A 71,199-nucleotide genomic window follows, 5' to 3' on the forward strand; every position below is an offset into this window, starting at 1 on the left:
CGTATGGTAAAAAAATATTCCCGAAACACTTTTGAAAAATAGAAACATTTTTGGAACAGAAACAAGGAATAAAAAAAACTTGCTTCTGTGTTCCTGGAACACTTTTTTGAAATATATTTGGAACATTTTTTAGAAACAATTGGGAACAATTTTGATTTTGAACACACTTTCTTCTCTTTTGTTCTTGTACGATGTTGACACTTGATTTTTGATCATTTTATTTTAAAAAATTAATTAAAAATACCAAAACAATTCATAAAATTACAAAATCAACCTTGGAAGTTTTGGCCAATTTTGAACAAAAAATAATTTTCGTAATTTTTGACATTTTTCTGATTTATTTTAATTATTAAAATAGCCGAAAATTAGGAAAAACAGTATTTGTGGTCAAAAAAGTGCGCAAAAATAATCCATATTTTTATTTTAACTCCCTTTTCATTTTGGCTCTTAAAGTTTTAAAATATCAGTTTGGGACCACTTGCTTCTTCATTGAATATAATCCTAAGTTGACTAAAAAATTTCATTTTAAATCATTTTAGCTAAAATTTTTTACTTTTAGAGTCATGACATGAGACTTTGTTACCTTGCATCTGATTTCAATCCTCATGTTTGGAAAAATTGCACAATTGGACTAAAAGGACCTAAATGCATAAATATTTTTCATTTTAGTCCTCGTTTTCGCTCAAAGTGCAATTAATATTTTTCTAGAGGTCCCCGTTTAAAGGTAATCATATTTTTAGCTACTTAGGAACATTTACGTGTGACTCATAATTGTAATTTTTCCCATCTATAAAAAAAATATTTGATGTTCTCGTTGTCCAATTCCAATTCGTCTTCTCTTTTAGTTTTTTTTTTTTTATAATTGATCTCATCCATATTGTAATTTGATAAATCGTGCATAAATTACTTTATATATATATATATATATATATATATATATATATATTGGTCTAATTTGATTTAGTAGATTGAACAAATGAGATTTAATTTGATTTAGTAAGTTAAAAAGATAAAGACAACCTAATTTTAATATATAATCCCCTTAATTAAATAAAAAAAATTAGGAACAAGTTTTTTGCAGTTACCAAACGCATTTTTTTTTGTTCGGGGAACATAAACTTTATGCAATTATCCAAATATCGTTGTCGGGAACAGAAATATTTGTTTCTGTTCCAAAAGTTGCTCCACGAATAGAAACGTTACCACACGCAGCCTTAAATTATCTAAGAACTCTTTTGGCGTATACACATATCGAGATGCCTATCTACGCGACTCTTTTATGAAAATATTCTACTTCTTGGAAATAGTATCGTACTTCACGTAGCAGAAATTATTATGTGAATATTCTGTATACACAAAAAGAATCAGGGTAAATATTTGTTTGGGATAATCGCTCAAAACCCTCTTCAAAATTTGGACTTTCGCAAAGTTGTCCAATAAATCTGTAAAAGAAGTACAAATTATCTCTCTTAACTTAAAAAGTTTCCAAACCCCAGTTTCAGTTCTCTATCTCTCTGCCTCGTCAATCGTGATTTCCTCATACCGAAGCGGCTGAATTCTTGGGGAAAAACAAACGAAGTCTGTTTTCCTTCCGTTTCCTTTCACACCACCTAAGGCCATCGGAGCCATCAAGCATCCTCTGTACTGTAGCTACTTGAAGAACCATACAATGGCAAAGAGAAAAAGAGAAGCAACAGATTTGAATGCTGCTGAAGGGGGCGACGAAGATGATGGTACACTGTACAGTTTCCCTCTTCGAGTTTCCCACCCAAAAAAAAATATAAAAGAATGCGATGTGTCTATTGATAATTCTTCAGTTGGTTTCTTTTTCCCTTTCTGGGGTTTTTGTTGTTTCAACTGTTTGTGATTTTGGGGGGGTTTGAACTGAGCAGAGATAACAACAGCGACGAGAGATATATCGCCGGCGCATTATGTGTTCAAGATCGAGTCTTTCTCTCTATTATCAGAGAACGACATCACCATGTATGAGACAAACGACTTCAAAGTTGGTGATCAGACCTGGTATATCTACAATCTCTCTTTGCAAGCACAAATTTTTGTGCTACTCCATGCTCGCTCTGTTCTAGGTTCTATTGTTTCTTTAAATTGACAGTGAAGATCATGGTACATACATTGTTATAAGAAAGGCTTGACGGTGCCTTTTAGGTTGTCTTGTTCTTTCTGATTGAATCGACATTTTAGGAGGCTCAGATGAATCTAGTGTATCTGAGTTTCCAAGTAAAGATGTGGTTAATGGGGGTTGTTTCATGCGATTATTGGTAACTACCCAATTGCTTGCTATGCGTAGTGATGCGGTCCTTCATTGAAAGAAACAAAGGCTCCAATCGTGTTCGTTGAGGATAGAGAGTTTGCTCAAGGGTCTCAAAATTGAATGTCTTTTAATGGGCAAACCTGTTGTTATTCAGCTAACAACGGAAACTCCTCATGTGTATATGTTTCTTCAATCTGATGTTTTGTCATTCTGTAGGAGATTGATTATCTATCCTAATGGAGACAAGAGTAACGAGGGAGAAGATCACGTGTCCCTGTATCTGACTGTTTCTGAGGCCAATCCTCTGAAAGTTGGCGGGGAGATAAATGCAACTGTTAGGTTCTTTGTGTTCGATCAAATTCGCGATGAATACTTGTTAAGAGAAGGTACGTTTGTTCCCATAAATTTATAAAGGAAAATTGATTTACACCTTTGGTGGCTTGGAGAACTCTCGCTTTATATGTTGCAGGGAAAAACAGGAGGTTTCATGCAATGAAGCCCAAATGGGGTATTCCAAGATTTATGCCGCTCAAAACTTTCATCAATCCATCAAACGGCTACCTTGTTGATGACACTTGTGTGTTCGGAGTGGAGGTTTTTGTTGTCAAAAGCTTAGGTCTGGGTGAATGCTTGTCACTAGAAGCGTGTCCGCAGCCTGTTAGTCACAAATGGAAGATATCAAACTTCTCTACTTTGGGGAATGATCGCTACTCTGACGTTTTCACTGCAGGGAATCACAACTGGTAGCTTTTATATTACCCGTAGCTCTTTTTTTTTTCTTTGCATATTCCTTTGTTCTGATTTTTCTATCACTATCTCGTGTGTTCAGGAGGTTAAAACTCTGTCCAAGGGGTGACCAGCATAACATTTACAAAAACATTTCCGTATTTCTTTGTTTAGTAGATTCAGGTGATCAGAAAGTCAAAGCCACTTATACCATTCGGTTAAAAGGGAGAGCTGGCAAGACGCATCAGATGACAGGAGGTAACTGTGGATCTAAAATGGATGGCCAGTGCAAAATCTTTAGCTAAGCTCAATTATGTTGAAATGGAATGCAAAGATAGCTGGAATGTCGATTATAACGAAACATGTTATGGTTATGATCTTTCTTTCTCGCTGTGGCATAGTCACCCCATATACTAAGTATAAGCTGGTATATTTGATTTGCCACCATTATTGCCGAGTTTAAGATTGATACAGCTAATTCTTCTTTTTGCAGGTTTATATTGGTTCAGTGGTCCAAATAAAAAGTGGGGTATGCCCTCCTTCTTGCCGCTGACTACCGTTCAGGAATACTTAGCTGGTGATGAGTTTGGCCTGGAGGCTGAAGTGAAAGTTCTTGGCACTGTGAGGAAACTGCCATGATTGTTGCTGAGTTCAATGATCAGACAATCACTCACTAGTGTTTCTTCCATGGGTTGAGCACGTCTTTTGTTGGGTTTAAATTCAAGCTGCTGAATTGTTTTGACTGTTTAGTTTTAGTTCTTTTTCGCAAGCCCGAAAGTCGGTGTCTTGTTTAGAATCGCAACAACCAGCTGTGTCTTCGGAACCTGCATTTGCGGATCCGCAATCGAGTGGGTGGGTCTTTTATGTTGTCGACAAGGAAAAAGCATAAAATGGTCTGTGAATAAGAATCTAGTTCTTGTCCTGAATATCTTTGGACAGGTCTACATCTCTACAAGCAGATGTTCTTAATTTGAGGAGTGCCTTAGTGTTTTTAATTTGAATTAATAAGAGAATTTCTTGAATAACTTCTTGAGGATATAGAACGCTCTTGCTATCTTCTTTGTGCTAATTAGAAACATTATCAATATCCTTATGACAAAATCTGACCTTGGTGTATAGGCTTCTAAGCTATTATGTACTGTTGAAGCTGAAGTCGAGAGAATATTCGTTCTCGTGCTCGATCGCTAGGTGACACTTAACCATTCAATCAATTAACATCAGTTTAGTATGTGAATAAAGGTGTTAATTATTGAATATGAAAATCGAAGAAGGAAAGTTGCAGCTTATTAGTAACATGCATGTTCACATTTCATTTAGTTTTACTTATTTTCTTATTTTGAGATCACTAATTTCTAATATGGCTTCAATCGTGTGGAGCAAAACTCTGTGGCGGCACTCTTTGCTCCATTAAACCAACTCCAACCAAGAATTGGCCCCTACGTTCTTTCATCTTGGGCGGGGCGTTTATTTTCTTTAGTCATTCAAAAAGAAGCGAGGATATCAGACAGGCTTTCATCTTAGTTTCAATCCCGGCTAGTCAATTTCAAAGCAGCTCTCATCGGCAGCCTTTTAATTTCTCTGCATCCTCAAATAAAGTGGTAAAGGCTCGTCCAAGCCCTAACAATCCCTTTGAGACGTCCGAATCATAAGTAAGCGCTTGTTGTTTAGCAGAAACTAAATGTCAAAATTATCTTGTCCAAAATCCACTTAATTTGAGATGGATTTGGACATTTGTTTAATGAGAATTATGAATGGAAAATCTTGAATTGGCCAAATAGGGTCGAGCACAAGGATCTCTTTCTCGCTATAAATTAGGGGCTCCTCCATTTATTTTGAGAGGAGGGGATATATCGAAAGTAATTCTGCAAAGTGCTTCCGGATTCCAAGCTCGTGATGTTGGACTTGAAATTAGACCATCAATGCCCTCGAATTGTGCTTGAGAGGAGAAAGAATAATCGCATTTTGCATAATTACTTTCGGTATTGTAATCATAAATTGAAATACATTGAAATTAATACAATTTATGTACATGCTCTGACCTAGAGTTGGATTTGTGTAATTTACAGATATGTAAAGATATGTTTACGGATATATGTTTAAGTTAACAATATGTCCTACTAAGAGTAAAGTATATTCATGAATGATATGATTTCTTTCAATGATATACATCCCCTTTAATGAATACCAAAAATATTTAGCTTTAGATAACTTTTAAAAAAATTATTGTCGCGAAAATGCAATTGATTCTTCAGAAACAAAGAAACATCAAAGGATTGACAAAAAAGCTCCAAAAGAGAACTGGAACACAACGGAGGAGACAGCGACTAAAAAAGAACATGAAGACCGACCAAAAAGTTTCCTCCTTTTCTCCATGGTTGAGTTGCTCGTGGCTGGGTCCCAATGACGACAGAGGAGGTGGCGATGGGACACAGCCTGAACCAACGCAGGAGACTGCTGGTGGCGACGGCGAGGGAAGCAGTGGTCGCCTGGCTGTGGAAGGAGGAGTAGGAAAGAAATGGAAGGCTTTGTAATTTTTATTCCACGTCAGTTTGCTGCTGTGCCACTCTTCTATAAACGTGCCAAGTTTTTAGTGGTTCTGAGAAAAAAAAGAAATGCGTACTACGTCAGCACCGGTCATGCCACATGTGATGTCTGGTGTCCAGTCAGTGATTTTCGGTAAAAATAAGTTAGATAGACTCAATTGATGTCAATGCAAAAATGTTTAAGACTGAATTTGCCCAATTAAAAAATTTAAGATTGAATCAGTATCAATTCAATATGTTTAGCAATTTAAGATATATTTTACTAAGAAGGAATGAAGGATACTGCTTATTTAATTCCGAAAAAAAAAATAAGAAAATATAATTACAACTTATTGAAATAACATATTACATTTCATTAAATTTTATTTTCTACTTTTGCAACTATCATGTTGAAATTATCTCTCCAGTTTGAGCTCGTTGACCAAATCCGACCTAAATTAAATTAAGTATTAGCACGGTAAACCAATGGTCAAAATCGAACCTTTCGTAATGTAGAAATTGCATCCGGATCAAGAACAAAATATGTCCCTGGGAGAGTCCTGTTAGAAGGGTAGAAAGGATGTTTGAGCCGATCACAGAAAATTTTTCAGGTCCACGTCCACCTGATCTCATTCCGTGTGTCTTGGCTTGGGTTTACTTATTTTTGGGAAAAGTACATTAGAAGTGCCATAACTTTTGTACTGCGTTCACTTGAGTGCCATAACTTTCAAAACGTTCACTTAAGTGCCATAACTTTTAAAAATCGTTCACTTAAGTGTCATGTTGACGTGACAGTTGGAAAAGCTGATATGGCAGCCGGAAAAGTTACTGTAGACACCGGAAAAGTTACTGTACACTCCGGAAAACTGGCGTGGCACGCCGGAAAGCTAACGTGGTACGCCGGAAAAGTTCTTGTAGCACTCAAGTGAACGATTTTTCTCCGACGTAGCACTCAAGTGAACGATTTTTAAAAGTTAGGGTCGAGCACAAGGATCTCTTTCTCACTATAAATTAGGGGCTCCTCCATTTATTTTGAGAGGAGGGGATATATCGAAAGTAATTCTGCAAAGTTCTTCCGGATTCCAAGCTCGTGATGTTGGACTTGAAATTAGACCATCAATGCCCCCGAATTGTGCTTGAGAGGAGAAAGAATAATCGCATTTTGCATAATTACTTTCGATGTTGTAATCATAAATTGAAATACATTGAAATTAATACAATTTATGTACATGCTCTGATCTGGAGTTGGATTTGTGTAATTTACATACGTCAAGATATGTTTACGGATATATGTTCGTGCAAAGCGCTAGCCATACGATAAATATATAGTTAAAAATAGAGTCAAGGGAATGCTCGCTTATGTTCTCGCAATATACAATTTCAATTATCTCTGTGATTGCCATGTGGCAATACAAATGGCAAAGTTTTACTTCGTGGCCCAAGCTTGCATCTCTCATTAAGTTTAAAGTACAAGGATAAAAAGAAAGCAACTTAAGTGATATATTTTATTTGATGCTACTAAAACTATGCAACCGTGAATGAAACAAGTAATCTGAAATATTTCAGTTAACAATATATGTCCCACTAAGAGTAAAGTATATTCACGAATGATACGATTTTTTCTGATGATATACATTCTCTTTAATGAATGCCAAAAATATTTAGCTTTAGACAACTTTTAAAAAAATTATTGACGCGAAAATGCAATTGATTCTTTCATGAACAAATAAACCTCGAAGGATTGACAAAAAAATCTCCAAAAGAGAACTGGAACACAACGGAGGAGACAGGGACTAAAAAAAAAAAGAACAAGAAGATCGACCAAAAAGTTCCCACCTTTTCTCCATGGTTGAGTTGCTCGTTTACAAGCTAACTAGATTTCTGGCTCTCTTCCTAGGCTGACATTTACTTTTGGCTGCTTGGGGGAATAAATTCTTTGTTGGCAATGGAGCACTCTTCAAGTGTCCCCATAATATGTGTCTAATGACTGACAAATCAGATGATATCATATAACCATGCTAATACCCGATCATTTTGATCAATAAAGAAAGTAAATCAACACCAAGATTGTTATAGTGAATATACGCAACTACAATTCAGAGGACTACAATTCTAGCACGACCTCAAAATTCACATGACAGCATACATTTATGCAAAAAGCACGCAAGATTCTTACAGTGAACATGCGCAACTCGACATTTATAGTTTCCCTGTAGAGCATGCACATGCACATTTCTCCTGACCTACAACAATTTCCCGATATTGTTCAGCTCACCCATCATTCTTCAACCACTTTACACGTATTTGCACTATCAGAATTCACATATCCGCATCAAACATCCTCAGAGAGCATATATTTTTGCTTTCACTGAGAACACGCATACGCAGTGGACATCAATACATGACAAGTAAGACCGATCCAAATGAATAGACGAGGCGGTGGTTTTGTGAACGAAAACTCTCCATAAGGAATCACCATAGAGAATTCAAGACACCAATATCACCTTCGTCGCTCGACTAGTGAATTTCACATTGACCCATTTGAAATATTTGTACTTCGAGCCTTCTCTATACCTAATACATCCATGGAATCTTCTCTCGGGATTCAATCAAGTCCAAGATATTCTTCTTGAACTCGATAACCCACAATAATTGTAACACTCACCTTCTCTACTCTGTTGAAACAAATATGAGTCGCTGCTGAAACTCGTACCCTCCATTTGCAAGTTTGGGCTTTCTCTTCCAATTGTGTGTTTTAGAGTTCTTATTTGGGGAAGGCACTCAACGATATCGTTTATGCTTTAAATGCTTATTGCACCCTCCGGTGAGCCACGTCGGCTTAAGATGTTAATAAAAAGAAAAGGGGGCCAAGGTAGATTTCTAGCCAAACAGATCAAAGTTAGCAATGAAAAGATTGTTTTTAAAAAAATTTGCTACGTAAGTGATCAAAAATAACTTTTGACACTAATGCAAGTGTCGTACATAGCTTTTAGCACGTCTGGTGTCCTTCTCCCGATATAATCAAAGAGACCAAAAAGAGTGTTCAATGTCCTCTGGTGCATCCCTGATTTTGAAGGACAAATGTTGTAAGAGAAAGTCTAACATCATGAACTAGTTAGAGGAAAGCATATTAGATAGCTCGAAAAGTTTGCACGTTGTTCCACCATCAGATATTGGGAGAGTAAATATTTCATTTTCTAAGCTCAGAAATGTGCTCGCAATTACTGACACGATTCGCCCAAAGAGAGAGTGATTGAAGCTCAAAGGCTCTACAAACACATTAGTCGGAAGTTCTATTGGGAATAAATCAAAAGCATCTTTAGAGAGTGCGTGCATCCAAAGGATAGAGCTCGCGACATAAAAAATCTATCCTCCTAGTGCATGCACTCTCTTTACTTGCTTTTGATTTTTCCCGAGAGATCTCGCTACAAATATCTATGTAATATTAGAGCTTCCATCACTCTCTCTATGGTTGAATCATGTCTATTATTGTACCTAGCGTTCGCATTTCTAAGCTCAGAAAAGGAAGTGCTTACTCTCCCAATATCCAACTGTGGAACAAGGTGCAATTTTTTTGAGCTACTTGGTGTGCTTTCCTCTAACCAATTCTTACACTCTTCTTGATCTCTTTGATTATATCTTAGATATCTATCTCTATTTTCTAACAATTTTTAAATTTTTTTTTTGTTTGGAAATGTTTTAATTTTTATTTCTTGTTATTTATTTATTGAAATAGGGACTCAGGCCCTTGGGTTGCTGAAAACGGCAATTCAGAGGACTGCAATTCTATCACAACCTCACAATTCACATGCCAGCATACATGTATGCATATTTCTCCTGACCTAAAACAATCTGCTTTGTTCTCTTTCTCAATATTGTTCAACTCACCCATCATTCTTCAACCATTTTTTACATGTACTTGCACTATCAGAACTCACATATTCGCATCAAACATACTCAGATTAAACATATATTTGCGTTCACTGAGAACACGCACACGTCAATGGACATCAATACATGACAAGTAAAACCAATGGCAAATGAATAGACGACACAGTGGTTTTGTGAACAAAAATTCTCCATAATAGAATCACCATAGAGAATTCAAGACACCAAATTATTCAGGTCAAAATCAGCGGCATCACAATAAAAGCATTGGCCAACAGACATATGCGCATTCAAACTGACCAAAACACCAAATGCAGCTTCTAAGTCAGTTTCATTACCGTGAAATCCCAATCCATCCACTTCTACTAACAATGGCAATTCATAGCAGGGCAACGCAGATTGATGTGTCGAACATGCTCAAAAAGTTTAAAGATCATATTTATCAAACTAAATATTCAAGAATCACATTACATATTGAGTTAAAGTTCGGAGACCATATTGATCAAATTAAAAGTGAATGGATCACATTGCACGTTAGAGCAAACTTTAGGTACTAATTAAATATATTACGCATTGAGTTAAAGTTCAGAGACCATATTAGTCAAATTAAAAGTGCATGGATCACATTGCAGATTTGGGCAAACTTTAGGTGCCATTTACGTCATGATCCCAAAAATGAATTGAAAAAATTTTTGAAAAAAATATGATGATTTCTTATGTCGCTTGACATTATTAACCAATCAAAAATATTCACATTGACAAAAACTTATATTTAAACACTTTCATAGACGACAAAAAAATTTTTCTACTTTTATAATAGATATAAGCAATTATTTTTAAGAAAATTTTTCAAATTATCCATTTTCCTCAAAAAAAAAAAAAAAAAAAAGATGTTTGTGTTCATTGCAATTTAATTTCACTATTTAATCTTGGCTTCATGTGTCCGGTCCATTTTAGTTTTTGATTGTCTCACGAAAGTACACATTTTAAGTGTGCTACTACGATCTAGACAGCATTTCACACCTTTACAACTAAATCGTATCCAGTTCTTCAAACATGTAGTAATCACGAAAAACTTCTCGAATCGTGCCTTTTCTCCGGGACCCCAATCCAGGGGCCTATCCGCTCACTATGCAAATTCTTAGCATGAGCAATTGAACCCTTCATCTCTCAATCGAATCTATCGGCACATCTTGCTGAACAAACAAGCCTGATTTGTACGAGTGAGGATCACAGGAATGCCCCTCCAGGGTCAAACCTTACAAAACTTTACCATCAATGTACAGAGAGGAGGCAAAACAGAATCAACAGAGTTCTTCCTGCAAACAAGTTTGAAAAACCGACTGCTTGGGTCTCCAAACGATGACCAACCAAGCACCGTGAGCGTAAGCAGGCACGCTAACAGTTGGGTTCACCGGACCCACGACTCCCCAGCAATTGCATTGGCTCAAGAATAATAGATCGACTTTCAAGTGCTAGCTCGCCCCTCCCGCTCTAGCAAATCCAAAGATATTTAAATGCGGATGATAAAGACAGAGCTATAGTTCCCCTGAACATCGGTGCAGATTCCTGAAGCACCGAGAGAAAAGCGACATGTCAGAGAACCATTCTGTGCTACCGTACATCTTCAATGATTCCAGGAGACAACAATGGAGTTTACGGTGCCAAGCCTATCCAGTAAGCACCAACAAGCGATAACATTAGAATGAAATTGTCCTCTTTCTTTGTCAAATGCACAATCACATGTTTGGAGTTCGTCAGGTTATAGACTTCCGAGCTAATTTACATTGACCAGGTGTCACAGTTGATTGACGATATAAATAGGAAAACCTATCAAGCAGTTACTCCTCAAGCAAATTCCTTTCCTTTTTTTTTTAAATGGATGGAGAATACATACTTCTGTAGAGGTCATCTGGTGACAGAACCTTGAAGAAGATACAAGGCTCTGTTTCGAACCTGCACAGCATGAAGGCGTCTTTAGAGACGAGATCTTTAAAAGCAGGCAAAAATGGCATCAGCAACGCATAACATACCTTTGCCGCATATGATCTCAAATCTGTGCTGGTAATTAGACAGGAACAGTTCCTCAGATAAAGACCCCACATTTCCCTGATGACTGCTTTATCTTCTAAAGTTGAGTTGAACAAGAGCCAATTCTCTGCTAAAACCAAATAAATGTACATTCTGAAAAGATCACAACCTTTTTCTTTCACATTAATGGATATGAGCGAAGTCAGGATTTCTTCATCTGCAACCTGAAGAAAAGTACCAGAGTAGTAAATGGGAAGATTCCAATGGCCAGAAGCACACGAGATAGAATGTGATATAAACAATTTGGTGCCACCATGGTGCCATCCACCGCAGCCTCCTGAGTTTTGTTTTTCCAAAGATTATATGGTTGAAATGACAATGAGCGAAGAAACATCACACAGCACAGACATTTAATATCAAACCCGATATGCATTTAGGAAGACATCAATGATATCATGTCTATCCTACCAAACCATATTATATGTTAAAATTTCAATGTGCAGATAAAGCATCTAAAACATGCTCAAGATCTAAACTATCTTTTGCTGGTTTGTCAACTAGACAAGTTTGAACAACCTTTATTTAATGATATTCGTCTTCAGTACCTGTATTTGTTGCCTCACAAGAAAACTAGGAACAAAAGCAGACTAGAATGCATCTGCAACCAATCTGCAATTTTTCATCATGCTGAACATTTATATGCAGGCATGACAATGAAAAGCAAATGCAATAAGGTTGTCTTTGAGCTTCTTCTAAAGCACATTACAATCAAAATGACAAATAGATAGGGCTAATTAAAGAGCTGTGTCGCTATTTACTCATCGAAGCATGTTGGCTGCAGATATTAAAGAAGAAAGGCGGCCTGCCTCATGATCGAGGAAACTTGCAAGCAACCGATAGGCAACTTCACTTCTGAGGCACTTGCTACGAGCATCAATGCCAGAAATGCACTCAACAGCACGCAAGCAGTTCAGGTCCATAGATAACCTGCATAAAAAGGCAAAGTGTAAAAAGGTCAGAACTGTGTATGAAGGCAATCAACATAATACAGAGGTCAGAGAGTTAGAACAGCCATTATCAACCCCCAAACCGTTTTTCATTTAAACAATAAAGCCAAAGCGAGGTATTGGCTTCACGTCTAAACAATAAGAGCAAGAGATACTTAAAAAACAAGCAAACTAGGCATGAATGCGTGATTGAACCGGAGAGGACGTCTTAAGAGGAGGAAGATGCAAAATGAGATTCTGTTACATACGATCTTCCACATTTTTCCTTACTGAAAGAATAAATCTAACTATTTGACCTAGAAAGAATAGTAGAGCAGTGGCCAGTAACTTGCTAGCAAGAGATTTAGCTACTTTCTTGTAGCTGGTGCTCCATTCCTCATGGGTAAAGTAACTGATTACTGATAACAAACATTCATACAGAAGCATTGAAAGGCCTTCAAGTCGGCGGTCTAGAAACAGACAAATCAACACTTTAGTTAATTCTTCGGCTTCTGAAGTTGAAAACATAGGCCATTTACTCCTGAAAAAGAAATGAAATGCAAGCTCAAATAAGAAAATAATATCATCAAGATCAACTATTAAAATCTATTTGATGGCCCAAAAATATGGGTTAAAAACTATTTGCTAGATTTCCCAGTTACTTGTTTTCAAGAATGTAAAGACCCTTGTCACACTAAACATATGGCTTCTAGAAATGACTGACTCGGATGAGAATCCAGAATGACTGACCTTACTTGACAAGAAGCAGCCACAAATTTGATCCAAGCTCGAATATTCAAAGATGGGCCAGCATGCTTGGAATCTGGATAGAGATACTTGCAAAAAACTATTAAACTAAAGATCATATGTCCATATTTAGTAAATAAACTAATGATTGAAGTTGCAATCACATACATGCAAAGGCATCTAGTAGAGAAGATAAATAAGTCGGTCAATAGGAGAAATATGACTTTGCTTCAGAAGAGAAAAGCTAATATCTAAACAAATTTGAACTCTTGACATCCTCATCTAGCATTCTTCTTCTGATAGAAGCACCAGCAAAAACAATCCACAACCCTCTAACTTTGGGATAAGAATAGGAGGAATGCCATATCTTTTGTATGCGGTCACTTGAGCGCCATAACTTTTTTTTTTTTTTTTGCTTACTTAAGTGCTTGTAAAATTGATCATTTGAGTGTTATTTCGGGCAAATCGTCTTAAGTGGATTTTTATTTAATTTTTTATATTGACGTGGACATTTTTAATTATTTCTTGTCTTTTTTTTTTTTTTTTTTTTTTTTTTACTTTTTTCCTTTGCTAGTGAGGGTCACAGGCAACTCTCACCGGCAGTGAAGGCCTGGGGCGAGGACCTTCGTCCGAGGGCCTTTGTGGCCGCAAGCGAGGGTGCAAAGGACCTCGCTAGAATGGGCAAGGGTCGCTTGTCCATGGCCAACGGGGCCACAAAGGCCTTGCCCAAGGCCATCGCGGCCTTGCTAGATTTGGGTGAGGCTGCCTTGCCCAGGGCCGGTGGGACCACAATGGCCTCGCCCTGCACGAGGTTAAGGATAGACATGTCGACTATTTCGTCCGACTATGCAATGAACCTAAACTTTGGAGCTTACCCATATCAACAGATCGTGCGTCAGATAAGAACAACATGAATCCATATATGCTAAGGGCTCTTTCCAGTTCAGAATATGTAGGGAGCCAGTCTATTTTGATGGGTGCAGAAGTTCCCTAATAAGCAAAGGCCAGGAACAAGGAGAACAATCAATAAGCACAAATCTTAACATTGAACACGAGAAATTTGCTTGTTGTCAAGAAGAAGCAGTAATTCAACCTCATTTTTGCCTGAGAGTGCATCGCACCAAAGATCGCACGCCAGAGTTCTCAATCTCTCTTTTGATGCAAACATCACTGACAGAGGAAGATCTCCAGATATATTAAAGAACAAGACGCAGAACCGGATATTTGCAGGATCTTAAAGTATGTAAAGATATAAACTCACATAAATGGAAAGTCCATTTTGCAAGAGCCATTTCAAGATGACCACTTAATGTTATGAGCTTGGATAACCAACCATTGACCAGGAGTCCTTCCAAAAAGTCGGATTCTGCACCAGTGTAAAATCTACCATAAACATCTTTTCCCTCACCTCACTATCCGAACCCAAAATTGCTGAATCAACTTGTGGACGCAGCTGACCCAGATTCGAGAAAAATGCCATTCACTGAACGCAGCTGCAGAATGGAAAACAACAAGAGTACCTTCTGGTTTACTGACTTCCACCAATGAATTATGTTTGCTATGACCAAGAGACTGGAAAGTAGCACAGCTACCAAGCTCAGGTAAAACTACAGCTGGTGGACTTTTCTGAAATAGAGAGGAACCAAGCATTATTGATTATGCCACTATGTCCTATAGCATCAACAACCTATTGATATTTTGAACAAAAAGGGCATAAGTACATTGATGTTAGATAATGCAAGAACGAGAAACCTGAACTCCAAAAACTTGCAGTCCCCACTGGGATAATTCATCTTCACCACCCATTTCCTTCATCTGCACAAATAAAGAGTATAACCGTCACACATCCCGACTCAATCCAAAAGTTGAAGATGATACTAAGATGCACGGGAGGGGAAAAAGATCCATCCACCTGTTTTTGATACTGATCAAGGGTATGGGACAAAGTTGCTTCTCTGGCGTCATCTTCCTCGTAGGAGTCATGCTTTAGCACCCTTTTCCGTTTCGCCGCTCCCTCAACACGTTTCCCTTTCTCTTTATAGAAGTCGCTCAACAGATCATCCAAGCCAATGACCTTCTTACTGCTCGAGGCGATGATATTATTAGGACATATATGATCCGACCCATGAAAGCTAAACTGTAACTTAATATAGCATGCCATAATCATACTACGCATCAAGTGCATCAGACGCAACAACTTGACCCATAGAGGTCCGTACTGAATAAAGCTAGTCGCTCGCCGTACCCTCATCGAGTGGATTACAAGAATTCGAAACACAAACTCAGAGCTGATAAAAAGAATATCAAAAGGAGAAATTATGGGGTGGGAGAAAGGACCTTTTCTTGGCAGGAGCGGAAACGAGCGGATCTCCCAACTCGAATTCAAGTCGAGAACCAAACTCGGACTCCATGGCAGAAAAATGAGACCACCCCAACAAGACCGCCGCTGCTCTTGGTGCCCTTTTCTTCGTTCACTCCAAATGAACCGAGGCCACTTTGAGAAGATACACAGTAAATGGGCCGGGCCCACAGATTCTTCGCTACGGTGACAATTTGATAAAAATTCGCCTGCCATCACTTCTCTCTCCATGGTCGTTTTCTTTTCTTTCATTTGTTTGATGGCTGATTTAATTTCAGATTTGGATCCAACTATTTAAATTGTAGTTAAAAAATTTTGATAGCTAGGTGATGAAGAATCTGCTGGACTTTCAATGGGTGCTTGGTGTTTCATATGGCTGGTTGTTTTTGCCTGTGTAGTAAAGTTCCTTATCGGCTTTACGCGATGGTCACGTCAGGCAGTCCTGGAACGAGCCAAAGCCAGTGCATGGCTTGGAAAAAAGGCGATGGTTAAGGCTTCATTTGCTTCCGGTGTTGTATCAGCGGCCATTGGAGATGTCGGCACTTTGTGGGAAAGATGTCACACCTTCTAGAGTAGATGCACTTGCTGGAGAAAAGATGGTTCTGGTGTGACTGTGTTCTTAAGGTAGGAAAGTATACGTCCCCGTGGCTATACCAGAGATGTGAGCATGTATGTCACTTCATGCTATGTGAAGATATGTCATTGATAATGTTATGAAGAACTTTCTGGGTGCAAGGACTGAGGATACAAAATTATTTGGCTGGGGCTATTCAGCTGATGGTAGGTCAGGAAAGATTGGAGGTCTACGTTGGAATCTACTGCCAGTATGTCTGCCAGAGAAATACAGGGTCTAAGTTCAGCCAAAGAAGTTGCAGAGGAGCGGGTCTTAGAAGGCATGGACAAGGAGAAAGATATGCCAATATTATTGGAACCTTGTTTAGTTGAAGAGCTGAGCGGTGTTGAAGTTTCGGACATTGCATGTGGGCTTGACCATTCCGTAGTTCTTAGCATTAAGTAAGAGTTTTCCTCATTTTTCTCTTCTTAAGTACATTGAGTTGAGAGCAGGATGAGCCGACAATTGAGCACAAATTACTTAGTGAGGGTGGCCTCTGCCAACTGGCTTAAGAGTTAGCTTCATTTAATTTTTATCCACATTCTTCACTTTAGATGAATGTTGATCTTGGATGGTGTCTAACAGGAAAGGGTATGTCCCATATCGATAACATCAGGTCTTGGCTATTCCTTAGCAATTTGCAAGTATGCATCATTGGATGCAGCCTCAGAATCCTCGAAAAAAGTTGTTATCCTGGGGATGGAATCAAAGCTGTCAGCTTGATAGGCCAGGGCCCGAGAACCTTCTGCTGGTGGTCGACGGATTAGCAGGGGAATGTCCAGTGTCAGTTTCGGGAGGGCGCGTACATTCTATTGCTCTCACGTCCAAGAGACAGGCATGGGTATGGGGCTGCGGCAGAAATGGAAGACTTGGATTGGGAAGCTCCAAAGACGAGACCGAGCCAACTTTCTTAAGACACTTTAGAAGGTCTGGAAGTTCTACAGGTTGTGTCAGGTCTTGATCATAGTCTAATCCTTGGAGCTGAATGATCTTTAGTTTGAATGAGTAGCTTAATAACGTGGCTAGTAGTTTCTGTCTTGTCCTGCTCGGCGTCTCCGCTATGGAATTGTCTAGCTAACTCGTTACCTATAAGAGCGGAAGTTGCATTTGAAGCCCCGCGGGAAGTTACACCTTAGCAGACATTGTCTCCCTTCCGATTCCTGATCTTCGAGACAAGAAGAATGAAGAGACAAAGAAAATATGTGTAAACCCTTGATCCAATCCCGTGGCCATGGACACGGACTATCTTCTGACATATGCTCGGCGGATCTTAATGTTTGCATATCTATTACTCGCAGCTGCACACATTTCGCTTTCACGTGCATGCTGATCCTTGCAGAAAGTCCTCATGTCCATTCCAAGCTGAAAGAAATTTTCTTGACACTATTCTTTTGTTAGCAAGAACATTTGATCTGTGCTTGGCGTGGCGGCGATCTACCACTTCCATTTTGAATTGGTGGTCATGGGATGGTGGGTACTCTTGTTTGAATCCATGGTTGCGCCGACCATAAGAATCCGATTTGAAGGGGACAGAAAAGGGCAGCGATCAACCGTTTCAATATTTTAGCAAAACTAAAGAGGGGACACATAAAAGGGTTGTGAGGGTCCACTTGAGTTTTATCGTAATCTATTCATATGTTTTGTGACTGTATAATTTGATAATGTTTTAGAAGTGCGTAAGTTCTCATTGTAGAGATCTTACCTCGCAATGGTGAATTATTGATCCTTTTAATTCTATTCAGTGTAGTGCTTCTTTTAGTATTTTTAAATTTTCTTTTTTCATTATCAACTATATTTGTTTACATGCGTCCGCAGTTTTTACTAATTTCAGGATGGAAAGGAGAAGCAGGCAGGTCCTGTTGTGCAACTTAACCTAATACACTTGCTAGCAGATTTTGTGTGCTCCTATTTGCAAGTCTGAAGCTGTGGATACAATACTCTAACTTTTGCTTGAAAGTTTAGAACAAGGCGGTGCTGCAACTCTTGATTTACTGGGGATTCATTTACAGACCTCTCATTCAGAGAGCTTACTTGCTCGTATGTAATTGCAATTTTACCCATAAGTTTGCTTTATAAGACTGCAAGGTTCCCTTAATAGCCTAGTTTCTCAAGCTTTTCTTCTGCCTTTTGCTGCTGCTGCTTGATGATTTGTCTCATATAGGGAGTTTAGGCTTTGAGAAGTCTTCTCGTGAGACCATGGTTTTGATGATGGTTGACACCTAATTTTGTCGATCAAGCTAGATTTTTCTTATAAAATATTAAAAAGGCCAAAATAGAAAAAAAAAAAAAAACAATTAAGACAAGAATATATAAGTAGGCAATTTTCTTTTCTTAAAAATAAAAAATGAAAGGAAAAGAATAGCCGGCGAACCGGACCGCAAACCAGCCCTCGGATCGGCCTGCAGACTGAACCGCAAAGGGCCCAGCCTGACCCTTCTTTTTCTCACTGGTTCAGCCAATCCCATCCCACTAACGTTCACTTCCTCCCTCAAGTACACTTCACTCATTCCATCTCCTCGCTATCACTGGACATCACTTCTTTCTAGAGGTGTCAATATGGGTCTTTGACCATTTTTTATTCACTCGGATCTAGATATGAGCGGTTCTCGATCCGATCCAATTCTCATAAAAAATTGAGAACTGGACTAGTGGTCCCGATTCCCATTTTTCGGAACCGCGGACCAAACTGGCCATCCTCGAAACCGGGAACCGGACCGGACCATGGATCCGGTCTGGTTCCGGGGCCGCTCCAAGGAACCTGTGTTCGTAAAAAAATTATGTATTTGTAACGTTAAAATCTCAATAGCAATTCAATAACATTTCACGATATTTGATGGGGATGGACGCATTATGGGCAATGCATTGGACAGTAACATTCGAAGCTCAAAAAAGAAAGCAAACCCTAAGCCTAAACAAGTAAACATTAGGTTTACTTTTAAAAAAAAGACTGGTCCGATTCGGTCCTAGGCCCTAAAATCGGGAACCGGATCACCCGGTCACCGATTCTAATTTTAGGAACCAGTAATCGGACCGTGTCCTTCTAAAATCGAGAACCGGACTATCGGTCCCTTTCCGGGCGGTCTTTTTTGCTCATCGCTATTTGGGTCAAATATGGGTTCAGCAAATTTTAAAAATGAGTCAAAATGTGGGTCTAAGCTTGCGAAGCCTATTCAAATATGAGTCTTAACTCAATTCATTTTCGGCCCATGGCTTGCAACTTTCCAACCATCACTTGTAAATAGGCCTCAAGTATGTTAATTTTATTTTTTTTTATTTTTATAAGTAAAAGAAAAAAATTAAATTAAGAAATGTAAAAACTTTTTTTCGACCCACTGCCGCGATCGCCGTCTCTGGCCTCGGGAGAAAAACGAAAATAAAAATAAATAAAACAATAATTTTCTTAAAAATAAATAATAATTGTAAAAAAACTAATTTTAAAAAAAAAGAAATTAATTGGTTCTAAAAAAATTAAAAAATTTTAAAAAAATTCAATTGCATGAAAGTGTTTTAACAATAGCATTTTTCTTAATAAATTGTACGAAACAACTCTTTCATGATTTACTTAAATATCAAAGTATTTAAGTAATACTAGTCGAGTGGGGTATAAGTTGGGTTGGGTATGAATCGTTAGATTTGTACTATATGAAAATGGGTCAAGGCGAGTTAAATGGGTTAATATGGATCGAACCATATATCGACTCAAATCAAACCTGACCTGACCCAATCCATCTGTTTGCCACCTCTACTTCCTTCACCACCAAATCTCACCCACTCCACTATTCTCACGTTCGCATTACCTCCAGTCGTCCTCTCACTTACGATCACTCATCTCTTCGCCCACCACCATCACTTCCCTCATCTGCTCTCATGTACACACGCAAGAAAGTAGAAGGAGAACAAAGAGGGAACGAACAGGGGGAGAGAAAACAGAGGGAGAAGGAGAGAAAAATTGCAATTTTCGCGAACTTCCGGCTAAAACTAGCCAAAACTCTCAAATAGAGAGTGAAAGTACACTCCAAGTCCAAGATATTTACAACCATAGTTTGTACGTCCCCTATGGATGTCGGGAAGCCCTCCAAAAGCCTCCCTGTTGAACTATCATATGCTACTCGTGGGTCAAGGTAAAGGCCTGAAATTTTTTCCGGATGTTGGGTGGCTGGTCACCGGTGAGGAATAGAGAGAGCTTTTAAGGAAAATGAGGGACATCTGAGGCAAACCGTCACTTTTGGGTTAAACTATAATACACCTAGTTTAAGAAGGTATCGTCAATGTGGCAAAATGCAATCCGAGATTATGCTTTTGGATGCAAACATAACACCTTCGCGGTCGGTTTTCTTCCTTGCAGAACTCCTATTCCAGAGTTGAGGAGACCAACTTTGTGCGACTTTAGGAGGCAATTTCTTGGTTTCTTTGGCTAAGAACCGCGTGACGCAGAAAATAGGAAGCCAGGTAAGCATCACAGATTTATATTTTTGCTCAATTCTAACAAGGGCTTGACCATAGAAAAGCTTGAGAAAAACCTACGAGCCTGCGTTATGCAGTGGCCTGTCCCTGCCTACTCCTCGGGGATGCACTCAATGATCATGAGTGATGCCTATGTCTCTCTGTCTACCTAGCGGGTGCCATGGTTGCCCGAACCCAATGAACCCCTGTGGGACGAGTGGCTCCCATGTTCCCGTGGTGCACCCCATGGTGAAAGTGGAGTTCCATGTCACGGACAACGACGTGTTCGGGGCCGAGCTCATTAGGGTCGTGGGGATCCCAATGGCTAAGATCATGTGCGCCAACATGATCAATGACTGGTTCCCGCGGCAACTTCGGGAGCTCCCTCAAGCTCTACTCAGAACTTCACATCTCCATTCAATTCAGGCCGGTCAATGACAACCCCTTCTACAAGGATGGTGTTGGGGCTAGGCCCAACTATGCGGGTGTCCCAAACACATACTTTCCACGTAGGAAAGGTGGGGATGTCACGTTGTACCAAGATGCTCATGTCCTTAAGGGCAAGCTGCCTCAGATTTTGCTTGATGATGGAAAGATTTAGGAGCAATGCAAGTGTGGGAGGACGGGTGCCATGCCATTTTGGAGGCCCACCACTTGATCTTCATCATTGGTTGGTCCATTTATCATCCTGTGAGGCTTGTGGGAGAGCCCACAAGAGAATTGCCCAATGGAGGAGAGCTTTCTTTGGGGGAGCTCCCGAAGTACAAGTCCGAGGAAAGTGTCCGAGCGGTCGTGCTCATTTGGGATGACGAGACTTCACACGACATGTTCCTCTTGGAAACGGTATGCTTAACCGTCTCATATGTAATTAAGCATTGCTAGAATATGGAAATGTCCTCATGGTTTTAGGGATGATCGGAATACTGCTGGGTCGAGAACTCCTATTCCAGAGTTGAGGAGACCAACTTTGTGAGACTTTAGGAGGCAATTTCTTGGTTTCTTTGGCTAAGAACCGCGTGACGCAGAAAATAGGAAGCCAGGTAAGCATCACAGATTTATATTTTTGCTCAATTCTGACAAGGGCTTGACCATAGAAAAGCTTGAGAAAAACCTAAGGATTATCGGTTTATTAATGGTGCACAGGATGGACTAATCGCTCTTTCTTTCGGCTAGCCTTCACAAAAAACAATGGGAGGATATGTTATGTAGTGGCTTTTTTTCTTGAATGAGTATCCTAATCTATGGTGCAACCCAACGTTTCGCCAAATTTCAAATCCATGCTTTTTTGTTACAGAAAATCTGTACGTTTAATAACTTAGGAAAGATAGTTCTTTATTGAGATCTCTCCTCATTGAGACTCGGCATGTGCCATGTCGTCACGTAGGATGGTGTGATGCAAACACATGACGAAGAGACGAAGAAGTTTTTCTGTCATTCTGGCATCCGCTATGTGCTCACTCCTCGTTATGCAAGCACCAAACTTAACATTTTCAAGCAACTGTTATGTATCTTTAGATGTTTAGGTCAATTCGTAATCAAAATCTCACCGTTAGATTGCATAAAAAGCACTACTTTTGTTTTATATTACCTGATTATTCCAATCGGGTACAATTTCATAGAAAATGTATGCCTTTCATCAGACAATCTACCAAAGTTTATTGATCTGTCTCATGCTGTCCTAGATGCATATCATATGTTTTCTGTCCTAATAACATGCATTTAGGACAGTTCTAATATAGTTCATGGCGCTATTCATCAACAATAAGTGGTTTCTGACTCCGGCATCTTGCAGATAGACAAATTAGGGTGCCATGCATGGAATCTACATGTCCTACGCCTCCAATATCTTTTTTTTTTTTTGGTTCTATATAAAGAGGAAGCCGCTTTAAATAAGTAAATTATGGATTCATGAAATATCTGAGTACCCTCAACGATGGGGTAAGACACAAGTCAAAACACCGGATGGGTGATCCGGACATGAGATTATCGACACCAGCAATGTACGGAGTCCACACAATCATGTCTACGCATTAGTGGCTAACCCAAGATGAGGAAGTGCCTGTGATCTTTTGCGCAATTAACTACAATACTATTCGTTTTCTAGCTAAGGGTTAAAAATTGGGGTTCTTGCATATCTAATAGATATAATAACACAGTTAGTGGAATAGATGAACTTTTCACGAGCGGCATTAATAACCGTGTGAGCATCAGTTTTCAAGGTAGATTATTACGTTTATGTACAGTCATAGGATAATCAAGGTGTTAATTCTCTAAAAAAAATTCAATTTTAGTTTTTTATTTAATTCTTCTCTGAACTTTTTTATTTTGTGTAAAGAAATCTACAATCTTCACTCTAGTCCTAAACCTGCCCATGGGTAAAAAAAATCACCACTATATATTTCTTTTGTACTTTTGAGTACAAAAGACATGCATCCTCAGTCAATCCCAAACTCCCCGGCGAGTTGACTAAGGAGATCAAGGAGTTCAACATCATAAAGTAAACCATAAGTTGATAGCAGCTATTTCGCCGATTATTTCTACTCTCTTTTCAGGTTTATTGTCAATGAAATCTTCACAAAGCAAGTATTGTCTAGAGAAAGAAGAGAGAGATCTTGTAAATCGCTAATATTAAGAAGAGGAGCGATTTTCAGTTCGGTTTGGTTTGATTAAAATGAACTGAACCGGAAAAAGACAATTTATTTTTCCACCATCTGAACCGAAAACCAAACCAAGCCGAACCGAAATGCGTGAAATCTTTGGTTCAATCAGGTTTTCACTTCGGGTTTTCAGCTTGGTTTTGTCACCCCCATCTGTGACCATGACGTAGGTAATTAGTCCATTAAATAAGAAATATAACATATAGAAACAATTCAAGAATTTCTAGAATGCCAACGGTAAATTTAATAAAGCCAAAGTTACTGGTACAACCAAGGAAAAAGTGTTTATTTCATGAACTTTCTTAAGTTGGTAAAAGTGTTCATCACAGCGAGTTCGATAAGCACCAGAAGCAAATTTCCTCCATAACCACATCTCGCTATATTTCTACTTCTCCAGAACAAAACTAAAAATGAACCACATTATTCTCCAGAAACAAAGTAACTAGAGTTTGCGGGCCAATCTAGATGCAACCAGAAGCCTAAAGGATGCTATTGGTGGAAACGAGAATTTCCTTTTCACCTTTTTCTCTTCAACTGATCATCCTGATCAGCATGATCATCCTCTATTTCCAAATCCGGCAGATCTCCCAACCGCTGCAAGGTTTTTTGAAGGAGAAGATTCATCTCCTTTTGTATGTTTACTCCATAATCCTTGTCGGTCAACTCCCACAACTTCTCTTCAATAGGGTCATAGATCTTCTGCACTATGAAACCTGGGCTCTGTTTTCGATCAGGGATTTGCTTGTGAGCTGGAATGTAGTGGACGAGACACTTGTGCATCACAGATTCTAGGGGAACGTCGTTTTGATGGAAACTATAAAAGAGTTTCCTAATGTCAAGCGACTGCCGACTCCCCCCACCTCCCTTTATCTTTGCCTCTTCAGGTCTGTAGAGCCAGCGCGCAGTGACCATCATGCTTCCGTTTGTCGTTTGTATAATATCCTATATATATAATCACATGATGGGTAACCAAATATTGCTCGTGAAAACATAATAGCAACCATGGGTACAAACTTTTCTACGACAATTGTAAAAGAAACAAAGTTTTTACAAGATAATAAAGAGAGAAGGCATTATTTAAAAAAAAAAAAACAACCAACCACCATAACTCACCACCTGTAGAACTCCTTGATACAAAAGCATCACGAATACTTATTGCATCGTAGAAGAGTGATATGTTTGATATTGTTCAAGATTTTGTGTTTTTGTTCAACATGGTGTCGTCCATCAGAACTTCCTATGCTAACTCACAATGATAACCATTCGGAAGGAAAGTGGAGAAAATTAAATTGGATTAGCATGTTCACTAATACTTTTCACGTAACTCGGAATGAGATTTCTGAGCCCAAAGAGGCAATGTACAAAAATGGATAGTTACCTTGATAATAGCCACATACGGTTTATGACCTGTTTCAGCGGGATTCAGAAGTACAGTATCCTCCTGAATGATAGCCACAATACGAAAAGAAGAAAAGTTAAACTAAAGTCTGAAGAAGTAGGAAAGTAAGGACTTCCAACTTTGCTTAAAGGCAAGAGGTGAAGATTCTTTTTCCAAAGAGGATCATAACGTTAAGTTGTCTAAGCATTTATCCTGGATTAGATCCTATGGAAAAGGAGATGGATTTCAATTGCCAATTCATTGGGAAAAGACTCACGAGCTTATATTGATCTCCCTTGTAAATGCACGCAATGTAATGGCTTTTCCTCGCCATCGCCTTGCCGGAAAACTTCACCGGCTTGCCAACCGGCTTTGCATCCTCACCGGCTTCCTCCTCCTCTTCCTCTTCCTCTTCCTTCACGTTCTTTGCACTCTTCTCCTCTTGCCCACCCTCCTGATCAGCCTCGGGTTCACATCCGTCTCCATCCTCATCCTTGTCCTCATCCACAAGCTTCACCGGCTTCCGCCGCTTGCTCTTGGACCCATCCTCGCCCTCCACGTGATTCTTCGAGGAGCAACCGACTGGCTTCAAAGGATGCGGCTTGTCCTCCTCGTCATTGCTCCTCGGCAACTGTTTGAGCGTCGGATTCTTCGTCATGGTGTCGGATGGACAATTTATTTTGCTTGGACTAGACAATTTATTTGTGAGGAGATGTTTAACGACCCTGATTAAGATCATTTAGTACCCCAAGTTAACATCAATAGTAATTACAGATACTGATTAATATACAAGACAGAAATAAATAAGATTACCGAGTGAACCAGTACAGTTGTCATAGAGGAAGCATAATTAGATCGTGTTAATTGGCTTAATTAAATCATCCAAAATTACGGACGAAAGTCTAACTCTCAGAACAACTAAAAAGCATGTCCATGATCAAAGTAAAAGTGAAATCATTGAGACAATCACGAAATGACTAGAACAAGAACATCTCAACAGCGCTGAAATTGCTTCGAATTAGACAATGTACATGGTGATTTCCTCCCCAAACCATATCAAGGAGACCAAATACAGCCTACAACTGCGCAATATTTTGGAACGAGGATATATATGTATTCTAATCGTAAATTACGCCAGCAGAAAAAAGAAACTACGGAATGTTACAAACAAACAAAACAAACAAATGAAACCGGTCAAGGCAGTTTTCGTATTGGGTCGGATATGTCGCATTTTAGCCCGCTTCTTACTTAGATGACTGACATTGAAGAGATAGGGGATAGAGTGCGAACAGAACGTGACACGACCCCTCATCAGCACCTACACTAAACCGTTGAGCAAGGAAGGTCACGATTGAATGTCTAGGTGCTTATACGGGTCTAACATACTACTTGGATTTCCATACTTACAACAACTAACATTCATGAAGAGCGTTGCTATGAGAGTGTAATTTTTTTTTTTTCAAATTCTCGGTCTCGAAGACAAGCTCTAATTTCACAGCAAAATAGGGATGAATAGAAAAGGAAAATAAAGAAAAGATAGAAATTTAAGCCCCGAGATACTTTGGGTCCTTTTAAGTGGACACTAATAAAGACACTTACAAATTGTCCGTTGTTAATGATACCATGAAATGAGGTTTTCGTCAATTTCATTTGTTTTGTCTAAACACGCTAAATGAATTACTACGACTCCATCACTTCATTGCAAAAACCCCATTTTTCCATCCAACGTAGTGTACACGCAAGGTAGCTTATCCTACCCAAAGTCCTCTTGGCTCTTACCCCTCGCTAAACACAAACCCAGAGTAGCACCTACCTCTTCTATTAGTGGTTAAGCATGCACGCGCGTTTCAATTAAATGCAACCAAAATCCAATTAGTGTTAATTGTACGTTGATATAGATTGTTCTTCGGACAAAAAATTTCTACATCCGAACGCAGGGGTAGAAACCTAACTGCACCTGCTCAGCCATCGATGGTAAAAAAGAGATCAATTGACGACAAAACAATGGGAGAAATGGAGACCACACGAACACCTGAGATTGTGAATAAAACTCGAATGTGCAGAGGGTGTGCACTCAACTCGATGATTCCAATTTACATCCTCTCCAGTCCCGCCATTGAACACCACAGAGTACGTGGAACATCAACAAGTCTTGGTTAGCAAACGGAAGCAAAGGGGCGATGGTGGTAATGGTGCAAGATAAAACTGCGATTCCCACTTCTCAGTTGCGAAGCAAGGGAAAACAGTGTTCCTCGGACTATCCAATGATAGGAAAAAGAAGGATGGTGCTGAGGAAAGTAGAACTTGGGATGGACGGCCGATTATCTCTTGTAATGCTCGGCCATGGAAGCTTAGAGATTTTGGGGAGAGAGAGAGAGAGCTGGTTCAGAGAGATATCTCCATATCCTCCCTCGGCCCTTTTAAAATAATAAAGTTTGTTTTTCAGTTCTCTACATTTTCGAGCTTTGACTTTCAATGGCGTCTGATTTGTTAGACCACAAGGATTTTCTCGGGAAAATCTGTTGCTGTTGGTAACAACTTCTTCTTCTTCTTCTTCTTCTTCTTTAATAATGAACTTGGTAAAATCTTAGTTAGAACTGTAACTTCAAATAAATGAACTAACTTCTACTTAGCATTCGTATAAATCTCAGTGTTCGCGTTTCGTTTTCTCTAACTACGTTGTTGATTTGAATTCTAGTCTAGCTTCCCTATTCGATTTTCACCTGCTGCCGCTGGTGAAAAATTTCATGTAATTTGTGGAAAAATCGATCACGCGGTTCATGTCTTTATTATGCTAATTTTCCTCAATTATTGTCACCCAATTGGTATAAAAAATCAAATTAGAAATCTCACCTTGCTCCTTTTATTTGGAGTTGACCTTTCACACTCTTCGATATGCTTCGATTGCTTCCTTTATTGTTCCACTCAACGCATCATCAAACTCAGCAAAAAGGGTGACTAAAATTCATTTGTCAACAGAGACCAATAAAAGCTTCATCATTCATCCTCATTTTTTCCATTTCACTGTTTTTTGTTTACGAGTTGCTTTGTCAAAAGAAAGCGACACAGGACTTCAAGACTAGCCTTTTGATCTGCGCTCAGCCCAAATTAGATTTTTATTTTTTAAATTCAACTCAGGAAACAAATGTCAACCAAATATCGGACATGAACAAAAAATGTACACCAGCTCAGCAATTAACATGCGGCTTTCCATTCTACAAATTTAAGGAAAGGGGTGGTTATGACTTATGACCTCTTAATTCATGGGTCCTTCACATGCGTAGAAGGGATCAGCACCTCACTTTGGACTTGGGAAACATTTGGGCACTTGCATTTGGGCGAGAAGCAGGAGGATTCACTCGATCGACGCCTTTGCATAGTAATTTTTTTAAAAAGGGACGTCTATTCGAATTATGTCGAGAAAGAACAGTGGTGCAATCGAAAATATTAGAAGAAATTCTTAGTATCATATATTAAAACCGATTGGATTACAACGAAAGTATAATTACTATTTTGAAAACTATTCCCCACACTTCCGATCGGAACCTAACTTTTGGCAAAGCAATGGCGATCATTATTTAATTGATAATGAATAATTGCCAACTCAACAAAATCAACAAAGCTTGCATGTGGAAGTACTGTTAGCGGTCTGTCCTAAGAACTAATCAAGGTTGATATTCTAATATTAGTTGTGGATTAGGTTGTGTCGAAAAACGACATTCACTATACTTAGGTAGTCATAATGTGTTGCTAGAGACCGCTTATGACTTGTGGGCTAAAAAGAGTTTTGAGCACACTGCTAATGTTTAGTGAACCTACATGGTCGCACACAATAGGAAATTGAGTTCATATTTTCTCTGCGCCTTGATCTACTTAAGAAGTAGATTTTAATTTATTCTCCTATTTTAAATATTTACGCGATCATGAATGTTATGAGATAACGATTAAACGCACGATTGGAGATAGACGGTTTGGCGCGCCCGAATCGCTCGACATCACTTCTTTTTTTACGCGTAAATATTGAGGCTATATATAAACAATTATAATCCCTTGAGATAGAGGGGAAAAAAAATCCTAAACCCGAAGGAGAAAAAGACAGAGAATCATTCTCTGTTTTTAGATATTTGAGAGAGTCCCAAAGATCAAAGGCAATTAAGTAAGATGAGCTCCAAGATCTGTAAGCTAGTACTTGGATAGTTGGAGACTTCGGTTCGTGTGTGTGGATACCGGTAGAGGCACAATACTTGGGGAGTTAATCCAGACACAACCGATCGTCAATTTATCTTCGATCTGTAAAATGTACATCTTAAACTTCTATTTATTTCAATATACGCATGGGTCTTGTCTAGGGTTTTGGTTTATAAATATATTCCGCTGTGTTTTGACAATCCCGAAACCCCTTCAAGTACAAAATATCTTCTTTAGTAATTGTTTTCAAATTTTAGATTGTACCGACTGAAAATTTCTGATGGAGTGTGTTTCATTTTGCAATAGTAAAAATTTATCTATTACCAAATAAACATTAGCACAATCGGAAGAGAGAGAGAGAGAGAGAGAGAGAGAGAGAGAGAGAGAGATTTGGGTCGCCATCACAACAAAGTTTAGGCGGTACAATAAGTCTCGTCCTTATCCTGGCAAAAGCAAAAATGCATCTCAAAATCGACAGTAAGTCTCCTCGCGATGTATTGGCACAAACTTCTCATGCCCGCAGCTCGAGTCGCTTCACGTTTGAAGTCAACGGCATCACATAACGATTATTGTGATTTTGTGGTCTTCTGATGGGATGGTTCCTTCGGGGCATGACACACCTTATGGCAAGTTCATTTCATCGTTCTTCTTCATATTTTCAAATAACATGTTTCCTAAAATTACTATAAACACCCATGACACAACCAGCATTGTCTTGAATGTCGAATTTTGTTTCTTTAGCTTTGTCGCATCTTGTTTGACACATTTCAGTTGTGCCTTGAGAGCTCTAACTTCAGCGTCCATCGAATTGGCATCATCCTCATTATGCCTTGACACTGGTCTTTTTTCCGACATTGCTAAGCTTGATCTTGTATTTCCCTAATATTGTATTTCGGACAGCCGTGATATCTTCAGCCTTGATTCTCCTTCATCCTTACTATTTGCAGAGGACATTTCAAGCCTCAATAACAAAACACATGTATCGGGGGACCGATGTCATCGATTGTGACTAATTCACTAATGTCTTCATGGATTGTGATGATTGTAGCGGGACAGTGATTTGTGCTTTCAGAATCAACACCAGTCGGAGCATTCCTAACCTGCATAGATGTAAAGATGTAGTATATTCACCATATCAGTGAATTTTAATGTACAGACGAAGGAACATAGATGTAAAGATGTAGTATATTCGCCATATCAGTGAATTTTAATGTACAAACGAAGGAACGTACACGACAATCAGAATGATACTGCCTTCTGATGGATAACCAACAGTAAAGAAAGAAGTTCCACAATTGAAAAGCTAGACCAACTATGAGAAAGCAATTGTTTGCTGCCTCTGCTATGATTCTTAGAATATTATCGACAATAATCTAGCACTGAAATGAACAAACGAGAAGCAAATCCAGCGCATAAATCAAAATGTTGCCACGCCTTGCCCTGCTCAGTAATGTACTATCGTAAGCAGGTTAAAAAAGGAGCAATGCAAAGCAATGACAAATCAAAATGTGGTCGATCATCAAACTTAAAAAAGAAGAGCAAGGCAAATCAATGATAAATTTCTACAGCCAGCCACAAATCCAGCAAAGTAATGAATAAATCCAGCCACAAATCCTACCAAAACCATGACCAATAATAGGAACCAGGGGAATTTCAAGCAAAGACAGTATGGGCACTTAACTATAAAAGCATCTAGCGAGCGTTGGGCGAAGGCCTTTGGCAAGCGTCAAGCGAGCATCGAGCCAATCAGGACCAAGGCGTCAGGTGAGCGTCGTATGAAGGCAGCGAGCGTTGGATGAAGGCGTCGTCGGACGAGCATCGGACGAAGGCGTCGTCAAGCAATGTCAAGATCTGGGGAAAAAATTTGGGAAGATCTCAATTTGGGAAAAGTACGTCGGGAAAGTCTCTTTAATTTTTATTTTTTTATTTTTTAAATTTTTTTAGAAACTCCAAGCGGCCATGTCAACCGGTAGCGTCCGCCGGTGCTGACTAGGATTCCACATCAGATTTTTCCGATCATCAATGGCCGGATGGACAAACTTGGCACAATTGTAAAAAATTTAGGACTGAACCAGCGAAAAAATAAGTTTAAGAATAAATTAACACAATTTTAATAGATTTAACACTGTTTTAGTAATTTTCCCTTGTTTTTCATTGGAAAACGCGGTCGATCTATTTTCGCTATTTAGCTAGGGAAGTGAAGACAGTTTTCTTTCCTCCTATTTTCATAGTTTTCAGTCTAGAATGGAAACGAGGTTTTGGTCAATTTCATTTGTTGAACTTGTATATATGCGTGTTTCAAGTAAACGCGATCAAAATTATATGAGTGTTAATTGTAGGTTGATATAGGTTCTTCGCACAAAAAAAGACTACATCCGAACACGAGTATAAACCTAATTGCACCTGCTGAGTCACGTTAAGCACCCGTTGTCTAAAGTGCACCGAACATCAGCTAGCAATATATGAACTCCTCTTTCTCTAAAACTACTAAGTGTACCCAAGTTGTCACATGTTTGCTAAAAAAAATTGCCTAAACATCCAGAAGTGAGTTTGTCAACAAGGTTGCGCATGATAACACTTTTGGAAGTGGATTTCTGCTCAAGAAGTGCTTTTGGAGCAGAATCCGTTTGGTAATGTAACTTTTGAATTAGAAATCCGTTTGGCAAAAAATTTTACTTCTGAAAGAAATTTCTATTTATGAAGTTATTTTTTCCCAATTTGAGAAGTTAAAAAAATAGCTTCTCCAACTCAAGAAGTACTTCTTACCTCATCCTCTTTTCGATCATACCGAGCTATTCCGTTCTGTCTACACACCGCAAAAGCGTGAATGCTCCCCATGATTGCCGGAGGGCCCCCTCCAACCCCCCCCAAAAAAAAAGAAAAAATATTAACACGTTAAAGCATAGTGCAAAGGGGTTTACTAATTAAAATATATATTTTTAAAAATTTGGCAATAATTAAAAAAAAGGGTTAATGGAATAATAAAGAAAATGGAGCAAAAAGGGTGGAAGCACAAGGTGGGTGGCGAACGTGAGATGGAGATTTGATTAGTATTAGACTTGGGGGCGTGAGAGTTTGCAATCCCGTGGCTCGCATGTGCGATGCATTCTCTCTTACCCAACATATACATAAATTGAAGAGAGAGAGAGAGAGAGAGAGAGAGAGAGAGAGAGAAATTGGAAAACGACAGATGACCACGAAACCGAAAAAATGTTTTTTTTTTTTTTTTTGGCTTCGTCTCTTGTGTGACACAATTATTCAATTTAAGTACCGTCTAATGCGTGTATGTCTCTTAAAAAATTGTATGTTCTTTTCGTTTTGATCAATAATAGAGCACGCCGGCCGGATTGCGGAAAACATAACTTGGCATTTACGGGAGCTTTAAAGTTGTGAATTGTTCATCCAATAAGCAATTAACGAGGACACCTAAACGGTTTGCAATAAACGGTTTGTACGACGTGCTCGCTCGTAGCGCGAAATTGGTGTGGCTACCTGAGGAGCTCAAGAGTGGCGGAGAACGTATTTTACGCTACCCTTGCGTCGTGTGTTAGTGACGGGTAAATCTATAACAAGTAAAACCAATGGCAAATGAATGGACGACACAGTGGTTTTGTGAACAAAAATTCTCCATAACAGAATCACCATAGAGAATTCAAGACACCAAATTATTCAGGTCAAAATCAGCAGCATCACAATAAAAGCATTGGCCAACAGACATATGCGCATTCAAACTGACCAAAACACCAAATGCAGCTTCTAAGTCAGTGTCATTACCGTGAAATCCCAATCCATCCACTTCTACTAACAATGGCAATTCATAGCAGGCAAACGCAGATTGACGTGTCGAACATGCTCCAAAATTTTAGAGATCATATTCATCAAACTAAATATTCAAGAATCACATTGCATATTGAGCTAAAGTTCGGAGATCACATTTGTCAAATTAAAAGTACATGGATCATATTGCTCGTTAGGGCAAAATTCAAGGACCATTTACGTCATCATCCCAAAAATGAATTGAAAAATATTTTTTTAAAAATAATGATTTCTTATATCGCTTGACATAATTAACCAATCGAAAATAATTTCACATTGACAAAAACTTATATTTAAATATTTTTATAGACTTTTTGACTTTTATAATAGATATAAACAATCATTTTTAAAAAAACATTTTTAAATTATCCACTTTTCGCAAAAACAATGGACGTTTGTGCTCATCGCAATTTAATTTCACTATTTAATCTTGGCTTCATGTGTCCGGTCCATTTTAGTTTTTGATTGTCTCACGAAAGTACATCTTTTAAGTGTGCTACTACGACCTAGACAGCATTTCACATCTTTACAACTAAATCGTATCCAGTTCTTCAAACACGTAGTAATCGCGAAAAACTTCTCGAATCGTGCCTTTTCTCCAGGACCCCGATCCAGGGGCTATCCCTTCACTATGCAAATTCTTAGCATGAGTAATTGAACCGTTCATCTCTCAATCGAATCTATCGGCACATCTTGCTGAACAAACGAGTCTGATTTGTACGAGTGAGGATCACAGGAATGCCCCTCCAGGGTCAAACCATACAAAACTTTACCATCAATGTACAGAGAGGGAGCAAAACAGAATCAACAATGTTCTTCCAGCAAACGAGTTTGCGAAACCGACTGCTCGGGTCTCCAAATGATGACCAACCAAACACCCAAACCGTAAGAAGGCACGCTAACAGTTGGGTTCACCGGACCCACAACTCCCCAGCAATTGCACTGGCTCAAGAATAATAGATCGACTTTCAAGTGCTAGCTCGCCCCTCCCGCTCTAGCAAATCCAAAGATATTTAAATGCGGATGATAAAGACAGACCTATAGTTCCCCTGAACATCGGTGCAGATTCCTGAAGCACCGAGAGAAAAGCAACATGTCAGAGAACCATTCTGTGCTACCGTACATGTTCAATGATTCCAGGAGACAACAATGGAGTTTACGGTGCCAAGCCTATCCAGTAAGCACCAACAAGCGATAACATTAGAATGAAATTGTGCTCTTTCTTTGTCAAATGCACAATCACATGTTTGGAGTTCGTCAGGTTATAGACTTCCGAGCTAATTTACATTGTCCAAGTGTCACAGTTGATCGACGATATAAATAGGAAAACCTATCAAGCAGTTACTCCTCAAGCAAATTCCTTTCCTTTTTTTTTTAAATGGATGGAGAATACATACTTCTGTAGAGGTCATCTGGTGACAGAACCTTGAAGAAGATACAAGGCTCTGTTTCGAACCTGCACAGCATGAAGGCGTCTTTAGAGACGAGATCTTTAAAAGCAGGCAAAAATGGCATCAGCAACGCATAACATACCTTTGCCGCATACGATCTCAAATCTGTGCTGGTAATTAGACAGGAACAGTTCCGCAGATAAAGATCCCACATTTCCCTGATCACTGCTTTATCTTCTAAAGTTGAGTTGAACAAGAGCCAATTCTCCGCTAAAACCAAATAAATGTACATTCTGAAAAGATCACAACCTTTTTCTTTCACATTGATGGATATGAGCGAAGCCAGGATTTTTTCATCTGCAGCCTGAAGAAAAGTACCAGACTAGTAAATGGGAAGATTCTAATGGCCAGAAGCACATGAGATAGAATGTGAATGCAATGTTTTCTATAAACAATTTGGTGCCACCATGGTGCCATCTGCCGCTGCCTCCTGAGTTTTGGTTGTTTTTCCAAAGATTATATGGTTGAAATGACAATGAATGAAGAAATATCTCACTGCACAGACATTTTATATATGCATTTAGGAAGACATTAATGATATCATGTCTATCCTACCAAACCATTTTATCTGTTAAAATTTCAATGTGCAGATAAAGCGTCTAAAACATGCTCATGATCTACACTATCTTTTGCTGATTTGTCAACTAGACAAGTTTGAACGACCTTTATTTAATGATATACGTATTCAGTACCTGCATTTGTTGTCTTACAAGAAAACTAGGAACAAAAGCAGAATAGAATGCATCTGCAACCAATCTGCATTTTTTCATCATGCTCAACATATGTATGCAGGCATGACAATGAAAAGCAAATGCAATAAGGTTGTCTTTGAGCTTCTTCTAAAGCACATTACAATCAAAATGACAAATAGATAGGGCAAAAAAAAGAGCTGTCGCTATTTACTCATCAAAGCATGTTGGGTGCAGATATTAAAGAAGAAAGGCGGCCTGCCTTATGATCGAGGAAATTTACAAGCATCCGATAGGCAACTTCACTTCTGAGGCACTTGCTACGAGCATCAATGCCAGAAATGCACTCAACAGCACGCAAGCAGTTCAGGTCCATAGATAACCTGCATAAAAACGTAGAGTGTCAAAAGGTCAGAACTGTGTACAAAGGCAAACAACATAATACAGAGGTCAGAGAGTTAGAACAGCCATTATCAATCACCAAATTGTTTTTCATTGAAAAAGTAAAGCCAAAGCAAGGTATTGGCTTCATGTCTAAACAATAAGAGCAAGAGATACTTAAAAAACAAGCAAACTAGGCATGAAGCCGTGATTGATTGAACCAGAGAGGACATCTTAAGAGGAGGAAGATGCAAAATGAGACTCTGTTACATACGATCTTCCACATTTTTCCTTACTGAAAGAATAAATCTAACTATTCGGCCTAGAAAGAAGAGTAGAGCAGTGGCCAGTAACCTGCTAGCAAGAGATTTCGCTACTTTCTTGCAGCTGGTGCTCCATTCCTCATGGGTAAAGTAACTGATTACTGATAACAAACATTCATACAGAAGCATTGAAAGGCCTTCAAGTTGGCGGTCTAGAAACAGACAAATCAACACTTCAGTTAATTCTTCGGCTTCTGAAGTTGAAAAAATAGGCCATTTACTCCTGAAAAAGAAATGAAATGCAAGCTCTAATAAGAAAATAATATCATCAAGATAAACTATTAAAATCTATTTGATGGCCCAAAAATACGGGTTAAAAACTATTTGCTACATTTCCCAGTTTCTTGTTTTCAAGAATGTAAAGACCCCTGTCACGCTTAACATATGGCTTCTAGAAATGACTGACTCAGATGAGAATCCAGAATGACTGACCTTACTTGACAAGAAGCGGCCACAAATTTGATCCAAGCTCGAATATTCAAAGATGGGCCAGCATGCTTGGAATCTGGATAAAGATACCTGCAAATAACTATTAAATACTAAAGATCATATGTCCATATTTAGTAAATAAACTAATGATTTAAGTTGCAATTACATACATGTAAAGGCATCTAGCAGAGAAGATAAATAAGTCGGTCAATGGGAGAAATATGACTTTGCTTCGGAAGAGAAAAGCTAATGTCTAAACAAATTTGAACTCTTGACATCCTCGTCGAGCAATCTTCTTCTGATAGAAGCGCCAGCAAAAACAATCCACAACCCTCTTAACTTTGGGATAAGAATAGAAAGAGTACCATAACTTTTGTATGGCAGTCACTTGAGCACCATAACCTTTTTTTTTTCCGCTTACTTAAATGCCTGTAAAATTGATCATTTGAGTGTTATTTCGGGCAAATAGTCCTACATGGATTTTTATTTAATTTTCTATATTGACGCGGATACTTTTAATTATTTCTTGTCCTTTTTTTTTTTTTTTTTGCTTTTTTCTTTGCTAGTGAGGGTCACCAGCAACCCTCGCCGGCAGCGAAGGCCTGGGGCAAGGACCTTCGTCTGAGTGCCTTTGTGGCCACATATGAGGGTGCAAAGGACCTCGCCAGACTGGACAAGGGTCGCTTGTCCGTGGCCGGCAGGGCCACAAAGGCCTTGCCCAAGGCCATCGTGGCCTCGCTAGATCTGGGTGAGGCCGCCTCACCCGCGGCCGGTGGGACCACAATGACCTCTCCCTAGGCGAAGCTAAGGGTAGACATGTTGACTATTTCGTCCGACTATGCAATGAGCCTAAACTTAGGAGCTTACCCATATCAACAGATCCTGCATCAGATAAGACGAACACGAATCCATATATGCTAAGGGCTCTTTCCAGTTCAGAATATGTAGGGAGCCAGTCTATTTTGATGGGTGCAGAAGTTCCCTAATCAGCAAAGGCCAGGAACAACGAGAACAATCAACAAGCACAAATCTTAACATTGAGCACGAGAAATTTGCTTGATGTCAAGAAGCAGTAAGTCAACCTCATTTTTGCCTGAGAGTACGTCGCACCAGAGATCGCATGCCGAAGTTCTCAATCTCTTTTCTGATGCAAACATCACTGACAGAGGAAGATATCCAGATATATTAAAGAGCAAGACGCAGGACCGGATATTTGCAGGATGTTAAAGTATGTAAATATATAAACTCACATAAATGGAAAGTCCATTTTGCAAGAGCCATTTCAAGATGACCACTAAATGTTATGAGCTTGGATAACCAACCATTCACCAGGAGTCCTTCCAAAAAGTCGGATTCTGCACCAGTGCAAAATCCACCATAAACATCTTTTTCCTCACCTCACTATCCGAATCCAAAATTGCTGTATCAACTAGTGAACGCAGCTGACCTAGATTCTAGAAAAATGCCATTCACTGAATGCAGCTGCAGAATGGAAAGCAACAAGAGTACCTTCTCGTTTACTGACTTCCACCAATGAATTATGTTTGCTATGACCAAGAGCCTGGAAAGTAGCACAGCTACCGAGCTCAGGTAAAACTACAGCTGGTGGATTTTTCTGAAATAGAGAGGAACCAAGCATTATTGATTATGCCACTATGTGCTAGCATCAACACCCTATTGATATTGTGAACAAAAAGCGCATAAGTACATTGATGTTAGATAATGCGAAAACGAGAAACCTGAACTCCAAAAACTTGCAGTCCCCAGTGGGATAATTCATCTTCACCACCCATTTCCTTCATCTGCACAAATAGAGAGCATAACCGTCACACATCCGGACTCAATCCAAAAGTTGAAAATGATCCTAAGATGCACAAGAGGGGAAAAAGATCCATCCACCTGTTTTTGATACTGATCAAGGGTATGGGACAAAGTTGCTTCTCTGGCGTCATCTTCCTCGTCGGAGTCATGCTTTAGCACCCTTTTCCGTTTCGCCGCTCCCGCGACACGCTTCCCTTTCTCTTTATAGAAGTCGCTCAACAGATCATCCAAGCCAATGACCTTCTTCCTGCTCGAGGCCATGATATTATTAGGACATATATGATCTGACCCATGAAAGCTAAACTGCAACTTAATAGCATGCCATAATCATACTACGCATCCAGTGCATCAGACGTAACAACTTGACCCAAAGAGGTCCGCACTGAATAAAGCTAGTCGCTCGCCCTACCCTCATCGAGTGGATAACAAGAATTCGAAACACAAACTCAGCGCTGATAAAAGAATATCAAAAGGGGAACTTATGGGGTGGGAGAAAGGACCTTTTCTTGGCAGGAGCGGAAACGAGCGGATCTTCCAACTCGAAGTCAAGCCGAGAACCAAACTCGGACTCCATGGCAGAGAAATGAGACCACCCCAACAAGACCGCCGCTGCTCTTGGTGCCCTTTTCTTCGTTCACTCCAAATGAACCGAGGCCACTTTGAGAAGATACACAGTAAATGGGCCGGGCCCACAGATTCTTCGCTACGGTGACAATTTGATAAAAATTGCCTGCCGTCACTTCTCTCTCCAAGGTCGTTTTCTTTTCTTTCATTTGCTTGATGGCTGATTTAATTTCAGATTTGGATCCAACTATTTAAATTGTAGTTAAAAAATTTTGATAGCTAGGTGATGAAGAATCTGCTGGACTTTCAATGGGTGCTTGGTATTTCATATGGTTGGTTGTTTTTGCCTGTGTAGTAAAGTTCCTTATCGACTTTACGCCATGGTCACGTCAGGCAGTCCTGGAACGAGCCAAAGCGAGTGCATGGCTTGGAAAAAAGGCGATGGTTAAGGCTTCATTTGCTTCCGGTGTTGTATCAGCGGCCATTGGAGATGACGGCACTTTGTGGGAAAGATGTCACACCTTCTAGAGTAGATGCACTTGCTGGAGAAAAGATGGTTCTGATGTGACTGTGTTCTTAAGGTAGGAAAGTATACGTCCCCGTGGCTATACCAGAGATGTGAGCATGTATGTCACTTCATGCTATGTGAAGATATGTCATTGATAATGTTATGAAGAACTTTCTGGGTGCAAGGACTGAGGATACAAAATTATTTGGCTGGGGCTATTCAGCTGATGGTAGGTTAGGAAAGACTGGAGGTCTGCGTTGGAATCTACTGCCAGTATGTCTGCCAGAGAAATACTGGGTCTAAGTTCAGCCAAAGAAGTTGCAGAGAAGCGGGTTTTAGAAGGCATGGACAAGGAGAAAGATACGCCAATATTATTGGAACCTTGTTTAGTTGAAGAGCTGAGAGGTGTTGAAGTTTTGGACATTGCATGTGGGCTTGACCATTCCTTAGTTCTTTGCATTAAGTAAGAGTTTTCCTCATTTTTCTTTTCTTAAGTACATTGAGTTGAGAGCAGGATGAGCCGACAATTGAGCACAAATTACTTAGTGAGGGTGGCCTCTGCCAACTGGCTTGAGAGTTAGCTTCATTTAATTTTTTTCCACATTCTTCAGTTTAGATGAATGTTGATCTTGGATGGTGTCTAGCAGGAAAAGGTATGTCCCATATCGATACCATCAGGTCTTGGCTATTCCATAGCAATTTGCAAGGATGCATCATTGGATGCAGCCTCAGAATCCTCGAAAAAGATTGTATCCTGGGGATGGAATGAAAGCTGTAAGCTTGGTAGGCCAGGGCCCGAGAACCTTCCGCTGGTGGTCGACGGATTAGCAGGGGAATGTCCAGTGTCAGTTTCGGAAGGGCGCGTACATTCTATTGCTCTCACGTCCAAGAGACAGGCATGGGTATGGGGCTGCGGCAGAAATGGAAGACTTGGATTGGGAAGCTCCAAAGACGAGACCGAGCCAACTTTCTTAAGACACTTTAGAAGGTCTGGAAGTTCTACAGGTTGTGTCAGGTCTTGATCATAGTCTAATCCTTGGAGCTGAATGATCTTTAGTTTGAATGAGTAGCTTAACAACGTGGCTAGTAGTTTCTGTCTTGTCCTGCTCGGCGTCTCCGCTATGGAATTGTCTAGCTAACTCGTTACCTATAAGAGCGGGAAGTTGCATCTGAAGCCCCGCGGGAAGTTACACCTTAGCAGACATTGTCTCCCTTCCGATTCCTGATCTTCGAGACAAGAAGAATGAAGAGACAAAGAAAACATGTGTAAACCCTTGATCCAATCCTGTGGCCATGGACACGGACTATCATCTGACATATGCTCGGTGGATCTTAATGTTTGCATATCTATTACTCGCAGCTGCACACATTTCGCTTTCACATGCATGCTGATCCTTGCAGAAAGTCCTCATGTCCATTCCAAGCTGAAAGAAATTTTCTTGAGACTATTCTTTTGTTAGCAAGACCATTCGATCTGTGCTTGGCGTGGCGGCGATCTACCGCTTCCATTTTGAATTGGTGGTCATGGGATGGTGGGTACTCTTGTTTGAATCCATGGTTGCGCCGACCATAAGAATCCGATTTGAAGGGGACAGAAAAGGGCAGCAATCGACTGTTTCAATATTTTAGCAAAACTAAAGAGGGGACACATAAAAGGGTTGTGAGGGTCCACTTGAGTTTTATCGTAATCTATTCATTTGTTTTGTGACCGTATAATTTGATAATGTTTTAGAAGTGCGTAAGTTCTCATTGTAGAGATCTTACCTTGCAATGGTGAATTATCGATCCTTTTAATTCTATTCAGTGTAGTGCTTCATTTAGTATTTTAAAATTTTATTTTTTCATTATCAACTATATTTGTTTACATGCGTCCGCAGTTTTTACTGATTTTAGGATGGAAAGGAGAACTGGCAGGTCCTGTCGTGCAACTTAACCTAATACACTTGCTAGCAGATTTTGTGTGCTCCTATGTGCAAGTCTGAAGTTGTGGATACGATACTCTAACTTTTGCTTGAAAGTTTAGAACAAGGCGGTGCTTCAACTCCTGATTTGCTGGGGATTCATTTACAGACCTCTCATTCAGAGCGCTTACTTGCTCGTATGTAATTGCAATTTTACCCATAAGTTTGCTTTATAAGACTGCAAGGTTCCCTTAATAGCCTAGTTTCTCAAGCTTTTCTTCTGCCTTTTGCTGCTGCTGCTTGATGATTTGTCTCATATAGGGAGTTTAGGCTTTGAGAAATCTTCTCGTGAGACCGTGGTTTTGATGATGGTTGACACCTAATTTTGTCGATCAGGTTAGATTTTTCTTATAAAATATTAAAAAGGCCAAAATAAAAATAAAACAATTAAGACAAGAATATATAAGTAGGCAATTTTCTTTTCTTAAAAATAAAAAAAATGAAAGGAAAAGAATAGCCCGCAAACCAGCCCTCGGAGCGGCTTGCGTACCGAACCGCACAGGGCCCAGCCTGACCCTTCTTTTTCTCACTGGTTTAGCCAATATCCCAGCCCACTAACGTTCACTTCCTCCCTCAAGTACACTTCACCCACTCCGTCTCCTCGCTATCACTGGACATCAGTTCCTTCTACAGGTATCAATATGGGTCTTTGACCCTTTTTTATTCACTTGGATTTAGGAGTAAGCGGTTCTCAGTCCGGTCTCGTCGGTTTCCCATCAAAATCGAGAAATCGAATCGGTGGTCCCGGTTCCCATTTTTTGGAACCGCAAATCAGATCGGCCATCCTTGGAACTAGGAACCGGACCGGACCATCGGTCCGGTCCGGTTCCAAAGCCGTTCCAAGGAACCTATGTTCATGAAAAAATTATGCACTTGTAACGTTAAAATCTTAATAGCAATTCAATAACATTTCACGATATCTGATAGATAGGGATGGACGCATTATGGACAATGCATTGGACAGTAACATTGGAAGCTCAAAAGGCAAATCAAACCCTAAGCCTAAACAAGTAAACATTAGGTTTACTTTTAAAAAAATTAAAAAAAAAAAAGACTGGTGCGATCCGATCCTGGGCCCTAGAATTGAGAACCGGATCACTAAGTCACCGATTCCAATTATAGGAGTCGGGAACCGGACCGAATCCTTCTAAAATCGAGAACCGAACCATTGGTCCTAGTCTGGGCCTTTTTTTTGCTCACCCCTACTTAGATCATATATGGATTCAGCAAATTTTAAAAATGAGTCAAATATGGGTCTAAGCTTATGAAGCCTATTCAAATATGGGTATTAACCCAACCCATTTTTGGCCCTTGGCCTGCAACTTTCCAAGCATCACTTGTAAATAGGCCTCAAGTATATTAATTTAATTTTTTATTTTTATAAGTAAAAGAAAAAAAATTAAATTAAGAAATGTAAAAACTTTTTTTCGACCCACCGCTACGATCGCAGTCTCTCACCGCTGGAGAAAAAGGAAAATAAAAATAAATAAAATGATAATTTTCTTAAAAATAAATAATAATTCAAAAAAAGTAATTTAGAAAAAAGAAATTAATTGGTTCTAAAAAAATTAAAAAATTATAAAAAATTTCAATTGCATGAAAGTGTTTTAACAATAACATTTTTCTTAATAAATTATACGAAACAACTCTTTCATGATTTACTTAAATATCAAAATATTTAAGTAATACTGATCGGGTGGGGTATAAGTTGGGTAGGGTATGGATCGTTAGATTTGTGCTGTATGAAAATGGGTCAAGGCGAGTTAAATGAGTTAATATGAATCGAACCATATATCGACTCAAATCAAACCCGACCTGACCCAATCCATCTGTTTGCCACCTCTACTTCCTTCACCACCAAATCTCACCCACTCCACTATTCTCACGTTCACATTACCTCCAGTCGTCCTCTCACTTACGATCACCCATCTCTTCGCCCACTACCATCACTTCCCTCATCTGCTTTCATGTACACACGCAAGAAAGTAGACGGAGAACAAAGAGGGAACGAACAGGGGGAGAGAAAACAGAGGGAGAAGGAGAGAAAAATTGCAATTTTCGCGAACTTCCGGCTAAAACTAGCCAAAACTTTCAAATAGAGAGTGAAAGTACACTCCAAGTCCAAGATATTTACAACCATAGTTTGTACGTCCCTATGGATGTCGGGAAGCCCTCCAAAAGCCTCCCTGTTGAACTATCATATGCTACTCGTGGGTCAAGGTAAAGGCCTGAAATTTTTTCCAGATGTTGGGTGGCTGGTCACCGGTGAGGAATAGAGAGAGCTTTTAAGGAAAATGAGGGACATCTGAGGCAAACCGTCACTTTTGGGTTAAACTATAATACACCTAGTTTAAGAAGGTATCGTCAATGTGGCAAAATGCAATCCGAGATTATGCTTTTGGATGCAAACATAACACCTTCGCGGTCAGTTTTCTTCCTTGCAGAACTCCTATTCCAGAGTTGAGGAGACCAACTTTGTGCGACTTTAGGAGGCAATTTCTTGGTTTCTTTGGCTAAGAACCGCGTGACGCAGAAAATAGGAAGCCAGGTAAGCATCACAGATTTATATTTTTGCTCAATTCTGACAAGGGCTTGACCATAGAAAAGCTTGAGAAAAACCTACGAGCCTGCGTTATGCGGTGGCCTGTCCCTGCCTACTCCTCAGGGATGCACTCAATGATCATGAGTGATGCCTATGTCTCTCTGTCTACCTAGCGGGTGCCATGGTTGCCCGAACCCAATGAACCCCCTGTGGGACGAGTGGCTCCCATGTTCCCGTGGTGCACCCCATGGTGAAAGTGGAGTTCCATGTCACGGACAACGACGTGTTCGGGGCCGAGCTCATTAGGGTCGTGGGGATCCCAATGGCTAAGATCATGTGCGCCAACATGATCAATGACTGGTTCCCGCGGCAACTTCGGGAGCTCCCTCAAGCTCTACTCAGAACTTCACATCTCCATTCAATTCAGGCCGGTCAATGACAACCCCTTCTACAAGGATGGTGTTGGGGCTGGGCCCAACTATGCGGGTGTCCCAAACACATACTTTCCACGTAGGAAAGGTGGGGATGTCACGTTGTACCAAGATGCTCATGTCCTTAAGGGCAAGCTGCCTCAGATTTTGCTTGATGATGGAAAGATTTAGGAGCAATGCAAGTGTGGGAGGACGGGTGCCATGCCATTTTGGAGGCCCACCACTTGATCTTCATCATTGGTTGGTCCATTTATCATCCTGTGAGGCTTGTGGGAGAGCCCACAAGAGAATTGCCCAATGGAGGAGAGCTTTCTTTGGGGGGAGCTCCCGAAGTACAAGTCCGAGGAAAGTGTCCGAGCGGTCGTGCTCATTTGGGATGACGAGACTTCACACGACATGTTCCTCTTGGAAACGGTATGCTTAACCGTCTCATATGTAATTAAGCATTGCTAGAATATGGAAATGTCCTCATGGTTTTAGGGATGATCGGAATACTGCTGGGTCGAGAACTCCTATTCCAGATTTGAGGAGACCAACTTTGTGAGACTTTAGGAGGCAATTTCTTGGTTTCTTTGGCTAAGAACCGCGTGACGCAGAAAATAGGAAGCCAGGTAAGCATCACAGATTTATATTTTTGCTCAATTCTGACAAGGGCTTGACCATAGAAAAGCTTGAGAAAAACCTAAGGATTATCGGTTTATTAATGGTGCACAGGGATGGACTAATCGCTCTTTCTTTCGGCTAGCCTTCACAAAAAACAATGGGAGGATATGTTATGTAGTGGCTTTTTTTCTTGAATGAGTATCCTAATCTATGGTGCAACCCAACGTTTCGCCAAATTTCAAATCCATGCTTTTTTGTTACAGAAAATCTGTACGTTTAATAACTTAGGAAAGATAGTTCTTTATTGAGATCTCTCCTCATTGAGACTCGGCATGTGCCATGTCGTCACGTAGGATGGTGTGATGCAAACACATGACGAAGAGACGAAGAAGTTTTTCTGTCATTCTGGCATCCGCTATGTGCTCACTCCTCGTTATGCAAGCACCAAACTTAACATTTTCAAGCAACTGTTATGTATCTTTAGATGTTTAGGTCAATTCGTAATCAAAATCTCACCGTTAGATTGCATAAAAAGCACTACTTTTGTTTTATATTACCTGATTATTCCAATCGGGTACAATTTCATAGAAAATGTATGCCTTTCATCAGACAATCTACCAAAGTTTATTGATCTGTCTCATGCTGTCCTAGATGCATATCATATGTTTTCTGTCCTAATAACATGCATTTAGGACAGTTCTAATATAGTTCATGGCGCTATTCATCAACAATAAGTGGTTTCTGACTCCGGCATCTTGCAGATAGACAAATTAGGGTGCCATGCATGGAATCTACATGTCCTACGCCTCCAATATCTTTTTTTTTTTTTGGTTCTATATAAAGAGGAAGCCGCTTTAAATAAGTAAATTATGGATTCATGAAATATCTGAGTACCCTCAACGATGGGGTAAGACACAAGTCAAAACACCGGATGGGTGATCCGGACATGAGATTATCGACACCAGCAATGTACGGAGTCCACACAATCATGTCTACGCATTAGTGGCTAACCCAAGATGAGGAAGTGCCTGTGATCTTTTGCGCAATTAACTACAATACTATTCGTTTTCTAGCTAAGGGTTAAAAATTGGGGTTCTTGCATATCTAATAGATATAATAACACAGTTAGTGGAATAGATGAACTTTTCACGAGCGGCATTAATAACCGTGTGAGCATCAGTTTTCAAGGTAGATTATTACGTTTATGTACAGTCATAGGATAATCAAGGTGTTAATTCTCTAAAAAAATTCAATTTTAGTTTTTTATTTAATTCTTCTCTGAACTTTTTTATTTTGTGTAAAGAAATCTACAATCTTCACTCTAGTCCTAAACCTGCCCATGGGTAAAAAAAAATCACCACTATATATTTCTTTTGTACTTTTGAGTACAAAAGACATGCATCCTCAGTCAATCCCAAACTCCCCGGCGAGTTGACTAAGGAGATCAAGGAGTTCAACATCATAAAGTAAACCATAAGTTGATAGCAGCTATTTCGCCGATTATTTCTACTCTCTTTTCAGGTTTATTGTCAATGAAATCTTCACAAAGCAAGTATTGTCTAGAGAAAGAAGAGAGAGATCTTGTAAATCGCTAATATTAAGAAGAGGAGCGATTTTCAGTTCGGTTTGGTTTGATTAAAATGAACTGAACCGGAAAAAGACAATTTATTTTTCCACCATCTGAACCGAAAACCAAACCAAGCCGAACCGAAATGCGTGAAATCTTTGGTTCAATCAGGTTTTCACTTCGGGTTTTCAGCTTGGTTTTGTCACCCCCATCTGTGACCATGACGTAGGTAATTAGTCCATTAAATAAGAAATATAACATATAGAAACAATTCAAGAATTTCTAGAATGCCAACGGTAAATTTAATAAAGCCAAAGTTACTGGTACAACCAAGGAAAATGTGTTTATTTCATGAACTTTCTTAAGTTGGTAAAAGTGTTCATCACAGCGAGTTCGATAAGCACCAGAAGCAAATTTCCTCCATAACCACATCTCGCTATATTTCTACTTCTCCAGAACAAAACTAAAAATGAACCACATTATTCTCCAGAAACAAAGTAACTAGAGTTTGCGGGCCAATCTAGATGCAACCAGAAGCCTAAAGGATGCTATTGGTGGAAACGAGAATTTCCTTTTCACCTTTTTCTCTTCAACTGATCATCCTGATCAGCATGATCATCCTCTATTTCCAAATCCGGCAGATCTCCCAACCGCTGCAAGGTTTTTTGAAGGAGAAGATTCATCTCCTTTTGTATGTTTACTCCATAATCCTTGTCGGTCAACTCCCACAACTTCTCTTCAATAGGGTCATAGATCTTCTGCACTATGAAACCTGGGCTCTGTTTTCGATCAGGGATTTGCTTGTGAGCTGGAATGTAGTGGACGAGACACTTGTGCATCACAGATTCTAGGGGAACGTCGTTTTGATGGAAACTATAAAAGAGTTTCCTAATGTCAAGCGACTGCCGACTCCCCCCACCTCCCTTTATCTTTGCCTCTTCAGGTCTGTAGAGCCAGCGCGCAGTGACCATCATGCTTCCGTTTGTCGTTTGTATAATATCCTATATATATAATCACATGATGGGTAACCAAATATTGCTCGTGAAAACATAATAGCAACCATGGGTACAAACTTTTCTACGACAATTGTAAAAGAAACAAAGTTTTTACAAGATAATAAAGAGAGAAGGCATTATTTAAAAAAAAAAAAAAACAACCAACCACCATAACTCACCACCTGTAGAACTCCTTGATACAAAAGCATCACGAATACTTATTGCATCGTAGAAGAGTGATATGTTTGATATTGTTCAAGATTTTGTGTTTTTGTTCAACATGGTGTCGTCCATCAGAACTTCCTATGCTAACTCACAATGATAACCATTCGGAAGGAAAGTGGAGAAAATTAAATTGGATTAGCATGTTCACTAATACTTTTCACGTAACTCGGAATGAGATTTCTGAGCCCAAAGAGGCAATGTACAAAAATGGATAGTTACCTTGATAATAGCCACATACGGTTTATGACCTGTTTCAGCGGGATTCAGAAGTACAGTATCCTCCTGAATGATAGCCACAATACGAAAAGAAGAAAAGTTAAACTAAAGTCTGAAGAAGTAGGAAAGTAAGGACTTCCACCTTTGCTTGAAGGCAAGAGGTGAAGATTCTTTCTCCAAAGAGGATCATAACGTTAAGTTGTCTAAGCATTTATCCTGGATTAGATCCTATGGAAAAGGGGATGGAATTCAATTGCCAATTCATAGGGAAAAGACTTACGATCTTATATTGATCTCCCTTGTAAATGCACGCAATGTAATGGCTTTTCCTCGCCATCACCGCGCCGGAAAACTTCACCGGCTTGCCAACCGGCTTCGCATCCTCACCGGCTTCCTCCTCCTCTTCCTCTTCCTCCTCCTTCACGTTCCTTGCACTCTTCTCCTCTTGCCCACCCTCCTGATCAGCCTTGGGTTCACATCCGTGTCCATCCTCATCCTTGTCCTCATCCACAAGCTTCACCGGCTTCCGCCGCTTGCTCTTGGACCCGTCCTCATTCTCCACGTGATTCTTCAAGGAGCAACCAATTGGCTTCAAAGGATGCGGCTCGTCCTCCTCGTCATTGCTCCTCGGCAACTGTTTGAGCCTCGGATTCTTCGTCATGGTGTCGGATGGACAATTTATTTTGCTTGGACCAGACAATTTATTTGTGAGGAGATGTTTAACGACCCTGAATAAGATCATTTAGTACCCCAAGTTAACATCAATAGTAATTACAGATACTGAATAATATACAAGACAGAAATAAAAAAGATTACCGAGTGAACCAGTACAGTTGTCATAGCGGAAGCATAATTAGATCAAGTGTTAATTGGCTTAATTAAATCATCCAAAATTACAGACGAAAGTCTAACTCTTAGAACAACTAAAAAGCATGCCCATGATCAAAGTAGAAGTGACATCATTGAGACAATCACGAAATGACAAGAACAGGAACATCTCAACAGTGCTGAAATTGCTTCGAATTAGACAATGTACATGATGATTTCCTCCCCAAACCATATCAAGGAGACCAAATACAGCCTACAACTGCGCAATATTTTGGAACGAGGATATATATGTATTCTAATCGTAAATTACGCCAGCAGAAAAAAGAAACTACGGAATGTTACAAACAAACAAAACAAACAAATGAAACCGGTCAAGGCAGTTTTCGTATTGGGTCGGATATGTCGCATTTTAGCCCGCTTCTTACTTAGATGACTGACATTGAAGAGATAGGGGACAGAGTGCGAACAGAACGTGACACGACCCCTCATCAGCACCTACACTAAACCGTTGAGCAAGGAAGGTCACGATTGAATGTCTAGGTGCTTATACGGGTCTAACATACTACTTGGATTTCCATACTTACAACAACTAACATTCATGAAGAGCGTTGCTATGAGAGCGTAATTTTTTTTTTTTCAAATTCTCGGTCTCGAAGACAAGCTCTAATTTCACAGCAAAATAGGGATGAATAGAAAAGGAAAATAAAGAAAAGATAGAAATTTAAGCACCGAGATGCTTTGGGTCCTTTTAAGTGGAGACTAATAAAGACAAACTTACAAATTGTCCGTTGTTAATGATACCATGAAATGAGGTTTTCGTCAATTTCATTTGTTTTGTCTAAACACGCTAAATGAATTACTACGACTCCATCACTTCATTGCAAAAACCCCATTTTTCCATCCAACGTAGTATACACGCAAGGTAGCTTATCCTACCCAAAGTCCTCTTGGCTCTTACCCTTCGCTAAACACAAACCCAGAGTAGCACCTACCTCTTCTATTAGTGGTTAAGCAAGCACGCGCGTTTCAATTAAATGCAACCAAAATCCAATTAGTGTTAATTGTACGTTGATATAGATTGTTCTTCGGACAAAAAATTTCTACATCCGAACGCAGGGGTAGAAACCTAACTGCACCTGCTCAGCCATCGATGGTAAAAAAGAGATCAATTGACGACAAAACAATGGGAGAAATGGAGACCACACGAACACCTGAGATTGTGAATAAAACTCGAATGTGCAGCCTCGTGAGAAGTTCACACCTCAAACTTAGAAAATGAGACAGCATGGCTAAGGTTGTTTCTTGTCGCAATGTCTTCATTAGAGAGAGCAAAGTTTATCCGTATGAGTGATCGCACCAAAGTTTCGTTGTTACCGTGTTATATTTCGTAGTCTACCTGATTAAGCAAATGCTGAATTTAAACCACTTTTGATTTGAAAGACGCAAATCTGGTTGTCCTTATTCTTGCACAACCCGTGAACCTGCCTAATTCTCTCCTGCAATATTCAATTATACACTAAAGCAACTGAAGACTTTTTCCACCTGTGGGGAACTTTTTCCTAGGCATTGCTTTTGGCGTTCCGACACACGTTTGCCAAATGAAGAAAAAAGTCAATTACCCGCAAGGAGATGACGTGGTTAAAGCTGATGGCATTTCTCAATTTAATGAGATGATGGATAATGCAATGAGCTAAATAGCTATAAATGATCTCAAAACTACCTTGGCTAAAGCAGACCCAAATGGAATGTTTTGCCAGAAATCCGGCAGGTGTGTTCGTAGGTAGTTGATAGAGGTAGAAAACGAGGTAGTAAATAGAGGAGGAAGAGGTAAATGGACATTTATCTTACCCACTATGTATCCTATATGCATTTGACTTCATCAAAGTTCAACCTACCTAAGTTAGAGATGAACTCACCTTTTTTGTATGTTAACCAGACGATCAAATTAGAACTGTAACTTCAAAGAAATGAACTAACTTACCCACTTCTCAGTTGTGAAGCAAGGGAAAACAGTGTTCCTCGGACTATCCAATGATAGGGAAAAGAAGGATGGTGGCTGAGGAAAGTGGAACTTGGGATGGACGGCCGATTATCTCTTGTAATGATCAGCCATGGAAGCTTAGAGACGTTTGGGGAGAGAGAGTGAGCCGGTTCAGAGAGAGATCTCCATATCCTCCCTCTGCCCTTTTAAAATAATAAAATTTGTTATTCAGTTCTCTACGTTTTCGAGCTTTGACTTTCAAGGGCGTCCAATTTGTTAGACCACAAGGATTTTCTCGGGAAAATCTGTTGCCGTTGGTAACAACTTCTTTGACTTTCAAGGGCGTCCAATTTGTTAGACCACAAGGATTTTCTCGGGAAAATCTGTTGCTGTTGGTAACAACTTCTTCTTCTTCTTCTTCTTTAATAATGAACTTGGTAAAATCTTAGTTAGAACTGTAACTTCAAAGAAATGAACTAACTTCTACTTAGCATCCACATAAATCTCAGTGTTCGCGTTTCGTTTTCTCTAACTACATTGTTGATTTGAATTCTAGTCTAGCTTCCCTATTCGATTTTCACCTGCTGCTGCTGGTGAAAAATTTCATGTCATTTGAGGAAAAATCGATCACACGGCTCATGTCTTTATCATGCTAATTTTCCTCGATTATTGTCACCGAATTGGTATAAAAAATCAAATTAGAAATCTCACCTTGCTCCTTTTGTTTGGAGTTGACCCTTCACACTCTTCGATACGCTTCGATTGCTTCCTTTATTGTTCCACTCAACGCATCATCAAACTCAGCAAAAAGGGTGACTAAAATTCATATGTCAACAGAGACCAATAAAAGCTTCATCATTCATCCTCATTTTTTCCATTTCACTGTTTTTTGTTTACGAGTTGCATTGTCAAAAGAAAGCGACACAGGACTTCAAGACTAGCCTTTTGATCTGGGCTCAGCCGAAATTAGATTTTTATTTTCTAAATTCAACTCAGGAAACAAATGTCAACCAAATATCGGACATGAACAAAAAATGTACACCAGCTCAGCAATTAACATGCCGCTTTCCATTCTACAAATTTAAGGAAAGGGGTGGTTATGACTTATGACCTCTTAATTCATGGGTCATTCACATGCGTAGAAGGGATCAGCACCTCACTTTGGGCTTGGGAAACATCTGGGCACTTGCATTTAGACGAGAAGAAATTATAAAAACAGGAGGATTCACTCTATCGACACCTTTGCATAGTAATTTTTTAAAAAAGGGACGTCTATTCGAATTATGTCGAGAAAGAACAGTGGTGCAATCGAAAATATTAGAAGAAATTCTTAGTATCATATATTAAAACCGATTGGATTACAACGAAAGTATAATTACTATTTTGAAAACTATTCCCCACACTTCCGATCGGAACCTAACTTTTGGCAAAGCAATGGCGATCATTATTTAATTGATAATGAATAATTGCCAACTCAACAAAATCAACAAAGCTTGCATGTGGAAGTACTGTTAGCGGTCTTCCCTAAGAACTAATCAAGGTTGATATTCTAATATTAGTTGTGGATTAGGTAGTGTCGAAAAACGACATTCACTATACTTATGTAGTCATAATGTGTTGCTAGAGACCGCTTATGACTTGTGGGCCAAAAAGAGTTTTGAGCACCTTGCTAATGTTTAGTAAACCTATAGGGTCGCACACAATAGCAAATTGAGTTCATATTTTCTCTGTGCCTTGATCTACTTAAGAAGTAGATTTTAATTTATTCTCCTATTTTAAATATTTACGCGATCGTGCATGTTATGAGATAACGATTAAACGCACGATTGGAGATAGACGGTTTGGCGGACCCGAATAGCCCGACATCACTTCTTTTTTTACGCGTAAATATTGAGGCTATATATAGCCAATTATAATCCCTTGAGATAGAGGGAAAAAAAAATCCTAAACCCGAAGGAGAAAAAGACAGAGAATCATTTTCTGTTTTTAGATATTTGAGAGAGTGTCAAAGATCAAAGGCAATTAAGTAAGATGAGCTCCAACATCTATAAGCTAGTACTTAGATAGTTGGAGACTTCATGTGACATCCTGAATTCCGACCCACTTTCGAAGCTTTGAATAAATGAAAGGTCTCATTGATGTATTTCAGTCTAATCTCACTCGGAGTTGATCCTTCTCGAGCAGACTAACCAAATAGGAATGACTAGCTAGGAAAATCAAGTACGTTGACCTAAGAACTTGATCCTAGATTGACTCTTTGGCCATGAAAATTGTCGAGGGAATATTCTGAACCAATATAGGCCGATCCTAGAATGATTAAGGAACGATTTGGATAATACCCTACGCTTGGATCACGGGTGATTCCGTTTGACCTCGTATAGGTTCCGAATGTCCCTAAATTATTTTCTAACGATCGTGTCCATCGGGACTAGTGATTGACCCTCACAATTGAATGACAACCAAGGTCGCCATGGCTCGAGTAATTCTTAAACGTGATTTTAATCACGGGTCGATCTGCGGAACTCCTAAAAGCCGCCCGTTAGTTTGAGATACGCTGAAAATTCTATTGATCGAGATTGATTGCGAATCGAGCTTCAAAATTTGATGTCGAACCTTCGGAGGTCTCAATAAATAAAATTTTAGACGTTTCCTCATCCTATGTGCTATTCCTTCGTGGTTCGCCCCAAAAAGGTTCGGGAAAACTATATTTGGACTGGAAATGGGAAATGACCCATTTGCCATCGAAAAATACCCCATTTTTCACTTGGAACGAAGGGTATTTTGGTCATTTTCCCTTTGACCGAGATTGACTAGTCTTGGTGGGGAGGAAATTATTTTTTTTTATCCCTCTTGACTTTATGGATCCAATAATTATCTTAACTTATATTAATTATTATTTTGGCCCCCTTCTTCTTCATTTTTTTCAAGAGCACACTCTCTCTCTAGCTCACTTTCTCTCTCTACCTCATACTCCCTCACTTGGCCGAATTCTCTCTCTCTCTCACCCTCCATTGCCGAAAATTCTTCAAGCCGCCGCCGGTGTCGCCTTGGACCGTCGGAGCTCAACCTTCTACCGTGAGCCACCTTGGACCGCCGGATTTTGTGGGTTTTAGCCGATTGAGGGAGTCGCCGGAGCCGCCGGATTGGAATCAAATTTTCTCTCATTTTCTCGCCGGAAAATTCGCTAGAATTGTGGTAAGTTGGTCCCTAACCTTATATTAGGTATCTAGGGTGCTAATAGACTTGAGATTTGGTAGATTTTGGTGAAAAATTGGTTGTTTTTTGCCATTTTTATGCCTTGGCCGAGAATGAAGATTGGAGGAGAGAGAGAAACCATGTTCTTGAATGAATAGTGAAGTCAAGAGGACTTGTGTGGTCAAAGTTGGACCATGGTTACTTTATGCTTAACTATAGTTACTTTATGCAATTAATTAATCATGGTTAGGTTAGTATTTGACTCTAGTTAATTTTTGAACCATGGTTAGATTATATATTAACTAGAGTTACTTTTATGTGGCAATGTTGTTATGCCATGATGCTAATTAAATGTGGCATGATTACTATAGTTTAGTACTATAATCGTAAATTAATTTCACGTTAGAAAATTATTATTGTTCGGCCATGATAAATTCCCACGTTAGTATAATTTTAATCGTACATTATTTATATATTGCTACGTTAGCATAATATGGTCGCATGGCGTGGATTGAATACTATGGTAGTATTAATTGATCGGGTGGTCTGGATTAATCTTTGGATTAGTGTGAATTAATCGGGTAGTCCCGATTTATTAATTCTCTAACGTGAGCGAATCACATGGTCCCGATCTATTCTCAGAAAATATGAGAGTCGTATTCAATCAAGTCGTCTGAGGCCAAAGTGAGCCGTATTTGTCTGATTGTCCGAGATCGAGAAAGTATGAAAGTCGTGTTCAATTAAGTCGTCCGAGACCAAAGTGAGTCGTGTTTGACTAATTGTCCGAGACTTAATCCGGTCGTGTTCCTATGTGTCCGAGACCAAGATTTATGGGTCATATTCAATCAAGTCGTCCGAGGCCAAAGTAAGCCGTATTTGTTTGATTGTCCGAGACCGAGAAAGTATGAAAGTCATGTTTAATTAAGTCGTCCGAGACCAAAGTGAGTCGTGTTCGACTAATTGTCCGAGACTTAATCCGGTCGTGTTCCTATGTGTCCGTAACCGAGATTTATGGGTCGTATTCCTCTATGTCCGAGACCCTAGTATATATATGGAGTCGTGTTCTATAAAGGTCCGAGGCTCAATGTTATGAACTTGTATGATGGCGGTGGAGTAACGTGGAATATTTTTGGAGTAACGTGGAATATTCTGGAGTAGTGTGGAATATTTTCGGAGTAACGTGGAATTTCCTATGACAGCCTGATGCTTTAAACGCGGGCTTTAGATCAATGTGGATATTTATATTATGGCCTGATGCGTTAAATGCGGGCCCCGGAGCACGTGGAATATTTTATTGTCAAACCGAGGCGTGGAACGCCGAAACGGGAGTAATGTAGAATATTTGAGAAGGTGTGGGAATTTTCGGAGAAAGAACGGAATTTTCTGGAATTAAATTGTGGAATTTTTAGTAAGAAAGAAGAGTTGTTGGAAATTGTTCATTGAAAATGTGTCTGGAGGCACTAGGGCCCTAATATAGGATTAGGGGCTAGCTTACTGAGATTTTATCTCACCCCGTCGTGGGTTCGTTGTTTTTCAGACCCTCCGCCGCAAGTATGAATGACCCGCCTCAAAGGTTCGGTATTCCCCGAGGTCATGGTACCGGGAGAAGATGGGGAGGTTGTAGAGCCATCGGATGCGGAACAACCACTTGAGATTGACGAGGATGAGTTGGAGGCGAGAGATGATATAGTACCGGATAGCGAGGACAAGGCCTAGGGTAGTTGGCCTCTTGACTTTTGCTAGCTGTTTTATTTTGAATGTATAGTAGGCTTCGATCACATAATCTTTTTTTGTTCTAGTGGTTATAGACTTGTACAGTGGCCTCCGAAGCCGTAGGTTTGGAAAATTGTATAGAACATGTGGATATGTATATAAGTTTGTTTTTACTGTCCCAAGTCATCGTGATATTAATTGTTTTTGTACGGGGATTCGTTTTTGCTTCCGCATGAATTTGTTAGCCTTTGGATCCTGAAGAACTATACATAAGCGTGGCCAGATGGGATGTCGACGAGCTCGCGGGGTTCGGGTCGTGACACTTCAGTTCGTGTGTATGGATACCAGTAGAGGCACAATACTTGGGGAGTTAATCAAGACACAACCGATCGTCAATTTATCTTTGATCCGTAAAATGTACATCTTAAACTTCTATTTATTTCAATATACGCATGGATCTTGTCTAGGGTTTTGGTTTATAAATATATTCCGCTGTGTTTTGACAATCCTGAAACCCTTTCAAGTACAAAATATCTTCTTTAGCAATTGTTTTCAAATTTTAGATTGCACCGACTGAAAATTTCTGATGGAGTGTGTTTCATTTTGCAATAGTAAAAATTTATCTATTACCAAATAAACATTAGCACGATCGAAAAAAAAAAAAAGAGAGAGAGAGATTTGGGTCGCCATCACAACGAAGTTTAGGCGGTACAATAAGTCTTGTCCTTATCCTGGCATAAGCAAAAATGCAACTCAAAATCAACAGTACGTCTCCTCGCGATGTATTGGCACAAACTTGTCATGCCCGCAGCTTGAGTCGCTTCACGTTTGAAGTCAATGGCATCACATAACGATTATTGTGATTTTGTGGTCTTCTGATGGGATGGTTCCTTCGGGGCATGACACACCTTATGGCAAGTTCATTTCATCATTCTTCTTCATATTTTTCAAATGACATGTTTCCTAAAATTGCTATAAACACCCATGACACAACCAACATTGTCTTGAATGTCGAATTTTGTTTCTTTAGCTTTGTCGCATCTTGTTTGACACGTTTCAGTTGTGCCTTGAGAGCTCTAACTTCAGCGTCCATCGAATTGGCATCATCCTCATTATGCCTTCACACTGGTCTTTTTTCCGACATTGCTCAGCTTGATCTTGTATTTCCCTAATATTGTATTTCGGACAGCCGTGATATCTTCTGCCTCGATTCTCCTTCATCCTTACTATTTGCAGATGACATTTCAAGCCTCAATAACAAAACACATGTATCGGGTGACCGATGTCATCGATTGTGACTAATTCACTAATGTCTTCATGGATTGTGATGATTGTAGCGGGACAGTGATTTATGCTTTCAGAATCAACGCCAGTCGGAGCATTCCTAACCTGCATAGATGTAAAGATGTAGTATATTCACCATATCAGTGAATTTTAATGTACAGACGAAGGAACATAGATGTAAAGATGTAGTATATTCGCCATATCAGTGAATTTTAATGTACAGACGAAGGAACGTACACGACAATCAGAATGATACTGCCTTCTGATGGATAACCAACAGTAAAGAAAGAAGTTCCACAATTGAAAAGCTAGACCAACTATGAGAAATCAATTGTTTGCTACCTCTGCTATGATTCTCAGAATATTATCGACAATAATCTAGCACTGAAATGAACAAACGAGAAGCAAATCCAACGCATAAATCAAAATGTTGCCACGCCTTGCCTTGCTCAGTAATGTACTATCGTAAGCATGTTAAAAAAGGAGCAATGCAAAGCAATGACAAATCAAAATGTGGTCGATCATCAAACTTTAAAAAGAAGAGCAAGGCAAATCAATGATAAATTTCTACAGCCAGGCACAAATCCAGCAAAGTAATGAATAAATCCAGCCACAAATCCTACCAAAACCATGACCAATAATAGGAACCAGGGGAATTTCAGGCAAAGACAGTATGGGCACTTAACTATAAAAGCATCTAGCGAGCGTTGGGCGAAGGCCTTTGGCAAGCATCGAGCGAGCATCGAGCCAATCAAGACCAAGGCGTCAGGTGAGCATCATATGAAGGCAGCGAGCATTGGATGAAGGCGTCGTCGGACGAGCATCGGATGAAGGCAGTGAGCATCGGACGAAGGCGCCGTCAAGCAATGTCAAGATCTGGGGAAAAAATTTGGGAAGATCTCAATTTGGGAAAAGTACGTCGGGAAAGTCTCTTTAATTTTTATTTTTTTATTTTTTAAATTTTTTTAGAAACTCCAAGCGGCCATGTCAACCGGTAGCGTCCGCCGGTGCTGACTAGGATTCCACATCAGATTTTTCCGATCATCAATGGCCTGATGGACAAACTTGGCACAATTGTAAAAAATTTAGGACTGAACCAGCGAAAAAATAAGTTTAAGAATAAATTAACACAATTTTAATAGATTTAACACTGTTTTAGTAATTTTCCCTTGTTTTCCATTGGAAAACGCGGTCAATCTATTTTCGCTATTTAGCTAGTGAAGTGAAGACAGTTTTCTTTCCTCCTATTTTCATAGTTTTCAGTCTAGAATGGAAACGAGGTTTTGGTCAATTTCATTTGTTGAACTTGTATATATGCGTGTTTCAAGTAAACGCGATCAAAATTATATGAGTGTCAATTGTAGGTTGATATAGGTTCTTCGCACAAAAAAAGACTACATCCGAACACGGGTATAAACCTAATTGCACCTGCTGAGCCACGTTGAGCACCCGTTGTCTAAAGTGCACCGAACATTAGCTAGCAATATATGAACACCTCTTTCTCTAAAACTACTAAGTGTACCCAAGTTGTCACATGTTTGCTAAAAAAAATTGCCTAAACATCCACAGTGAGTTTGTCAACAAGGGTGCGTATGATAACACTTTTGGAAGTGGATTTCTGCTCAAGAAGTGCTTTTGGAGCAGAATCCGTTTGGTAATGTAACTTTTGAATTAGAAATCCGTTTGGCAAAAATTTTTACTTCTGAAAGAAATTTCTATTTATGAAGTTACTTTTTCCATATTTGAGAAGTTAAAAAAATAACTTCTCCAACTCAAGAAATACTTCTTACCTCATCCTCTTTTCGATCATACCGAGCTATTCCGTTCTGTCTACACACCACAAAAGCGTGAATGCTCCCCATGATTGCCGGAGGAACCCCTCCACCCCCAAAAAAAAGAAAAAATATTAACACGTTAAAGCATAGTGCAAAGGGGTTTACTAATTAAAATATATATTTTTAAAAATTTGGCAATAATTAAAAAAAAAGGGTTAATGGAATAATAAAGAAAATGGAGCAAAAAGGGTGGAAGCACAAGGTGGGTGGCGAACGTGTGATGGAGATTTGATTAGTATTAGACTTGGGGGCGTGAGAGTTTGCAATCCCGTGGCTCGCATGTGCGATGCATTCTCTCTTACCCAACATATACATAAATAAATACATAAATTGAAGAGAGAGAGAGAGAGAGAGAGAGAGAGAAATTGGAAAACGACAGATGACCACGAAACCGAAAAATGTTTTTCTTTTTTTTTGGCTTCCTCTCTTGTGTGACACAATTATTCAATTTAAGTACCGTCTAATGCGTGTATGTCTCTTAAAAAATTGTATGTTCTTTTCGTTTTGATCAATAATAGAGCACGCCGGCCGGATTGCGGAAAACATAACTTGGCATTTACGGGAGCTTTAAAGTTGTGAATTGTTCATCCAATAAGCAATTAACGAGGACACCTAAACGGTTTGCACGACGTGCTCGCTCGTATCGCGAAATTGGTGTGGCTACCTGAGGAGCTCAAGAGTGGCGGAGAACGTATTTTACGCTACCCTTGCGTCGTGTGTTAGTGACGGGTAAATCTATAACAAGTAAAACCAATGGCAAATGAATGGACGACACGGTGGTTTTGTGAACAAAAATTCTCCATAACAGAATCGCCATAGAGAATTCAAGACACCAAATTATTCAGGTCAAAATCAGCTGCATCACAATAAAAGCATTGGCCAACAGACATGCGCATTCAAACTGACCAAAACACCAAATGCAGCTTCTAGGTCAGTTTCATTACCGTGAAATCCCAATCCATCCACTTCTACTAACAATGGCAATTCATAGCAAGGCAACGCAGATTGATGTGTCGAACATGCTCCAAAAGTTTAGAGATAATATTTATCAAACTAAATATTCAAAAATCACAATGCACATTGAGCTAAAGTTCAAAAACCATATTTGTCAAATTAAAAGTGAACGGATCACATTGCAAGTTAAGGCAAAATTCAATGACCATTTAAGTCATTATCCCAAAAATAAATTGAAAAATATTTTGAAAAAAAGTAATGATTTCTTATATCGCTTGACATAATTAACCAATCAAAAATAATTTCACGTTGACAAAAACTAATATTTAAATATTTTCATAGCCGACAATTTTTTTTTTTACTTTTATAATAGATATAAATAATTATTTTTAAGAAAACATTTTTAAATTATCCATTTTTCGCAAAAACAACGGCCGTTTGTGCTCATCGCAATTTAATTTCACTATTTAATCTTGGCTTCATGTGTCCGGTCCATTTTAGTTTTTGATTGTCTCACGGAAGTACATATTTTAAGTGTGCTACTACGACCTAGACAGCATTTCACATCTTTACAACTAAATCGTATCCAGTTCTTCAAACACGTAGTAATCGCGAAAAACTTCTCGAATCGTGCCTTTTCTCCAGGACCCCGATCCAGGGGCTATCCCTTTACTATGCAAATTCTTAGCATGAGTAATTGAACCGTTCATCTCTCAATCGAATCTATCGGCACATCTTGCTGAACAAACGAGTCTGATTTGTACGAGCGAGGATCACAGGAATGCCCCTCCAGGGTCAAACCATACAAAACTTTACCATCAATGTACAGAGAGGGAGCAAAACAGAATCAACAATGTTCTTCCAGCAAACGAGTTTGCGAAACCGACTGCTCGGGTCTCCAAATGATGACCAACCAAACACCCAAACCGTAAGAAGGCACGCTAACAGTTGGGTTCACCGGACCCACAACTCCCCAGCAATTGCACTGGCTCAAGAATAATAGATCGACTTTCAAGTGCTAGCTCGCCCCTCCCGCTCTAGCAAATCCAAAGATATTTAAATGCGGATGATAAAGACAGAGCTATAGTTCCCCTGAACATTGGTGCAGATTCCTGAAACACCGAGAGGAAAGCAACATGTCAGAGAACCATTCTGTGCTACCGTACATCTTCAATGATTCCAGGAGACAACTATGGAGTTTACGGTGCTAAGCCTATCCAGTAAGCACCAACAAGCGATCATATTAGAATGAAATTGCGCTCTTTCTTCGTCAAATGCACAATCACATGTTTGTAGTTCGTCAGGTTATAGACTTCCGAGCTAATTTACATTGTCCAGGCATCACAGTTGATCGACCATATAAATAGGAAAACCTATCAAGCAGTTACTCCTCAAGCAAATTCCTTTCTTTTTTTTTTATAAAAAAAATGGACAGAGAATACATACTTCCGTAGATATCATCTGGTGACAGAACCTTGAAGAAGATACAAGGCTCTGTTTCGAACCTGCACAGCATGAAGGCATCTTTAGAGACAAGATCTTTAAAAGCAGGCAAAAATGGCATTAGCAACCCATAACATACCTTTGCCGCGAACGATCTCAAATCTGTGCTGGTAATTAGACAGGAACAGTTCCGCAGATAAAGACCCCACATTTCCCTGATTACTGCTTTCTCTTCTAGAGTTGAGTTGAAGAAGAGCCAATTCTCCGCTAAAACCAAATAAATGTACATTCTGAAAAGATCACAACCTTTTTCTTTCACATTAATGGATATGAGCGAAGCCAGGATTTCTTCATCTGCAGCCTGAAGAAAAGTACCAGACTAGTAAATGGGAAGATTCTAATGGCCAGAAGCACACGAGATAGAATGTGAATGCAATGTTTTCTATAAACAATTTGGTGCCACCATGGTGCCATCTGCCGCTGCCTCCTGAGTTTTGGCTGTTTTTCCAAAGATTATATGGTTGAAATGACAATGAACGAAGAAATATCTCACTGCATGGACATTTAATATATGCATTTAGGAAGACATTAATGATATCATGTCTATCCTACCAAACCATTTTATCTGTTAAAATTTCAATGTGCAGATAAAGAGTCTAAAACATGCTCATGATCTAAACTATCTTTTGCTGATTTGTCAACTAGACAAGTTTGAACGACCTTTATTTAATGATATACGTATTCAGTACCTGCATTTGTTGTCTTACAAGAAAACTAGGAACAAAAGCAGACTAGAATGCACTGCAACCAATCTGCATTTTTTCATCGTGCTCAACTTATGTATTCAGGCATGACAATGAAAAGCAAATGCAATAAGGTTGTCTTTGAGCTTCTTCTAAAGCACATTACAATCAAATGACAAATAGATAGGGCAAAATAAAGAGCTGTGTCGCTATTTACTCATCAAAGCATGTTGGGTGCAGATATTAAAGAAGAAAGGCGGCCTGCCTTATGATTGAGGAAATTTGCAAGCAGCCGATAGGCAACTTCACTTCTGAGGCACTTGCTACGAGCATCAATGCCAGAAATGCACTCAACAGCACGCAAGCAGTTCAGGTCCATAGATAACCTGCATAAAAAGGTATAGTGTCAAAAGGTCAGAACTGTGTACAAAGGCAAACAACATAATACAGAGGTCAGAGAGTTAGAACAGCCATTATCAATCACCAAATTGTTTTTCATTGAAACAGTAAAGCCAAAGCAAGGTATTGGCTTCATGTCTAAACAATAAGAGCAAGAGATACTTAAAAAACTAGCAAACTAGGCATGAACCAGAGAGGACATCTTAAGAGGAGGAAGACGCAAAATGAGACTCTGTTACATACGATCTTCCACATTTTTCCTTACTGAAAGAATAAATCTAACTATTCGGCCTAGAAAGAATAGTAGAGCAGTGGCCAGTAACCTGCTAGCAAGAGATTTCGTTACTTTCTTGCAGCTGGTGCTCCATTCCTCATGGGTAAAGTAACTGATTACTGATAACAAACATTCATACAGAAGCATTGAAAGGCCTTCAAGTCGGCGGTCTAGAAACAGACAAATCAACACTTCGGTTAATTTTTCGGCTTGTGAAGTTGAAAAAATAGGCCATTTACTCCTGAAAAAGAAATGAAATGCAAGCTCTAATAAGAAAATAATATCATCAAGATCAACTATTAAAATCTATTTGATGGCCCAAAAATACGGGTTAAAAATTCTTCGCTAGATTTCCCAGTTTCTTGTTTTCAAGAATGTAAAGACCCCTGTCACGCTTAACATATGGCTTCTAGAAATGACTGACTCAGATGACAATCCAGAATGACTGACCTTACTTGACAAGAAGCGGCCACAAATTTGATCCAAGCTCGAATATTCAAAGATGGGCCAGCATGCTTGGAATCTGGATAAAGATACTTGCAAATAACTATTAAATACTAAAGGTCATATGTCCATATTTAGTAAATAAACTAATGATTTAGTTGCAATTACATACATGTAAAGGCATCTAGCAAAGAAGATAAATAAGTCGGTCAATAGGAGAAATATGACTTTGCTTCAGAAGAGAAAAGCTAATGTCTAAACAAATTTGAACTCTTGACATCCTCGTTGAGCAATCTTCTTCTGATAGAAGCACCAGCAAAAACAATCCACAACCCTCTTAACTTTGGGATAAGAATAGAAGGAGTACCATAACTTTTGTACGGCAGTCGCTTGAGCACCATAAATTTTTTTTTTCCGCTTACTTAAATGCCTATAAAATTGATCATTTGAGTGTTATTTCGGGCAAATAGTCCTACATGGATTTTTATTTAATTTTCTATATTGATGTGGATATTTTTAATTATTTCTTGTCCTTTTTTTTTTTTTTTTTGCTTTTTTCTTTGCTAGTGAGGGTCACCGGCAACCCTCGCCGGCAGCAAAGGCCTGGGGCAAGGACCTTCGTCCGAGCGCCTTCGTGGCCGCAGGGAGGGGTGCAAAGGACCTCGCTAGACTGGACAAGGGTCACTTGTCCGTGGCCGGCAGGGCCACAAAGGCCTTGCCCAAGGCCATCGTGGCCTCACTAGATCTAGGTGAGGCCACCTCACCCTCGGCCGGTGGGACCACAATGGCCTCTCCCTGCGCGAAGCTAAGGGTAGACATGTTGACTATTTCGTCCGACTATGCAATGAACCTAAACTTAGGAGCTTACCCATATCAACAGATCCTGCGTCAGATAAGACGAACACGAATCCATATATGCTAAGGGCTCTTTCCAGTTCAGAATATGTAGGGAGCCAGTCTATTTTGATGGGTGCAGAAGTTCCCTAATCAGCAAAGGCCAGGAACAAGGAGAACAATCAACAAGCACAAATCTTAACATTGAGCACGAGAAATTTGCTTGATGTCAAGAAGCAGTAAGTCAACCTCATTTTTGCCTGAGAGTACGTCGCACCAGAGATCGCATGCCGAAGTTCTCAATCTCTTTTCTGATGCAAACATCACTGACAGAGGAAGATATCCAGATATATTAAAGAGCAAGACGCAGGACCGGATATTTGCAGGATGTTAAAATATGAAAATATATAAACTCACATAAATGGAAAGTCCATTTTGCAAGAGCCATTTCAAGATGACCACTTAATGTTATGAGCTTGGATAACCAGCCATTCACCAGGAGTCCTTCCAAAAAGTCGGATTCTGCACCAGTGCAAAATCCACCATAAACATCTTTTTCCTCACCTCACTATCCGAATCCAAAATTGCTGTATCAACTAGTGAACGCAGCTGACCTAGATTCTAGAAAAATGCCATTCACTGAACGCAGCTGCAGAATGGAAAGCAACAAGAGTACCTTCTCGTTTACCGACTTCCACCAATGAATTATGTTTGCTATGACCAAGAGCCTGGAAAGTAGCACAGCTACCAAGCTCAGGTAAAACTACAGCTGGTGGACTTTTCTGAAATAGAGAGGAACCAAGCATTATTGATTATGCCACTATGTGCTAGCATCAACACCCTATTGATATTGTGAATAAAAAGCGCATAAGTACATTGATGTTAGATAATGCGAAAACGAGAAACCTGAACTCCAAAAACTTGCAGTCCCCAGTGGGATAATTCATCTTCGCCACCCATTTCCTTCATCTGCACAAATAGAGAGCATAACCGTCACACATCCCGACTCAATCGAAAAGTTGAAAATGATCCTAAGATGCACAAGAGGGTCCATCCACCTGTTTTTGATACTGATCAAGGGTATGGGACAAAGTTGCTTCTCTGGCGTCATCTTCCTCGTCGGAGTCATGCTTTAGCACCCTTTTCCGTTTCGCTGCTCCCGCGACCCGCTTCCCTTTCTCTTTATAGAAGTCGCTCAACAGATCATCCAAGCCAATGACCTTCTTACTGCTCGAGGCGATGATATTATTAGGACATCATAAGAACCGCTATGATCTGACCCATGAAAGCTAAACTGTAACTTAATATAGCATGCCGTAATCATACTACGCAGCAAGTGCATCAGACACAACAACTTGACCCAAAGAGCTCCGAACTGAATAAGCGAAGTCGCTCGCCGGATTCTCATATAGTGGATAACAAGAATTCGAAGCACACAGCGCTGATAAAAGAATATCAAAAGGGGAAATTATGGGGTGGGAGAAAGGACCTTTTCTTGGCAGGAGCGGAAACGAGCGGATCTTCCAACTCGAAGTCAAGCCGAGAACCAAACTCGGACTTCATGGGAGAAAAATGAAACCACCCCAACAAGACTGCTGCTGCTCTTGGTGCCCTTTTCTTCGTTCACTCCAAATGAACCGAGGCCACTTTGAGAAGATATACAGTAAATGGGCCGGGCCCACAGATTCTTCGCTACGGTGACAATTTGATAAAAACTCGCTTGCCGTCACTTCTCTCGTTTTCTTTCATTTGTTTGATGGCTGATTTAATTTCAGATTTGGATCCAACTATTTAAATTGTAGTTAAAAAATTTTGATAGCTAGGTGATGAAGGTGAAGAATCTGCTGGACTTTCAATGGGTGCTTGGTGTTGCATATGGATGGTTGGTTGTTTTTGCCTGTGTAGTAAAGTTCCTCATCAACTTTACGCTATGGTCACGTCAGGCAGTCGTGGAACGAGCCAAAGCGAGTGCATGGCTTGAAAAAAAGTGATGGCTAAGGCTTCATTTGCTTCCGGTGTTGTATCAGCGGCCACTGGAGATGACGGCTCTTTGTGGGAAAGATGTCACACCTTCTAGAGTAGATGCACTTGCTGGAGAAAAGATGGTTCTAGTGTGACTGTGTTCTTAAGGTAGGAAATTATACGTCCTCGTGGCTATACCAGAGATGTGAGCATGTATGTCACTTCATGCTATGTGAAGATATGTCATTGATAATGTTGTGAAGAACTTTCTGGGTGCAAGGACTGAGGATACAAAATTATTTGGCTGGGGCTATTCAGCGGAGGGTAGGTTAGGAAAGATTGGAGGTCTGCGTTGGAATCTACTGCCAGTATGTCTGTCAGAGAAATACAGGGTCTAAGTTCAGCCAAAGAAGTTGCAGAGAAGCGGGTTTTAGAAGGCATGGACAAGGAGAAAGATATGCCAATATTATTGGAACCTTGTTGAGTTGAAGAGCTGAGCGGTGTTGAAGTTTCGGACATTGCATGTGGGCTCGACCATTCCTTAGTTCTTTGCAGTAAGTAAGAGTTTTCCTCATTTTTGTCTTCTTAAGTACATTGAGTCGAGAGCAGGATGAGCCGACATTTGAGCACAAATTACTTAGTGAGGGTGGCCTCTGCCAACTGGCTTAAGAGTTAGCTTCATTTAATTTTTATCCACATTCTTCAGTTTAGATGAATGTTGATCTTGGATGGTGTCTAGCAGGAAAGGGTATGTCCCATATCAATACCATCAGGTCTTGGCTATTCCATAGCAATTTGCAAGGATGCATCATTGGATGCAGCCTCAGAATCCTCGAAAAAAATTGTATCCTGGGGATGGAATCAAAGCTGTCAGCTTGGTAGGCCAGGGTCCGAGAACCTTCCGCTGGTGGTCGACGGATTAGCAGGGGAATGTCCAGTGACAGTTTAGGGAGGGTGCGTACATTTTATTGCTCTCACGTCCAAGAGACAGGTATGGGTATGGGGCTGCGGCAGAAATGGAAGACTTGGATTGGGAAGCTCCAACGACAAGACCGAGCCAACTTCCTTGGGACTCTTTAGAAGGTCTGGAAGTTCTACAGGTTGTGTCAGGTCTTGATCATAGTCTAATCCTTGGAGCTGAATGATCTTTAGTTTGAATGAGTAGCTTAATAACCTGGCTAGTAGTTTCTGTCTTGTCCTGCTCGGCGTCTCCGCCATGGAATTGGCTAGCTAACTCGTTACCTATAAGAGCGGGAAGTTGCATTTGAAGCCCCGCGGGAAGTTACACCTTAGCAGACATTGTCTCCCTTTCGATTCCTGATCTTCGAGACGAGAAGAATGAAGAGACAAAGAAAACATGTGTAAACCCTTGATCCAATCCCGTGGCCATGGACACGGACTATCTTCTGACATATGCTCGGTGGATCTTAATGTTTGCATATCTATTACTCGCAGCTGCACACATTTCGCTTTCACATGCATGCTGATCCTTGCAGAAAGTCCTCATGTCCATTCCAAGCTGAAAGAAATTTTCTTGAGACTATTCTTTTGTTAGCAAGAACATTTGATCTGTGCTTGGCGTGGCAGCGATCTACCGCTTCCATTTTGAATTGGTGGTCATGGGATGGTGGGTACTGTAGTTTGAATCCATAGTTGCACCGACCATAAGAATCCGATTTGAAGGGGACAGAAAAGGGCAGCGATCGGCCGTTTCGATATTTTAACAAAACTAAGGAGGGGACACAGAAAAGGGTAGTGAGGGTCCACTTGAGTTTTATTCTGATCTATTCATTTGTTTTGTGACTCATAATTTGATAATGTTTCAGAAGTGCGTAAGTTCTCATTGTAGAGATCTTACCTCGCAATGGTGAATTATTGATCCTTTTAATTCTATTCAGTGTAGTGCTTCTTTTAGTATTTTTAAATTTTCTTTTTTCATTATCAACTATATTTGTTTTCATGTGTCCGCAGTTTTTACTAATTTCAGGATGGAAAGGAGAAGCAGGCAGGTCCTGTTGTGCAACTTAACCTAATACACTTGCTAGCAGATTTTGTGTGTTCCTATTTGCAAGCCTAAAGCTGTGGATACGATACTCTAACTTTTGCTTGAAAGTTTAGAACAAGGCGGTGCTTCAACTCCTGATTTACTGGGGATTCATTTACAGACCTCTCATTCAGAGCGCTTACATGCTCGTATGTAATTGCAATTTTACCCATAAGTTTGCTTTATAAGACTGCAAGGTTCCCTTAATAGCCTAAGTTTCTCAGGCTTTTCTTCTGCCTTTTGCTGCTGCTGCTTGATGATTTGTCTCATATAGGGAGTTTAGGCTTTGAGAAGCCTTCTCGTGAGACCGTGGTTTTGATGATGGTTGACACCTAATTTTGTCAATCAAGTTAGATTTTTCTTATAAAATATTAAAAAGGCCAAAATTAAAAAAAACAATTAAGACAAGAATATATAAGTAGGCAATTTTCTTTTCTTAAAAATAAAAAAATGAAAGGAAAAGAATAACCCGCAAACCAGCCCTCGGACTGGCTTGCGTACCGAACCGCACAGGGCCCAGCCTGACCCTTCTTTTTCTCACTGGTTCAGGCAATATCCCAGCCCACTAACGTTCACTTCCTCCCTCAAATACACTTCACCCACTCCATCTCCTCCCTATCACTAGACATCACTTCCTTCTAGAGGAGTCAATATGGGTCTTTGACCCTTTTTTATTCACTTGGATCTAAGAGTGAGCGGTTCTTGGTCCGGTCCGGTCCGTTTCCCATCAAAATCGAGGAATCGGACCGGTGGTCCCGGTTCCCATTTTTTAGAACGGTGAACTGGATCAGTCATCCTTGGAACAAGGAACTGGACCGGTTCCAAGGCTGTTCCGAGGAATCTATGTTCATGAAAAAATTATGCACCTGTAACATTAAAATCTCAACAACAATTCAATAACATTTCACGATATCTGATAGGGATGGACGCATTATGGACAATGCATTGGACAGTAACATTGGAAGCTCCAAAGGCAAAGCAAACCCTAAGCCTAAACAAGTAAACATTAGGTTTACTTTTAAAAAAATTTAAAAAAACGACTGGTCCGATCCGATCTTGGGCCCTAGAATTGAGAACCAGAACCACTCGGTCACCGGAACGGATCCTTCTAAAATCGGGAACCGAACCATTGGTCCTGGTCCGGATGGTTTTTTTTATTCACCCCTACTTAGATCATATATGGATTCAGTAAATTTTAAAAATGAGTCAAATATGGGTCTAAGCTTATGGAGCCTACTCAAATATAGGTCTTAACCCAACCCATTTTCGGCCCATGGCCTACAACTTTCCAAGCATCACTTGTAAATAGGCCTCAAGTATATTAATTTTATATTTTATTTTTATAAGTAAAAGAAAAAAATTAAATTAAGAAATGTAAAAACATTTTTTCGACCCACCGCCGCGATCACCGTCTCTCGCTGCTGGAGAAAAAGGAAAATAAAAATAAATAAAATAATAATTTTCTTAAAAATAAATAATAATTTAAAAAAGTATTTTTTAATTGGTTCTAAAAAATTAAAAAATTTTAAAATCTTTGGGGGAGCTCTTGAAGTACAAGTCCGAGGAAGGTGTGCGAGCGGTCGTGCTCATTTGGGATGACAAGACTTCACACGACATGTTCCTCTTGGAAACGGGATGCTTAACCGTCTCATATGTAATTAAGCATTGCTAGAATATGGAAATGTCCTCATGGTTTTAGGGATGATCGGAATACTGCTGGTGTCACGCCCTAAATAATTCAAATGCGGCCCCACCACCATCATCACATTTCATTTCCCTATGCATTCTTATCTCTCCATCCTCTCTACTTTCTCTCTCTCTCTCCCGCTCGTCTCTTTTCCCCCTCCCCTGCTCACGCTCGAACTAGACCCCTCCCCCACCGAACGATCATCCTCCTTCCTCCGGCCTCTTCGTGCGATGCCACCTCACCACCTTCGACCACCACCTCCAGCCGCACCTCACCGCCACCACTGACCCCTCCAGCGCCGTTGCCGGTCTCCGGACGGCCGTGAAAGCCGCCGCGAACCACCCTAGAACCGACAACCCCTGTTTTCGAGTTTTGCCGCTTTTGCTTCTGTTCCAGCTCGGACCGCGCGCTTACGCCGCTCGCCACCGCCACCGCGATCGACGACCTCCTTAGAGTCCCATCTCGTCCCTCGGAGCTTGTGGTGGCCGGTCGTCGCCTGTGGAAGCCGCGAACCACCTCGGCCAGCCTCCCCTGTTCTGCGCTCGCGAGGGGTCTATTTCTGCCGGTTCTATTCAGCCGGCGTTCCGCCACCCCAGCTGGTCCCAAAGGTCGTCCTTGACCTACGGGTGAGTCCTCTAGCCTTCCCCAGCCTCGCCTCAACCCGTGAGGTTGAGTTTCCCTCAACTCAGCCCCGGTTTCCCTTTTTTTACTTCTACTGGTTTTGTTTTTCTAGCCTCCGCTATTCGTTGGAGCTCCGGTGGCTGAGCTGCTGCCGTTTGCGGTGATCTCACCGCCGAGCTCATCATTGTTTCGGTCGGGAACAATGTCGCCGGAACAATGCCGCCGGTGAACAGTATTTCCGCCGTGAACGGTGATTTTCGACCTCGGCCTCAAAAATCGTGCACGACCCGACCTCGACCGCCTTTTTTTGGTGAGTTGACCCTAATCTTTGGTTAGGGCGCTAATTGCGCCTAGGATTAGTTAGCTAGTCGATAGGGCGTTTAAGTAGATTTGATTATGGTCGGATTAGTTAGAAACCCGGTTTAGGGTAAATGGTCATAATCGATTAAATTAGAATTGTCTATGGCTAATTAATGTTAAACGAATTTGATTGTATGTTGTGATTTGATCGCGAGCAAGCGATAGGTTAAGGACAAGCGATCAATTGGCGATTATAAATCAAACTCGCTAATCAATGACTCTAGCATGAAATTGAGCCTTTATGTGGCCTAATTGAATTGGTTTATTCGTGTTGAATTGATGACCTTGTTTGGACGGATCGCCTCGTTGAAATGTTGATTTGAGTACCTTGAATGCTTGTTGAGTGAATTGGCGTTCGTTTGGGAGTTAATTGCCCCGTGTATCTTTGTAGCGTCTATTTGGTAGTCTGCATATGCATATGACCATGTGCAAGATCAAAGACATATTTAAGCACGAAAATGGCTTTGGGCCGAGTCTTTGAGCACGTTTGTGTGAGCATCCGGCCTAAATCAAAGAGAATAAATTGATTGATGTGTCGAGTGTGCTGTATGGTCATATGAAAGAACGATGATGGGTTTTCCTGGCAAGTTAATACTGTACACATAGTACACACCGTACCATTTGTATAGAACCACACGACTTGCCAGAAGTACGATAATTCATGCCCCGTATGGTACGTACGGTTTTAAGGGATTATCGGATCCCGGTCGCAGCTTGTGATGGACCGAAGCCCCGTATAGGGATGCCTACTTGCCGTGCTGTGCAGAGTGCACTAGATACACTGCTTGTAGTAGTTGTAACATCCTGAATTCTGACCCACTTTCGAAGCTTTGAATAAATGAAAGGTCTCATTGGTGTATTTCGGTCGAATCTCACTCGGAATTGATCCCTCTCGAGCGGACTAATCAAATGGGAATGGCTAGCTAGGAAAATTAAGTACGTGGACCTAAGAACTTGATCCTGGATTGACTCTTTAGCCATGAAAATTGTCGAGAGAATATTCTGGACCAATGTAGGCTGATCCTAAAATGATTAAGGAACGATTTGGATAATACCCTACGCTTGGATCACGGGTGATTCCGTTTGACCTCGTATGGGTTTCGAACGTCTTTAAATTATTTTCTAACGATCGTGTCCATCGGGACTAGTGATTGAACCTCACAATTGAATGACAACCAAAGTCGACATGGCTCGAGAAATTCTTAAACGTGATATTAATCACGGGTCAATACGCACAACTCCTAAAAGCCGCCTGTTAGTTTGAGA

At 39.9% G+C, this 71,199-nt stretch overlaps 5 protein-coding genes and 1 pseudogene across 5 annotated transcripts; 3 read left to right on the forward strand and 3 right to left on the reverse strand.

The window, feature by feature from the left end:
- Positions 1-1,491: 1,491 nt before the first annotated feature.
- Positions 1,492-3,020, forward strand: LOC115727376 (ubiquitin C-terminal hydrolase 12-like). Its single transcript, XM_030657591.2, has 4 exons — positions 1,492-1,733; positions 1,893-2,022; positions 2,489-2,658; positions 2,742-3,020. Exons 1-4 carry the CDS (start codon positions 1,670-1,672, stop codon positions 3,017-3,019), a joined length of 642 nt encoding a protein of 213 aa, XP_030513451.2. The 5' UTR covers positions 1,492-1,669; the 3' UTR covers position 3,020.
- An 8,365-nt stretch (positions 3,021-11,385) lies between these two features.
- On the reverse strand, positions 11,386-38,294 carry LOC125315271. Its single transcript, XM_048279723.1, has 12 exons — positions 38,221-38,294; positions 37,799-37,967; positions 37,639-37,701; positions 37,409-37,514; positions 37,150-37,254; positions 36,982-37,058; positions 36,767-36,881; positions 35,903-35,975; positions 35,502-35,693; positions 35,029-35,149; positions 11,512-11,663; positions 11,386-11,398 (listed from the first exon to the last, which is right to left on the reverse strand). The coding sequence occupies exons 1-12, from the start codon at positions 38,292-38,294 to the stop codon at positions 11,386-11,388; spliced, it is 1,260 nt and encodes a 419-aa protein (XP_048135680.1).
- Positions 38,295-39,067: 773 nt separating this feature from the next.
- LOC125315272 (ultraviolet-B receptor UVR8-like) lies at positions 39,068-39,814 on the forward strand. Its single transcript, XM_048279724.1, has 2 exons — positions 39,068-39,205; positions 39,440-39,814. The coding sequence occupies exons 1-2, from the start codon at positions 39,068-39,070 to the stop codon at positions 39,812-39,814; spliced, it is 513 nt and encodes a 170-aa protein (XP_048135681.1).
- A 6,657-nt stretch (positions 39,815-46,471) lies between these two features.
- LOC125315273 lies at positions 46,472-47,993 on the reverse strand. Its single transcript, XM_048279725.1, has 3 exons — positions 47,613-47,993; positions 47,336-47,398; positions 46,472-46,897 (listed from the first exon to the last, which is right to left on the reverse strand). Exons 1-3 carry the CDS (start codon positions 47,991-47,993, stop codon positions 46,472-46,474), a joined length of 870 nt encoding a protein of 289 aa, XP_048135682.1.
- Positions 47,994-60,053: 12,060 nt separating this feature from the next.
- LOC115731535 lies at positions 60,054-64,822 on the reverse strand. Its single transcript, XM_048279231.1, has 13 exons — positions 64,749-64,822; positions 64,318-64,486; positions 64,166-64,228; positions 63,936-64,041; positions 63,677-63,781; positions 63,509-63,585; positions 63,294-63,408; positions 62,432-62,504; positions 62,031-62,222; positions 61,574-61,694; positions 60,705-60,926; positions 60,569-60,627; positions 60,054-60,234 (listed from the first exon to the last, which is right to left on the reverse strand). The coding sequence occupies exons 1-12, from the start codon at positions 64,820-64,822 to the stop codon at positions 60,580-60,582; spliced, it is 1,365 nt and encodes a 454-aa protein (XP_048135188.1). The 3' UTR covers positions 60,054-60,234; positions 60,569-60,579.
- Positions 64,823-65,085: 263 nt separating this feature from the next.
- On the forward strand, positions 65,086-66,522 carry LOC125315274 (annotated as a pseudogene).
- The last annotated feature ends 4,677 nt before the right edge of the window (positions 66,523-71,199 follow it).

Source organism: Rhodamnia argentea, chromosome 5, assembly GCF_020921035.1.
Source record: "Rhodamnia argentea isolate NSW1041297 chromosome 5, ASM2092103v1, whole genome shotgun sequence".
NCBI classification, from domain to species: Eukaryota; Viridiplantae; Streptophyta; class Magnoliopsida; order Myrtales; family Myrtaceae; genus Rhodamnia; species Rhodamnia argentea.

Excerpts from the sequence above, each read along its gene's own strand:
- LOC115727376 (XM_030657591.2), top strand. The coding sequence starts at position 1,670 with ATGGCAAAGAGAAAAAGAGAAGCAACAGATTTGAATGCTGCTGAAGGG. Across the intron at positions 1,734-1,892 it reads AGGGGGCGACGAAGATGATG|AGATAACAACAGCGACGAGA; the intron begins GTACACTGTACA and ends TGAACTGAGCAG. Across the intron at positions 2,659-2,741 it reads TGAATACTTGTTAAGAGAAG|GGAAAAACAGGAGGTTTCAT; the intron begins GTACGTTTGTTC and ends TATATGTTGCAG.
- LOC125315271 (XM_048279723.1), bottom strand. The coding sequence starts at position 38,294 with ATGGAGTCCGAGTTTGGTTCTCGGCTTGACTTCGAGTTGGAAGATCCG. Across the intron at positions 37,255-37,408 it reads GGAAGTCAGTAAACGAGAAG|AATCCGACTTTTTGGAAGGA; the intron begins GTACTCTTGTTG and ends GCACTGGTGCAG. Across the intron at positions 11,664-35,028 it reads TAAATTTCCTCGATCATAAG|GTTGCAGATGAAGAAATCCT; the intron begins GCAGGCCGCCTT and ends ACTTTTCTTCAG.
- LOC125315272 (XM_048279724.1), top strand. The coding sequence starts at position 39,068 with ATGTCTGCCAGAGAAATACTGGGTCTAAGTTCAGCCAAAGAAGTTGCA. Across the intron at positions 39,206-39,439 it reads AAGAGCTGAGAGGTGTTGAA|GAAAAGGTATGTCCCATATC; the intron begins GTTTTGGACATT and ends GGTGTCTAGCAG.
- LOC125315273 (XM_048279725.1), bottom strand. The coding sequence starts at position 47,993 with ATGACGAAGAATCCGAGGCTCAAACAGTTGCCGAGGAGCAATGACGAG. Across the intron at positions 47,399-47,612 it reads AGGGAGATCAATATAAGATC|GAGGATACTGTACTTCTGAA; the intron begins GTAAGTCTTTTC and ends GCTATCATTCAG. Across the intron at positions 46,898-47,335 it reads CGTATGTGGCTATTATCAAG|GATATTATACAAACGACAAA; the intron begins GTAACTATCCAT and ends TTATATATATAG.
- LOC115731535 (XM_048279231.1), bottom strand. The coding sequence starts at position 64,822 with ATGAAGTCCGAGTTTGGTTCTCGGCTTGACTTCGAGTTGGAAGATCCG. Across the intron at positions 64,487-64,748 it reads TCCGCTCCTGCCAAGAAAAG|TAAGAAGGTCATTGGCTTGG; the intron begins GTCCTTTCTCCC and ends CGCCTCGAGCAG. Across the intron at positions 63,782-63,935 it reads GGAAGTCGGTAAACGAGAAG|AATCCGACTTTTTGGAAGGA; the intron begins GTACTCTTGTTG and ends GCACTGGTGCAG.